Source organism: Corvus kubaryi, unplaced genomic scaffold (genome assembly GCF_017639235.1).
Source record: "Corvus kubaryi isolate FWS band 111438036 unplaced genomic scaffold, C.kubaryi_AGA036_p1.0 37387, whole genome shotgun sequence".
Lineage (NCBI taxonomy): Eukaryota > Metazoa > Chordata > Aves > Passeriformes > Corvidae > Corvus > Corvus kubaryi.
Window position 1 is genome coordinate 15,610,767 of NW_024581129.1, and position 71,003 is coordinate 15,681,769.

The 71,003-nt window shown below is 44.6% G+C and overlaps 2 protein-coding genes across 4 annotated transcripts in view; both read left to right on the top strand.

Moving 5' to 3' along the window:
- The first annotated feature begins 4,923 nt into the window (after positions 1-4,923).
- CRAMP1 (cramped chromatin regulator homolog 1) lies at positions 4,924-56,175 on the top strand. Of its 2 annotated transcripts, none has more exons than XM_042036795.1 (21): positions 4,924-5,013; positions 5,482-5,831; positions 14,867-15,060; positions 16,468-16,621; positions 19,698-19,781; positions 22,277-22,325; positions 29,618-29,703; positions 30,405-30,528; positions 31,605-31,686; positions 32,750-34,009; positions 36,231-36,405; positions 38,596-38,777; positions 39,448-39,522; positions 40,742-40,823; positions 41,507-41,611; positions 42,266-42,444; positions 46,767-46,835; positions 48,164-48,398; positions 48,714-48,878; positions 49,527-49,672; positions 51,953-56,175. In XM_042036795.1, the coding sequence occupies exons 1-21, from the start codon at positions 4,973-4,975 to the stop codon at positions 52,115-52,117; spliced, it is 4,002 nt and encodes a 1,333-aa protein (XP_041892729.1). In that variant the 5' UTR covers positions 4,924-4,972; the 3' UTR covers positions 52,118-56,175. The 2 variants fall into 2 exon arrangements, with proteins under 2 accessions (XP_041892729.1, XP_041892730.1); XM_042036796.1 differs by having other exon boundaries at positions 14,870-15,060.
- Positions 56,176-69,155: 12,980 nt separating this feature from the next.
- Positions 69,156-71,003, top strand: part of JPT2 (Jupiter microtubule associated homolog 2) — a 15,933-nt gene continuing 14,085 nt past the window's right edge. The window contains exon 1 of one of the 2 annotated variants that reach the window (XM_042036933.1): positions 69,156-69,267. In XM_042036933.1, the coding sequence (XP_041892867.1) occupies positions 69,224-69,267 (44 nt within the window). In that variant the 5' untranslated portion in view covers positions 69,156-69,223. Of the gene's footprint in view, positions 69,268-69,849; positions 69,872-71,003 lie in introns of those variants that run through there. The other variant, XM_042036934.1, reaches the window with a different exon arrangement.

The window sequence follows — 71,003 nt, forward strand, 5'->3', positions numbered from 1 at the left end:
GCGAGTGAGCAACTTTCATGGGTGGCTATCTCGGTTTTTAATACAAAACTTCAGGAGGAAACACTCCGGAATGAGTGTTCCTCCCCTTTTCCTCCGTCAATGGACAAATGGGTCACAAGGAGTGAAAGTGGGAAAAAGAAACCAAACTGTTTATTAACACACAAACAAAATAGGATAGAACAGGATTTAAAAAAAAAAAAAAAAACACCTCAAAATACAACAAATTCCCGGAGAGGGAACAGACACGCGGGCTGCGACCAGCTGGGGCCACCCCGCGGGCCCACCGGGGCCGCCCCCGCAGGCTCTCCGGACCGGCGAGGAGGGAAGGGAGGCAGTGAGGCAGTGGGGGAAGGAAAGGGAATAAAGAACAAGAAAAAAAAAAGAAAACCCAACAGAACCTTTTCCCAGCTAGCTGGAACACAAAGGAAACCAAAAAGCAGCCCAATGCTCCCGGCGCACTCCCTCCCGAGCCCCAGAGCCCCCAGCCCTTGGGCCCCCGTTGAACTGCCCCACACTCGGCCCGTGGCTCCCGCCCCGGGTCCATCCTAAAGGCACAGCGTTCTCGGGCCTTGGACTAAAGCGGCTTCATAACGTCACCCCAGGACAGTGCCTGGCACTGGGTCAGTGTCAAACCGTGACATTATGCAAAATAGACAAGTGAATGTGGAATCCCTGGATTTTAACATTTTCCCTTCTCATAAAAGCATACAACCACAGAATGTTTTGGGTTGAAAGGGACCTTAAAGATCATCTAGTTCCAAGCCCCCGGTATCATAAATAATGCCTAACAGCTCCAACTCCCTAAAGTCCCAGGACTGACTGCAGTAGTGCAGTTACTCACAGCCCATTTCCTCCCTTCTTCTAAGGGCTTGACCTCACACACCAAGAGCAAAACAAAGTCACATGACTCGGTGCTTCCTATTCCGTAAGCAATAAGGGATTAACAATAGCAGTCTGTCCTTCTATTTAAATCCTCTTACCTGGGATGGGAAAGAACTGCTTTAGCAACACAAAGCTCCTTCATTATCGTTTGCCAGAATAAACAACTTCAGACCCTTTTAAGAAGAAATAAATCATGAATGAAATGTACTAGCTTGTAAGTAATGTAAGAGGAAAATACAGAACATTCACTATATTGGTGGCTTTTACATCTAGGATCTTTGGAAAAGTATTTCCATGTTATAATTTGCAATGATCATGCACATTAGATGCAAACTTAAAAGCATTTTAACATAAACCTAAAGTATTAACTTTGTCCTTCTGCTGGATAGTTCTGCATTGCGTGCTCTGTTTCTAGTAAAACTGCAATTTGTTATTCATACCTTAAAATACACAGTATGTGGGACAAATCCAAGGTAATGTTCTTGCCTGGCCTAGAAAACCATGGCAACAAACACTGAAAGATTATCTGCATTTTGTAGCTGTGCAGGTCTGTAAAAGCAGAATAGTGGGGAGGGGCTGTGATCAAAACTGAACAAATGGAAGTTCAAGTGTCTTTTGACGTCTCACTCTAGCCCCTGCCTCTCAGCTCTTGTCCAAGTCCTTTTCAGTCAGCCTTTCTCTCACAAACATTTAGACACATGAGCAATTTCACAAATAGAGGCAATAGGGCTATTCAAGCATGGAAAGTTATTTACATAGAGGGAACGGAAACCTTCAACTGGACAGCTGAACATAATTCCACATCTCTCTAGTTCACATCTCATGGCAAAGCACCATGGAAATACTTGGTAGTGGAAATGCAGAATCCATCATTTCCTAACAGTATTGTTGAATTTCGTTGTGGCCAAACCAAGGAGCAAAAATAAGCCGTATGATCTTGTGATAGATTATAACGAAACTGAAAAACACTCTGTAAAAAAAACCCCGAACAGTTAAGATGTTTAAATGCAAAGCTTGACACTACAGACAAACTTTTTTTCAAAAACAAATTCCATTTAGAGCAGTCCACTTGGTTACTCACAAATACACTTTAAAGTATATTCACAGGTGATGATACAGTGCTCAAGACACGTTCCAGTTCTACCATCATAGATAATTACTTGCACCACACTCTACGGGAGCCCAGTTTTCCAGAATTTAGACACCATCATGAGGTTTAAACAGTTCTGACTTTATTTCTAAGCTTACAAAGATTTTCCTCAGAAGAGGACTAAGGCATCCTTTCCTGCAATGAGAGTTACAAAGATGCAAAAAAGAGGATGATCTAACATTCTTTCCACAAACACGTTACAAAGGAAAAAGTATCTCACACGGTATCAGTTGTAAGATTTTTACAAATCATCTTGCTTAGCAGTTAACGTGAAGTCACCACGTAAAAGTACCAGTCAACATCAAGGAGCGCCCGCTGTGAAAAGAAGGACGCCCGGCAGCAAACCCTAGTCCAGCAAAGGGCCTCACGGGGGACGCCTGTTCCCAAATGCAGCCCAGGAATAGCCCCAAATGCTCCACAGAAAGCGGCCCCACGGCTTTCCCCGGGTTCCCGGCGAAGGGAGCGAGAGCCAGCAGTACTACGACTCCGATACGGTGCCGCCAGGCAGCGAGCCCGGCCCAGCGGCCCCACTCTGCGCTCAGCGGGCGGAGCCCCGAGCCGGGGAGCCCCGAGCGCGGCAGAGCCGCGGCCACAGCGCCCCCGCCCGGCGGCCACAAATACTGCGCCACATGCCAATCACCCGCCCCCTGACCAATGGCATCCCGGACCCCGGCCGAAGGGCTCGGCTAGAGGGCTCTCAATTGGTGTTTCTTTCAGCCAATCAACAGCCAGATCTCGGGGGCTCGCCCCGCCCCCGGCGGACACGCGCTGCCGCCTCTTCCTCTGCGCGGAGCTTTCGTCACGCGCCCCGCGCCGCGCTTTGTTTGGCTCGCGCTGGGCTGCGGCCCCGCCCCCGCCTCGCTCCCGCTCGCCGCCGGCCAATGGGGCGCGTTGTTTGGGGGGCGGGGATCGCCGGCGCTCTCAGCTGGGCCCGCGCGCGCCGGCCCCGCCCCCGGCCCGGGCAGGGCGAGGAGGAACCGGAACCGCCGCGGCCCCAGCCCCGGCCCGAGCCCAGCCGAGCCTGGCGGCGCTGGGACCGCGGCTGGGTTTCGGAGCAGCCCGGGGAAGAGGTCGGCCCCACTGCCGGGAGCGGGGCTGCCGCCGCCAGCAAAACTGGGAGGGCCGCTGGGCTCCGCGCCGGCCGCTTCCCGAGCTGGCGGGTCTGGGCACAGCCCGGGGGTGCCTGGGGCTGCGGGTGCCGGAGCAGCCGAGGCAGCCGCCGGCGAGGGAGCCGGAACGCGGAGGCTGCGTGACGGCATTGATGCAGCAGGTGAGGCAGGGGTGGGGGATGGAGCCTGCGGGGCGGGACGCACCTGGCCCCGGGGAGACTGGCTCGGCCCCGCTCTCCCGTCCGGGCCGGCCGCACTTGGGGAACGCGTCTCTGCGGCTCTTACGGAAGGCAGCGGAGGGACGGCCATGAGGGTGTGCACGACCAAAGCAGCGAGGCTGAAGAGATTTTCACTTTGGGAGAAAAAGGGAAAGGAAGAACATGGTGAAAACGAAAGGCAAAAGCAGCTGTAACGGGGAAACTGCACGTAGGACTTAGGCAGAATGCTAGAAGGAGCCAGCAGTTGAGAAGTGGAGCAGATCCTGGGGTGTGCTACTCGGCTCCTGTAAGGAGCTTTCCCCAAGGAGTGTCTCTTTGTTTCCCCCTCGCTAATTGTTGGGGGATGTCAGTGGGTGGGTGCATCATTTAATTTGGAGTAATAAAACCAAGCTTGAAATTATTTAAGCTTTGCTTACACGAAGTTTTTGAGCACACACTGTCAGAATTTGAAGATTTCTGTCCTCGAAATAACTAGAAACTGTAGGGTTTGGTGTGTGAAGAACCAGTCTGTAACTAAGGACCTGTCAGGTGAATAAATAACTAATTTCAATGTGCGTTTAGATCCACAGTTCAGGTCAGTTTATTGAGCATTTTCAAAGACTGAAACATTCCCCAACACAATTCTGGATGGGTTCAGGGGTTTAGGTGAAAATTAGAGGGAAAAATATAATTTTAATAGTGGGAATAGAACACATAAGCAGTAACCTCATGAGTTTGTATGCCTTATCATGTTGATGCATCTCCTTTATTTTGAACCTCATTATCCTGGTGTCAGCCTAATCTATAGTCATTCCAATGTTTGTGATATTCAGAATTTCCTCCTCTTGTTGGTTATCTTTTCCCTAGATGGAAGTTGGATGATGGCTCCTGCCATGCTGACAAGGCAGCTGCATCCCAAGTGCTGCTCTTTGCTGGGTGCTCTAACTGGTTCTTTCTTGGAAGTTGACTTCTTTTAGATATGCTGTCAGTAATATTTTTACACTCTTTAAGAAAAACTAAAACAGTTGTTGGGTTTTAACAGGTAATGTGATTTGATGCCTTAAGCTTGTGTTCATATCTGGCATTTTGTTCCAAGTATTTGAAAAAAACCTTCAGAATTGAGAGGATTTGTGAAGTCAGCACAGGAAGTGGTCATCAATGTCAGGTTCAAAAGTTGACAGATGCCTTCGAAAGCCCAGGGATGCTCCCTTGGCACACAGGGGTTCAGGGCTGCCCTGCTTGGCCAAGGTCTCTGCATGGCCGGGAGCAACGAAGCGATGGTTCACAACCGCTGCAGGTGCCTCCGAAGTTTACTGCCCTCCAAATTTAAAAAAAAAAAAAAAAGAGAGAGAGAGAGAGCGAAAAGAAAAAAAAAATGGGGTGGCATTAATTCTCCCCCAGCAGAGGCGGCGGCCAGGGGTGCCGGCTTGGGGAGCCGGTCCCTGCCCGTTCCCGGTGGCAGCCCAGACCCGGCCCACGGTGGTGCCGTCGGCGGGGTCGGGGCTGCCCGGCGGGAAGGAGCGCGGGGAGGTGCGGGGTGGGGGCGGAGGGGAGCGGGAACCTCGGGAGCCTCGGCCAGTCCCAGCCCCAGACACACACACAGAGGAGGAGAAGCCGCCGCCGCATCCAGGAGCATGGATCCCCCCCCCGCGGCGGGCCGGGCCGCGGCTCCGCGGTGAGGAGAGAGGAGAGCCCCGGGCCCGGGACCCGCGGAGGGGTGGGATGGGATGGGATGGGGGAGCAGCGCTTCCCCGCTCCGTTCTGCTCCGCCGGCCCAGCGGCTGCCGCTCCTCCGGCGCTGGCGAGCGCTGCCACACGCCCGAGTTTGGCCGGGCGATTTCTCGGCCAAAGGCGGCTCGGAGCCCTTCGGGACGGAGACGGGGGGCTACCGGGGGGCCCCGGCTGCCGTTTGGGCCGGTTTGGGGGGGGTTGTGGCGGGGCTTTCCCCCTCCCGCCCTCGGCACAGGTTGTTGGGTCGGGACAGCAAACGAAAGGGGATTTAGTAACAAACAACGGCGGCCATGTTGAGAGGAATTTCTGCAGCTAAACTTCTCCCCTCTCAGCCCAGGGGTTTCTCTGCCTCCCCGGGGGGCTCCCCGGCCTGACTGTGTGCCCGCTCTTTTCTCCCTCTCCTCCCCCGCAGGATGACAGTGAAACTGGGAGAGAGCAGCGGGGAGGAAGGGGTGAAAAAGCTGGGCAAGAGAGCAGGAGGAGATGAGGAGTCCCTGGAAGAAGAAGGGGCAGGAGGAGGAGGAGAGGCAGCTCCAGGCAGCAGCAGCACAAAGAAAGAAGAGAAGATCATTAACAGCAACACTACCAGCAGCCCTACACCGAACCCCAACTTGTCACCGGCCCCGGCCTCTCTCCAGCCCTCCCAGAGCCAGGACCAGCATCATTTTCTCAGGTCCAGCGTCAGACCTCAGAGCAAGAGACTGAAGAAGGATTCCCAGGCATCCTCCTCTGTTGGCAGCAGCACTGCCGGAAAAGGCAAAGGTACTGTGTTTTGACACCCTAAAAACATGCAGACAAGGGGGATGGCAAAGAGGGGAGGCACCTGTGGGGCTGTGGGTTGTCATTCTCCTTCTGTAGATGCCATTTTGTTTGGTTTTGGGGTGGTGTTTTGGGGCTTGTTTCTCATGGCTGAAATCTTCTTTGTGTCCCAAGGCTTCAGCTTCTCTGCTGCCCACTGTCCTCTCTGCACTTCCAGAAATGGGGGGTCTGGATGTTTATGTGGAGAAGGAAAAATTCTACATTATGAGGCAAATCTTTAATGTCTTTATTTCATCTCTCTCGAGTTTTGGGAAATTCCTGTATTTTGATTAGGAAATCATACTCTAGCTAGCTGTGTAATCAGGGGGCTGCACTCTGAATTCTGTTCTTGGATAATAACAAGATACTGACTGGGTGCTAGTTAGCAAAGGAAAAAAAAAAACAACCCACAAGACATTGGTGATTTCCCCCAATTATTTCTATGATCCAAATAACTGTTTTGGATACAGCAATGAAATACACATATTGATGTATTTGTTTCTAAGGTTTTGCAAGCTCTGTTTTACTGTTTCGGACCAGTTTGGGCATTTCTGTGTGATTTGAGTTTTTATTAAGATTAGTTTGTATCTGAAAGTCTGTAGGTGCAGACATACACACACCTGCTTTTTCACTTTAGCATTGGAGACAAGAATTAGTTGGTTTTTTTTTTTTTTTTTTGAGCTGTTTCTACCTTGAATGGCTGGAAGGCAGCAGGGATATTTGAATATTTTGGTGCCATTGTGTGTGCTCAGCAGTGACTAGATGACATCTTAGCACTGCATTTGAGCTGTACTTGAGCCTAATTTTGGATATCATGTGCTAAAGTACTCAAGTGTTATTTTCTATGAATTTTTCAGAAAAACAGCACTGAAAAGATTGCATCAACTTTTAAAATGATAAAATTTACTCTCGTCTGCTAAATTGAACTATAGTTCCATGTAGCATGAATGTGTCTTGGAGGTTACCACACTCTTGTCCGTCACAGGGGTGTGCACGTGCTGGGCATTAAGTAAACACTGTAGTTATGATAGTTTTGTGTTGCAGTAATAAAGGAGTGCAAACTGGGATGTTTTAGTTATTGTCATATCAGAAAAAAGTTCTTGAACTCAGTTGCTTGGCAGTTGGTATAATTGACAAAGTATTTCTAAATACTTTAGTAAGCCCTCTTTAATATCTTGAATGTTAAATGAAAACTCTGTGTGGTGGTAGAGGACAGAACAGAAAGGCCTACCTAATTTCTCTTCCAGTTGCATGAAACCAAATAAACAAACAAATGAAATACCCAGGAGTGTTTAGCTACGTATAATTAATTCCAGGATTGTAAATAGTATTAGATGCGAGGAGGTGTTTCTTTGAAATACGTCTTGTACGTGATTTGCAAGTTGAGTATGTCCATTTGAAATTATTCCATTGATTTGGAAATGGATACACGTGTGAACAAATACATACGTTTGTGCAAGTGTATATTCATGTTGGTGTATTTGTACATAAACATTTATTTCCAATTCTAGAACAGCAGAATGATTTTTAACTAAGAGTATCAACAAAATAGGAAAAGAAATTTCATTCATTTTTGCAATTCAGATTCCAAAACAACCTTAAGAAAATTACATACAGAACAGAAAATATTATCTCAGTAACCAGTCATGGATAATGTTTGCAGTCACTGTACCATGTTGTCAGATTTGGGAGAACTTCTTAAATTCATTGGCAGTGACAGTGGTAGAATTATGACTGTGCTTTCACTTTTTCAATTTTAAGACCAGCCACAGCTCTGCCTGACCAGATTTGGTGTGAATGTGTCCGATTGATTGAATTCTCTGATATGGTTGAGATTATAATTGTCAGATTTTGGAGAACAGAGCCATGGAGCAGGATCCTTTCTAATTTGAGTTCTTTATGTTCAGAGATGCATAATGAGAGGTTTTCCAGGCTTGTCTAAATTCTCCCCAGTGGAATGCCTTGTGATCAGAATTCGTAGTGCTCTGTGTTCTGAGCGAAATGTCTCACAGAGCCAGCTTCTGATAGGGAATGAATGGAAGGGTGGAGATGGCTAATAAAGATTGGACTTAAATCCTTCCATCAGCTGTCCCACTACCTTTCTCCTCCCTCTGTAAGTATAAAAATGATGAAAAGCTGGAGTGCAGGTACTTTACATCAGCTCTGAAACCTGGAAGCTTTTGCATTGTTTATGTCAAAGTCAAGGTGATGGCTGTAGAAGTAACTCTGACAGTGGCCAGCTGGAGTGACCAGACCATGCTTATGCTTGGTCCAGTGAAACCAGAAACTTGTTTTTGTCATAGGCATTCAATAATGCTGTGTAACCGTTAACATTTTATTGAAGTGATTCTACTTCTAGAACCTCTGTATTCTGAAGGGAAAACACTTGCTAATTTTTAAGGAGTGTGATCAATGCACATACTTTCTTTCAAATTGTAGTTGCTCAGCAGGCATTGGTTTGTCTTCAAAAAAGTTTTGAAAATAGTATTTTTTTTCTGTGTGTTTCTGTATTTTTTTCTTGTGGTTACCTTTTTACTTTTGGCATTCATGCTTTTAGGGTCCTTAATTTTAGCAGATAAATAATTGATAAACTTGGCTGTAAACTATAAAAAGAGTTTGCCCACTCAGCAGCTGGTGACTTTTCAACTTTATCTTATTGAGGCTCACAAAAGCTTGCTCATAATAATTTCCAAGTTCTGCCTTGTAGAGTGTGTAAACATGTTGCTAATAGTCAGATTGCCTTGACGTACTTTTTAATTGCACCTTTGAATCCTGTCTCTTTCCTTTTGTGTACTGAGGTGCACTTTTGAGTTTAAGGCAAAAATTACATAGGAATTACAAGGAAGTAGTACAGCAAAATAAAGTTTGGAAACTATTTCAGTTCAGTAGCCAATCCATTTGGAATTGCAGGAAAGTTTCTCAAATTTCCTGCACAAATATCTAAATCTCTGCATTTTTAAAGAATTATTATCGTATTCTTTTCAGCTGTTGATCATCTTTTAATTATATTTTCAAGGTCGTAATCTACGCCTCAACTGGTGCATGACTTTTGAAGCATGAAGGCTTGAAAGGAAGTCTTTAAGTAACTTGCATGAAACCATAGCAGGAGCTTGAAGAACTAGTGGTGTGGAGACAGTTTATTTTGGGAGTTTATATGCAGGGAGCTTTGTTGAGGGAGGAGATGCAGACCAAGTTAAGGTTGCTGAAAAAGAGGGATTTCTGAGAGTTTGTGTCTCAAACACCAACATGCCACATGGTTGCTGAGCACGGGTGTTAAGGTGTGTTTTGGGGCTTTGGTCCGTGAAGCCAGAGTGGATGGAATATGTATGTATGTGTATGTTGTGACCACGTTGGTAAAAGGCAGTGTGGAATACATTGCCATCATATGCTGTAGATGTAGCTTAAACTAGAGTAGAGTATTGCCATTTCCGTGTTTTTATCCACTTTCTGAATGCAGAATGAAGTCAGGAGGAACAGCCTAATGGTCATGAGCTGAAGCTTGAAGATGTCTTTCATGTTGTTGTTCTGGATTTATTCCTAAAATGTGTAGAATGGCTCAAACAAGTATTTGGGTTTCTTTTGCAGTAATAAGAAGTTCTTTTTTGAAAAAGGATTTATTCAGCTGAAAGCTTAGTTGAATTAAAGCGTTCCATCTTTTGGCATGGTATAGAACTTGCTAAAAAGCAGTCTAGTTTGTTTCAGCGTGTCAAAGTTTCATGTTTGGTAACATACAGGTTAAATCAGCTACTGTCTCCTCCTATAGAGAGGAGGTAGACACCAATACACTTGATGTATGTACTTACAGTGTGTTTTATTGTATCTTCCTGAGTTCATATGTTGCAGAATATATTGTATACAACCTTCATTTGAGATGTTACTCCTGCAACATTATTTCTCTAGGACATGAACCACTGTTCACTAACTACTGGCACAGTCCCTTGTTCTGACATTATCCTTAATTTTATCCATCTCACTTGCACTTGGTACCTCTCCTTCCATCCTACCCTGACATGCTTTCATTCATTCTTTGCTGTCCCGTTTACCTCAGTTCTCCCTCCCTCCCTTTGGAAGTCGCTGAGGACCAGGACTCCACAATATCTCATCCCATACTGCAAGAGGAGGATTTTCTCCTCCTGTGCAGTAGGTGCTGAACTCTGACAGGGACCTGCCTGCAAGGCTGCACAGCCGTAGGGTTAAGTGGAACTTCAGCATGAACTTTATGGGTGTTTTCTTAGGGAAGAGCATGGGAATAGTGATTTATGGGAGATGTGACCAAATGTGTAAGAAGCCATGGGGGGTTTCTATAGCTCTTCTTGGTTAGCTCAGCTGGTGCTGCCTTTGATACATTGTATAATAAACATATCCTGTCCATAGAGAAGCAAGCCTTCAGCATAGGTTTGTTAGGAGGCTCTGGTTGATAATTGACACTGTGTATGCTTTAAACACATTCAGCTACCTCTAATTTTCTAACTAGTAAGAGTTAGAAGAAGGTAGGCTGTCATTGTCCATGTAGGATAGTTACCAGCTGAGCCTGAGATTAGCTGAGTTGGTCAGAGCATGATGCTAAGAATGCCAAGGTCGCAGGTTCAGTTCCTATATCGGCCAGTCAGGTAAGAGTTGGACTCCATAATCCTTGTGGGTCCCTTCCAACTCAGAATATTCTTTGTTTCTGTTTCAAACTTTGGATGTTAATTCACAGCAAGAACACTGTGTGGCATAACCATGCAATAAGACATAAGCTGTTCTAAACTTGCCATTTGCAGGAGTCCATGCTGTGTCCTGTGGAGGCATACAGAGTAGAAACTTCCTTTCCAGTTATAAAGTTAGCACTCAAAATGAAGTGTTGACTTGCAGGGAATTTGTCTTTTACAAGTTGGCATTTGTATCCCACAATTTGGGGAGTGAGTTAGTCCTAACACTCGGCATTTGAGCTGTGGCATGCAAGAGTGTGAATGCACCATCTTGTTTATAAAGGTATTTCCAAATGAATGTTCCACCTACGGTGACTGGTAACTCCAGAAGAAGTTGAGATGTTGCGAGCTAAGCCTGTAACCCAGCCTGTGTGTTGGGATACATGGGTGTAGTGAGAATTTACTCTGGGGATTCCAGCTTCCGTGTGTGTGTAATCTGTCACAGAAGATATGAATCAGCTGGCCTGTAAGAGCTGTCAGTGGAAGTCTGAAAGGCAAACTCTGAGATGCTACCTAGAAGGAAGAATTTGTGGCTGTAGCCATGATGAGAGCCCAATACTATCAGTGTCTCAGTTATTTTATACGTGTGTTCCATTGTTTGTAATTTTCATATCAGATTCTTAAACTGCAGTCTTTAAATCTCTTTATATAAATTTTTGCAAATGTTTTATGTTTTGCTTAAAACTACAGAGACAGTTTTTTCCATGGGAATGTAGTTTGAGATGATATTATGCCAGACACAGATAAATGAAGTTTTAGTGTGGTGCATATACATGGGTGGAGAACACTGGATAAAAGGACTGAATAAGTTTCCCTGGAGCACTGGTGTTCTGACCCATGATTTTGTTGGGGGTTGCAGTTCAAATACTGAGTACAAAAACGTGAAGTCTTTGCAAACTGTGTATTGAAAGCTGAGGGGATATGCTGGGAACTTGCATATCCAAATGACTGCCTTGTACCTTGTACACAGGTGCTGGTGCTCTGGCACACCTGGAGCAAAGGGAAGGAGTTGCCATAGCTGTAATGGTGTGGATGTCCAGGTCACTGGCTGGGTGGTGCAAAATGAGTAGACAGTGGGAGAATGTCCAGCTTGTCTTTGTCTTGTCTTTTCTATAAATGACTTTACATCATTTTACAAGCGCCTGAGCAGGTTGTTAGAGTGAGCCCCAGCATTCTGCAGCAGTAATGGTATAGCTGGCCTCAGGGGAGCTTCTTGTTTTAATGCATTGATGAAGTTTTAAATCATCCATTATTGGGAATTAATCATAGAGTCGTCAATCATTAGTGAGGGGATGAAAGCTCGTTAACTGTTCGGTATGTAACAAGAATCTCATACAGTAAGATTGAGGTAATGAATTTAGGGGGGGTAATTTAATGATGTATGACTATTTTTCCCTTTTATTCTGGTTTATAGTCCTATGTTTTAGAATACAGTACATTCCATTGCCATACCAAGGTTCAGTATACTCTAGATTGGATTGAGATAACCCAATGATAAATATTACCATGCACAGTAGTAAGAAAATTTATGCAAAGGAATGAGCAAACCCTTTTGTTCCTGGAAGAATTGGATGGCATGTAAGAGTTCTGTAGAGGTGACAGGATATTTACATTTTTAGATCTTCATATACAATATTCTGAACAATTGTCTGGATGGTAATTTATAAAAGAGTTTAAAACAAAAAAGATTCTGATAAACTTCCCAGGACTACAGTTTGTGTGCATAAAGGAACAAAAGATCAATTATGAGCTACATGTCCTGTGTAGAAGTTGAGTCCATGGAGCCCTCAGCACATCAAATAGAACTCTTTAGTCCGTCTTTTGCCTGCAACTAAAATGTAAATGAAAGTGTACTGAACTTTAAATTGTAATAAGACCGTAAAATCTTCACTGACACTTTAGTTTCTTCTGCTTTTTAATAATGAAAGCTTTATGTGTTCCAAGTGTACTGAACAATCTTTAGAAAATCCTTGATAAGATCTGTTCGTCTGGCAGTTGACTTAGGATTTTACTTACTTGTGTAAGTATTAAAAAAAAAAAGAAAACAAACCCCACAGAAACCCCAAACAAAACCCAACCACCCAACACACAAGTGAAACCCCCAAATCCTGCATTCGCTGTTCCTCTGAAGGATTTCTCAGCAGTTAGGGATCTGTGATCAGAATAGTGACTCTGGACTGAAATCCTGTACCTGTCTTCTGATAAAGGACATCTTTTGTGTTGGGAGCTGGTAGCAACAGGAGATTGGAGATTGAGTTTGGGGTTTGATGTGTTTGACTTTCCCCTTCTTGACCAAAGATGTGTATTTCATTACTGTGCAAATTGTGATATTCCAGTCTCACATTTGCAGAATAAAGAAGTGTCAGTTCTGTGTCTGTGTTGGGTAACTTTTGTTGAAGTGCTCAGGTTTTTTCTTGTGGTTACCTTTTTTTAAAGGATTTACCTCAACAGTGCCAGAATTAAATGGCCTAAGTCTCAATTATTTTATCAGTGGCTGATGAAGACTTTAGGAAGTAAAGAAGCTGTTTATTTGAGAAGTTGTTTATAAGTGCATTTTCTTCTAGATGTCTAATGTTTTTTCATGTCTTTCCTTACATGCTTCCCTGTGGTGACAGTAATTTTCTTCAAGAGTCAAATAGTCATCCCTAGAAAGAAAAGAAACATTAACTCCAAAATGGTCACAATATCATATTTTATATCAAGTAACTATTTATTGTATGCAGGAAAAAAATGTACTTTCATGCACCTTGCTCTCTTCCAGGTTTGATTTCAAATATTCTCCATTACTTGAACAAACCAGTTTCTATAGGATTTGGAGAAATACGGTTTTGTTGCCCGAAGGAATTACCTTCAAATTGCAACTGACTTGTTAAGATTTACATACAAGTCTTTCAAATCTGTAAAGCATAGTGGACCTGTAACAGCAGATTCTTCTGATACGCTTTTTAAAAAATACTATTAGAATTATCAAAGTGGGATATCTGGGTTCTTGAATTAGATATATATGTACATACATATAAAATACTGGCTTTGTCAGGTAAAAAAACCTGCTTCATGTAGTTGAATTTGTAAAGATAACGGAACTTTTTAAGCCTAAATATGAAAGACAGAGTTATGCTGATATGTATAAAAATTAGGGAAACTGGTTGGAACTGCTGTAGTGTAGAAGCTGGGTGTATAAGCAAATAAACTACGGCAAGCCAGTATATCATGAGGTAAAACACAAGACATAAAGGCCTGGAGAAAAGGAAAGTGTACTGAGCATTCTTTATAACGAGCAATGAATGTTCAGTGTTGAAAGACTTCTGTTTTATTAAGTATATGTCTGCATCAATAAGGACAGTCAAATTGTAAATAATATTTTTAAATAAAGTTCAAGATAATTTATTTTGGAAATATAAGTTAATGGGAATGGTTACATTTTTATGGAAAAAAATGAGCGCATTTTGGGGAGTTGACCTCGGTTTCTGGATTAGCGCTCTGATATACAGTGTCATACCAAGCATGATGTTTTGTTTGTGGATTTTCCATCCTGTTTTCTTCCTGGGTCCCTACTTGAGTAAACAGCGAATTCTCTCAGTTTTATCTGGCATTATTCTCATTTTAGTATTTCCAATCTTCATATCTTTTTCCGTGTTCTTTGGATGCTGATAACTGACAAAGGGACAATCAAAATTACACTTCTGTGTCTTTTTCTGAAAGCTGCAGCAGGGATTGGGAAAGGAGAATGGGTTGAGACTTGCTGGCCTTTGGATAACTAGAGCTTTCCTAGATGGGCCATATCAGAGGTGGTGCTCTGAGGATCATACACTGCAGATGAGATTCTGGATGCTCATCCACTGTTGTATGATGAACTGAAGTCGACATCTCTCAATCCTTCCCTTTCCACAGTTATTCTGGAGGCAGTAGGATCAGGACCAAAGACAAGGATGTGGCGTTCTATTTTCCCCAAAGACATCACTTTGGTCCATTGGTCAGCTCCCTGTTCAGCACTGCTCTGGAGTTCCCCCTGGCTGCAGGGCAGTGACTGCAGAGCTCACTAGTACATAACCATCAGAGAGGGTTGTCTGGTAGAGGCTGCTGTGGTACATTCCTGCTTATCTGTGTTACTTCTGGAAATACAAAATTAAGCTGTTGAAACCTTCCCCTTGTTTTTTGTGCTTTGAGATTTTATTTCTATAAAACAAACCTCATTATTTGCCCATTGTATTTCAAGTGAAAAAGGAGAAAATTCTGAGTTACTCCCTTAGCTCTATCCATGAATCCTCCTGTTGGTTTAATATTCACTCTGGTCATGATTTTTTACAGCAGCAGATAATGGAGGGACTGCACCTGGTGGCACATCAGGAATTCCTCCCAGTAATCCTGCTGGGAATTCCAAGTCAGCAGCAAGGAACCTGGGCTCCTCAACAGGAGAGAAGGAGGAAGGGAAGAAGGTCCGACGGCAGTGGGAGTCATGGAGCACGGAGGACAAGAATACCTTCTTTGAAGGACTGTATGAGGTACATGTAGAAGAAAATAACAGACATAGATGGCTTTGGTTAGAGTCTGGATATTCCTAAAGAAGGTTGATTCAGGTGAGACTGGCAGGAGCAGAAGGCCACTTACACATGAGCATTTGTGGGGCCATACACTGTAAAACAGCTGTCAGTCAAAGCCACGTGTCAAAAGTGTTAAGTTTGTTGGGTTTTTTTCTCTAAATACACAGGAAATATTTCTGAGTTCTATTAATGAATGTTTATAATCATTTCAGTTGTTATTGAATTACGGTTCTGTTTCAAATGCAGAATAATTAAATAATGTCCCCATCTGAACTTTCAAAAGCAACACACTTGCTCTGTAGTAATACCAAAGAAAAGCTGCTCTGTTCTAATGACAATTGTGTTTAGTCTTCGGCCATGAAGAGGTTAGAGTCAGTTCAGTCCTAGGGCTGAGAGACAAGAAAAGGTACATCATCTTATCTTCTGTCTCTTACGAAGTATATGATGGATTCCTGCTTGTCCTGTTCCTGTGATTATTTCAACAGCATTTCTGTTTAGAAAATGCATGCCAAAGGTAAAAACAAAAGCAGTGATGGGGAGTTTTCTCTGCATACATGCATCTTTTTGAATAACTGTTTTTTCATCATAGGCATGGTATCACATACATATATTTTGTGGACAAAATGAATACTTAAACAGTGTTTTCTTTTTTAAATTCCTCTGAATTGCAGTAATATTCCTGGGAATCAAGTAATTTTTAAGTCACTTCACTGATTTTTTTTTTGTTGAATACTGAGGAAAAATTTTAAAAATTTGCTTTAAGGTGGATCTGAAACTCAGTTTGTTTAGTCCCTCCTTCCATCCATTTTGTGGCACTGCCTTTCAGAAGAGGTTTTCCTGCTTTGTATTTAAATCAGTCCCAACCTTTTTTGAATACAAAAATTTTGTGATAGCAGGAGTTAATGTGTATAAAATCAAATCCTTTGAAACTCAAATTTTGTACTCCTAGTAACAGTAATATGAAATGCACTGTAAATAAAAGTGCAGCTGGTAAATATAATATGTTTTTCATTCACTCTAGTGAGAAATGGTGGGGGAAATGCAGAGAAAAGTAAAGAATGCTGAGAGAGAAAATCAGTGTTTTTAGTTCTGCTACTTAACACAGTTTTAAGTACAGATGGGTGGTTTTTTCTGATTTGCTAGCAACTTACTGTTTTTATTTTGAAACAGGTAAAGAAATTGGAAAGTAATTAATTTGGCATCTATATTGCATTTTATATAAAGCAAAGGAAACCAGTGTTCTGTTTATGGCCACTGAAATCCAATTTCCCACAAAGAGTTCCAAAGTCCCTGACATTGTTTGACTTGAATTATGACAAGATCCAAGTTTGGGTTTGAGTATTTCAATTTGCTTTATTTTTTCTTCAGCATGGGAAGGACTTTGAAGCTATCCAGAACAACATTGCCCTGAAATACAAGAAAAAAGGCAAACCAGCAAGCATGGTGAAGAACAAGGAGCAGGTCCGGCACTTCTACTACCGCACCTGGCACAAGATCTCCAAGTACATTGACTTTGACAATGGTTAGTATGCACCAAAGTGGGCTTGGTGCAAGGGTTGGAGTCCTGCCTTTTAGAGGTGAGGAAATAAATACTGAGGAGGAAGTAAATACTGAACGTAGTCGTAGAACCACAGGATGGTTTGGGTTACAAGGGACCTCAAAGACCATCCCTGTCCATCCCCTGCTATGGGCAAGGACACCTTTCACTAGACCAGGTTGCTTAATGCCCTGTCCAGCCTGGCTGTGGAGACCTTCAGGAGTGGGGAGTCCACCATGTCTCACTTCTTAGTTTTGTTAGCATGGCCCTACCAAGGTTTGTGTTTCATGAAAAATACTTTTCAAAACCTGGTATTTGTATCACTACTATTCTGTGAATTCACCACACCATAATAAATGTAGGTCCTGCTGTTACTACTGGGGAAAAGCCAGGTTCAAGGAAATGTTTTTGTGTTCTCGGGAACACACCTTCAAGGAGAACTGCCTAAACATTAGTCAGGCATGGCTTCATCAAGCAAACTTCAAGTGACCCAGCACCACTTGGCGATTCTTGGGGGAAGGCAGAAATAAATAAACAGTGCAATACAAGTGTAAATGGTGACATATTTGCTCCCACTTTAAAGAAGTTTGAATTTGTACCATTGGTTCAATAACTTAGCTTTCCCAGTGTCATATTCCCCTTCCAATTCTTTTCCCTCCTTCTGCAACTGGTTTAATGAAAAAGAAATTGGGAAGTCAGATAACTGCTGGTGGTGTCTTGTAACAGTAATAGTAACATATGAGAATTGAAAATGGATTTTTATCAAATCCATACTAATTAGGAATGGGGAGAGAGGCTTCAAGTTAGTCTGTGGGTGGCCTAATCTGAATAACAGGCTAAAGAAATGTATTTCAGAGTGACCAGAATTTACTAAGATTCAGTTTTTTTGATTTTAAGGTGTCAAAAATGTCAGTTCTCACATTAGCTTGCTGATTCATAGTCTCCAGAGTTTTCTGGTCCTTCTGATGGTGTATTCTAAGATGCATAAATCATGGCAGTTTGTGGTGGTTGAATTTTTTGGTTTTCTGAAGAACTCTAAAATATCAGCAAGAGTTTGAATAGTAAATTCATCTACACAGTTTGTGGCCTCTCAAGTTAAAAATAACTCATCAGGGAGAAATGGATGTGGAAAGAAGTTAAAGGAATGCGAAGCTAGTGCACAATACAGTCTCTTTATCACAGAAATCAACTAGGATGGAAAAGACCTTTGAGATCATAGAGTCCAACCTATCACCACCTTTGTCAACTAGACCATGGCACCCAGTGCCACATCCCGTCTTTTCTTGAACACCTCCAGGGATGGTGACTCCTCCACCTCCCTGGGCAGCCCATTCCAATGCTCAATTACTCTTTCTGTGAAGAACTTCTTCCTAATGTCCATCCTAGACCTCCCCGACCCAGCAGTAGGGCTGTGTCATCTCATTCTGTGCCTGGTTGCCTCAGAGAAGAAATTGACCCCTGCCTGGCTGCACCCTCCTGTCAGGGAGTTTAGAGAGTGATATGGTCTCCCCTGAGCCTCCTTCTCTCCAGGCTAAACAATCCCAGCCAGCTCCCTCAGCTTCTCCTCACAGGACTTGTGCTCCAGACCCTTCATCAGCCTTGTTGCCCTTTTCTGAACACATTTGAACATCTCAACGTCCTTCCTAAATTGAGGGGCCCAGAACTGGACACAGCACTTGAGGTGTGGCCCAACCAGTGCCGAGTACAGGGGAAGAGTCACTGTCCTGGTCCTGTTGGCCACGCTATTCCTGCTCCAGGCTAGGTGCCATTGGCCTTCTTGGCCATGTGGACACACTGCTGGCTCATGTTTAGTCAGCTGTCAACCAGCACCCCCAGCTTCCTTTCTGCTTGGCCACTGCTCAGCCACTCTGTCCCCAGCCTGTAGTGCTGCAGGGTGTTGTGACCAAAGTGCAGGACCCAGCACTTGTTAAACCTCATTAAAAATTAAAAATAATGAGTTATTAAGAGTAACTCATTAAGGGGAAATGGATATGGCTAGAAAGAAGCTGAAGGAATGCAAAGCTACTGTATGATACAATCTCTTTATGAACTTGTCTGTTCCTGAGCTTAGGTTACCTAAAGGAGGACTTGAGTATCTAAACCACCTGGCATAAGGTGTATTTGTGAGTTCGTTTTTTCAAAACAAGGCAGCACTTTAAGCTGAAGCCATTAGTATTTTATTTAAAAACCAATGTTGCAGCAAACACATTTTATGGAAGAATTTTTAAAATAAAAAGATGTCACAGAAGAAGTTAAATGTGTTTTTTGGATAACAAAAACTTACGTATCTATATATGTGTGGTCTAGAATCTCATTGTCTGATGGAATTTAACAATCAGTGTAGTAGTTTGATTAGCTTTAGTATTGGTAGAAATATGTGTGCTTGGGTTTTGAGATCAAAGAAAACTAGAGTTTTGATGAATAGACAAGAATAAATATTTTCACCTGATTAGTGAATCACAAGACTCTCCTTGCTGTCATAGATCTTTAGATCTATAGCAGTAATGTCCGTGTCATGTGTGTTGATGAGAAAGGACAAAAAAACCCCTTGCAAAGTTGAATAAAATATCAGCAATTCTTTGTGTAAAAATTTAGAATCTAGAATTTGCATCAGATCTCTTACAGTGTATTTGTGTGCACAGAAAATGTTCTCTGTCTTCTGGAAAATCCAGGCCTACCTCTGAATTTTCATATAAAGGAGTTCTGTATGCATTTGCTTGGGGGCATCTGGAAATTTCCCTTAGAATTTGTAAACAGTTGATACTAGAGATAGCTTTATTATGAATTAGCTTTATTTTACATATTGAGCAGTTGCATATTTGTGTAAATTCTATGGAAGCTGCTTTGTTTTCCTGTAATATAAAAAATGCCATGAAAAGGAAGTTGGTGAACCAATCCCATTATAGTGTTGAACCAGAACTTAGTTTTGCTTTCAATCTGATTTGTCTCATCATGGAAAATACAAATCCTCTCCTTTTCAGTGTTGAAATGAGTATATGCAGTGTAGCTGCATGTGAGTATCTGCAACCTGCATCTCACTGGAACCTTTTCTGCTTTCTAGTGTTTTCTCAAGGGCTGAAAAAATCTTCCCTGGAGCTGTATGGCTTAATCTGCTATGGGGAGCTAAGGAAAAAGATCGGGGGATGTGAGTATGAATGACTCCAGATTATTTTTACATGATGGAATCAGAAGTTACTACCCTTGAAGTTTGCAGTGTGTAGTTCAGTAGCACTTTTGAGTTCTTGACTACTGCTGTAATCTATGGTGTTATTTCTTCATTAAATGTATTTTTATTTTTACAGACCTCCTTAGTCTGTTGCATTAGTCCACTTTGATAGATTTCTTTAGTTTTATCTGTCTGCAGAATGCAATGCATGTATATCCCACAGGTGATAGGTAAATATAGGTAAACAATAAATAGGTAAACATACACAAAGCTTAGATGATCTATTTTGTTGCTATTGAAACCTAAGCAATTAAGTGTGTAAATGATACCCTTTACACCCACAATTATTTGTACTTATGCAGTCAAAATCTGGGGTAGTGTCTTTCTCTAAGTTGTTCTCACTGCACCCTGAAGATGAAAAAGCACAAATCATAACTGGAAATAACTTCACTGGCTAAGCAAGGTGGGTTCTGACCTTGTCAGCACCAGAGTCCAGTTTTGTCTGTATCAGTGAGTGTAGGTGGAGGAGTATGTGCCACAGCAGTGCTGTGCTGTTTGCTGGCAGTTGATTAATTGCATTAGCAGCATACCTGAGCTTAGGCTCACAGAACTACAGAATGGTTTGGGTTGGAAGGGACCTTAAAGACCATCTTGTCCCAAGGCCCTGCCATGGGCAGGGATACTTTCCACTAGACCAGGTAGCTCTGATCCCCATCCAGCCTGGCCTTGAACACTTCCAGGGATGGGGCAGCCACAGCTTCTCTGGCCAGGGCTTCCCCACACTTGTAATAAAAAATGTTTTTATTATATGTAGCTTAAATCTCCCCTCCTGTGGTTTAGAACCATCACCCCTTGTCCTGTCCCTCCAGGCCCTGCTGAAAAGTCTGTCCTTGTCTTTCTTTTAAGCCTTCTTTAAGTACTTCATATTCTGGGACCCCCAGAGCTGCAGATGGAGTCTCACCTGAGTAGAGAGAGGATCCCTGCCTTACCCTACTGTCCACGCTGAGGGGATGGAACCCCAGGACATGGTTCCCATGGTCTTCATGACTTCCAGACCAGAGGGAGCTCTGACATGACTGGCTTGGGGAGTGGGCAGAGGAACATGCCCTGCATGTGCCAGTCTGTGTACCTACACCTTTTTATCCATGTATTTTTCATTTGTCCCCAGACTTTTTGTACAGTCAGTATTACACCATAGTGCATCTTCTACCTGTTTTGTTTAATTTGTGAGACATGGAAAACCATCAAAATACTTTCACTTCTTTGTGAAGTCATAGTAGTGGTAAAGTGAAATGGACACAAAAGCATTCGTGAGTGAACATGTACAATTCTTAAAAGGATTGTGGAATTTTGGAAGGGTGTTTTTGCTATGTTGTTCCCTTACCTGGGGTTGCTGTTGTAACAGGTAATGAATGAGACTCTTGTGAATGCTCATACTGACTTTGTTCTATTTGTTTAAAGATCTCCAGTGTGTTAATTGGAGAAGCAGTGCTCAGCTTGGAGAAGCAATTTTGAAGTGTTTGATGACAAAGCAGGTGCAGAAGCAAGGCACATTGCCCTGTCATCAGAAATCAGTATTAGTGTTTCTTTCCTGTACCCACATCTTGTTTTACAAGCAGACCCTTCTTGCTGTGACTGGGAGTAAGGTTTCACACAGTCACCATGGCAATGCCTGCAGCCTCTGTATTCTGTCTTTTTACAACTTTGGGACTTGGTTACGTCCTTTACCCACTGTCACTTGGAAAATTCTTGTCTTCAAGATTAAATGTACTCAAGGTGCAAGACTCTACACCCATTTATGACAGGTCTGCTCTTTAGCTGTGGAAAGCAGTTTCTTCCTCCCTCCCCCCCCACCCCCTTTTTTTGTCTTGTGGTATTCAGAGTCACAGAAATGGAGAAGACTTACTAAGAGCTATTGAGACACAAGAGCACTCCAGAAATACTTTTAGCATTGCCACAGGGAGGTTACTTGTTCAGTAAATAGATCTGGGCCTAACTGTCATATAAATCAAGTTACCAAATGTCCATTTTAAAATGTGCTCTATAATGCATAGAAAAAAGTGAAGGCTGCATGTGCATTTTTATTATTTTTATTTACTTTTTTGTTGTGTTAAGCACTAGGATGCTGTTCATTCTGCCTTGCTGCCTTAGCAACAGAGATTGAGCAGGAAGAAGAAGCTTTACTTTTTAATACCTCAGTGTCAGATTAAAAGCCATCAAAGATGGCTGTAGTACCTAAACTAGGGTCATTTAATCCACATGTATAAAGTAATTTTTGTGGCAAGGATCATGTAAAGCTTGCATGTTATGAAAACACAAACTTCCTAGAGGAGGTATGTTATAGCACATTTATGCATGTTAATCCTATGTGAGAATAAAACGTAATAGATTTGAAAGCCCAGCAGGACACAGAAAAGGCCATGGGTTTAGCACTGTAAATCCTAATTCACTGTGTTATCTCATTTCCCGAAAAGGTATGGATGACAAGAACGCTGCTAAACTCAATGAGCTCATTCAAGCTGGGTAAGTAAGAACTTACTCCTGAAACTCACACAGCTGCGTTGTTCAGCCACTTGACTATTGTATTGATCATCCAAAGTCTGGGTCATTTCTAAAGTTTTGAGAGCTGAAGTTTGATGTTTTCCATTCTTTGTTTTATATTAGGATTTTTCTCCCCTTTTCCATGAAGCCATTAATTAATAGTAAGAAATGATGGGTGAAGTTTAATAAAATAATTAAATGAGAATTCTTTACAGAAGCTACAGCACTTAGCTATGTGGATTCACTCATGGAAATCATAGAATTATTTAGGTTGGAATCCAAGATCATCAAGTCCAACCATTACCTCAGCCCTGCCACTGCTAACTCCTGTCCCCAAGCGCCACATCCACAGGTCTTTTAAATCTCTTCCAGGATGGTCACTCCACCACTGCCTGGGCAGCCTGTTCCACTTCCTGACCACACTTCAGTGCAGAAATTTTCCGAATATCCAATCTAAACCTCCCCTGATGCAACTTGAGCCTGTTTCCTCTTGTCCTGTCCCTTGTTCCCTGGGAGCAGAGCCCGACCCCCCCCGGCTGCCCCCTCCTGTCAGGGACTTGTGCAGAGCCACAAGGTCCCCCCTGAGCCTCCTTTGCTCCAGCCTGAGCCCCTTTCCCAGCTCCCTCACCTGCTCTTCATCAGACTTGTGCTCCAAACCCTTCCCCAGCTCCATTCTGTTCTCTGGATGCACTCCAGCCCCTCAGTGTCCTTCCTGCAGTGAGGGTTCATCTCCAAACCATCCTGCCTCAGCAGGGCTCACGTGTCCTGACTTTCAGATGTGAAATGACCCTTCAGCACGCTGGAGGCTTCAGCCCTCCAGTCACTTCTGCATCTCCTTGACATTAAGAACGAGTGTTCTCTTTCACTTCAAGAGAGTGTTGTGGGATTTGCGGGTTCAGTCTATGAGTCGAGGTACTCCTAGAATGCAGGAGGGGTTAGAAGTTGCATATTACTATAAATGAGGGCATACCTGATGTATTTATGCATAAATTCTTCCAAAGTAGTTCAGCTTTTAGAATTTATGTGTTTTAAAGTGAAATCTCTTTCAAAGGAAAAGGCATGTGATTACTTAGGAGGCATTGATTTGTCCTTAGTCCCTTCTTTAGAAGTGATTTGAAAAAGCATTCTTTTCTGTCTGGTACAGGTCCATTTTTAGCTTTTGCATTCTTGCTTTTAGGGTGTTCACCATAGCAGACATGTTATTGATGAAGTAAACTTGACTGTAGACAGGACCAGGAGTTTGCCCCCTCAGTGGCTGCAGTCTTTTGACTTTACCTTGCATAATATGGATACTTGGTGTTGTGTACCTTTCTTGTGTTCTCAAGTGGAGTTTCCAGATCAGTTTCTTAGGAGCTGAACAACCTTTCCTCTCCTGAGAGATGCTGTTTGTATGGTGTGCTTGTGTTGCTGGTCTTGAATGTGATGCTTGAATCACTTGTTCATTCTTCTGTTAACTGCAAGGTTTTAAATTGGAAGAGAAATTCCCATTTGGTTTGGGTTTTGTACAATTAGGAAAATATGACCAGTATGTTTAACAGAATTATTCTTAAAGCAAATTACTTCTTTAAATTTGAGTTACCAGTTAAAGTGAGCCTGGGATGAGCCTTCATCTGTAGTTTCCTGAATATCTCTATAGTTCAGAATATCAGCAATTGGTTTAGTCACTCTGTGCTAGACTAGAGAGCCTATCTAATAACGTGTCATCCAAACAACCTAAAGCATAACAAATGAGCCTGATGACGTTTAGTGAGCTGTAGCATCGGTCTATCACTTTGCATGATTCAGGCCTTTGTTCTTCTAATTAATTGTTAATGAGGGTTAGTGATTTCTGTGAAGTCTAGGTATTTACTCCATAAAAGCCAGTCTTGTAACCAACCATTTTGGGAACAGGAGTCTTTGCATTTGAAAGTATTAATGCTAATCTTCTACACTAAAATTAGAGTGTACATAACTTTAACCAGTTCAGAATTAGTTGTTTTTGCATAGGCTTTTTGTCTACATATGGGAGACCCATCTTTGCTTCCCTTTTTCTCCTCCATCCTTTACCCCATTTGGTGGTGAACCTCATCAGTTGAAGAAGAGCAAACTGTGTCTTCGTTTCCACCTGGATGTCTGCACCACCTGCACATGCAGGGCAGCCTCATAGCTCCCAGAAGCAAGCACATTGCATATACCTTGGTTGGTTCAACTTCCCATCTTGCTCAGTGATGGTACAATTCCATGATCCTCTTCCCTATTTGTAATCAGTTCTTTCTCCAGTTCCTAACGTGTTGCTTTCAAGTGTGACTCTCCGCTTCTGAATGCAGTGCACTTTGTAAGGCTTGTCACTGAGGAAAGCTATGAAAGAAAGTGAATCCAAAGTGATTAAAAATGGGGAATGTGATCGTGTGTTACTCTGATGATCTGCTCCTTAGGTAAACATTCTCCTCATTTAATTGGCAAGAAAAGTCAAGAAAGGATAAGGTTGTGAGGAGCTACCTGGCAATTTATTTGCAGCACCACTCCAGACCCTGGAGTTACATGCTCTAATTCAGTGGTTGTTTTGCATCTCTGGTTTCTGTACTAATTTCATGGAGTATGGAAAAACAAATGACCCTGTGAGGGACTCATAAGAAAACCATAATTAAAAACTTCCTAGTTGAGCTTATAACCGAGGTCATGGATACTAAGGAGTGCCTGAGATCTCCAATCAGGTGGCTCTGGCAAGTACTGGCAAAGTCTCTGTGTGACATATCCCTGTTTGGCGGTTGGAGTTAAGGCTATTCGCTGTTACACATCCATGTACTTGTCTTCAGAATGTCATTAACAGGCAAATCAGACTAGACAACAGCCAGTGGTACAGGAGTTGGGGAATCTTGCAGAAAATAGATCAAAGTTTGCATCTTTATAAATGCAAGGGGGAGCTAAGAATTACTCTGTCAGCTTCTGTAACTGTTCCGAGCAGTTCAGCATATTCAGGTCAACACTGGCCTGCTCCAGCTGCTGAAAGATAGGACCACTCTCTGTCCAGTCCTTTGTGCTAAGGTTTTTATTACAGCATTTTAATTTTACTACACATTTATTATGTAATTGTATTCTGTGATTAGGATGTATAACGAGAAAAAAAGGTTTATGGTGGTATAGCAGAACTGCTCAATAACTAATTTAAATAAACTTAAACTGAAGCTTTTTTGTTTTGTTTCATTTTTAGGAGGGAAACATTTTTATTTAACTTAGGTTTTGCAACACTCTTTACATTTAATAAAAAACTACATATGAATGAATACAAATATTTTATTGATCTCTTTGTAAATATGTAGGAATTTTGGGTAAGATTAAAAAAAAAAACCCAAACCACAAGAAACGCCTAATTCAAGAAATATTGTGACTATGCACCAGTTAAGCAGAGCACTCTTCGTTGTCTGGTAGTGTATGTGGCTTTACCCCCCAGCCTGAGGGGCTCTTTATAGCACGAGTTAAGAAAGACAGAAACCATTAACAGGCATTAAATGCTCTGTCTGGTTCAGGTTCTGAATGTACTTTATGTGGGATAGAAGTGATTCTTCGCTGCCTTGCAGTTCCTTGGGAAAGCTCTTTGGCATGCTGAGAGGGAATCTGTAACTCTCTAAAGTCTTGATCATAAAATAGCAGTTCATACTGAAAAAAATAATGTATAAAGCAAAGCATTTTAAGTAGGCAGGTTATGCTCTTGGTGTCAAGTCAGACTGGTAATTCTGAATGCATAGTCAGTAGAGTGACTGTTTTTAAGACTTATCCTTTTCTGCATTTGGAGACATCCAGGATCTAGGTAGCAGAAGAAAATAGGTATTTTGAAGCTAAGAGTAGTTCTGTTGTGGACTGACTCCTTTACTGTGCTTCCTCCTTAAATTTGTAGAAATAGTCTTTTTCTAGCCTCCCAGCTGTGGATCTCAATTAGAAAATTACAGTGTCTAAATAGATCTACTTTTATATTAGTTTGATAATAAGTTATTCTTTAGACTCTGTCCTAGATTGCTTGAAGCTAATCATACTTAATGGAAGAGGGAATTAGGGGAAACAGAACACCTGAATGGGGGGAGCTGGGATATTCTAAAGCGTGCGTGAGGGAACCATGAAAATAGCATTGATTGCTGTAGTTGTGGAAGAGTGCTGTAGTGACAGGGTGAAAACTTGCGTGGAAAGTCTTTAATGTTTTGTTGCATTTATGTATGCTCTGTGTTTCTTCATTTACTGAATGGTGTACTTGGCTTGCTGACTTCTGAGCTGTGCCATTTCCCATCATGCTCAGGAAATGCAGTAGTCCCTGCTTCTCCTTATAGATATCAGCAGGGTTTGCAGTTGTTCGGTTTCCTCCAGTGTGATTTTCCTCCAAGTGTTTTGTTTGTTTTTTCAAATAATATCTTTTCCATAATATACTTATATTTTTCACACTTCTTTTCTGGCTATTGGCTTAGGGTTTGGTTGGGTGGGGGTTTTTTTTCTCATCTTTCTGTCCTTTAAATATAGATAGACATGCAGTCAGGAGTTTGTAATGCTGATCCATGTTCATTTATAAGCTGCTCTACAGTAACAGATGGTGGGTACCTGCAGCCCAAGGTCCACCTGCACAGGTGGCAGACAAATTGAGCAGGAACAACTACCAGGAAGCCTGACTCAACAATAAATGCTTTATGACCAACTAGCTGGGCTCTTGAGCAGAAATAGGAAATACGAAAAATGAACAACAGCACCTTTCTTCTTTTACTTAGATCAATTAGTTCAGCTGTTTTAGGCAGATCAAACGTTCTGGGACTTCTGAGCAGCCAGGCCCTTGTTTCAGTCAGCTTCCACTCATGTGAGGAAACAATTTCCACAAAACTTGATTGGTTTATATAGTCATATCAGTTAATATAAAAAATATGTTTCTTTCCCCAAACCCCTTCTTACTTGCACTGTTGTACTGTCAAGGTAATAATTATGATGATGATAATAATAATGCTATTTCTGACTCTTCACTCACATGCTTCAAGGGCACATTGGATAATAAAGAATTGCATCAGCTAAAATCAAGGAGGAGAGTCTCAGCTTGCATAAGTAGTCAAAAGAATTTGCTGTATTAAATTACAAATAACAAATTACAAATAGGGAAGAGGATCATTGTACAAAATGCTGATTTTCTGATAAAATCATATCTATACTTTAATATAAGGATACATACAAGAGGGTATGGAGTCTTAGGCTGAGGCTGAGGTGCCCAGGAGGACGTTTTACCTTTTGTCCTTACCTTAACCTATTGCTTAGATACCCACAGGGGTTTCTGTGTCCTTCTCTAAGAGTCTTTACACTGGCAGAGACTGACAGAGACTTTACACTGTTGGACTTGGTGGGACCAACTGTCTTCAAGCAATTGTTTCCAAGAATTAACTTGAAAGGAAATCTGCCCTTCCAGCCCAGGGATATTCCAAATCTATATAAGTTCACAGTTGAGTAACTAAACTTTGAGTTGCTCACCCCACCAGCTCCATCTTCTCAGGTCTCACTTCACTTCTGCTGCCTTTTTGCAAATTTTCCTCTTAGCACTGTAGACAACTGCTCTTCCTGCATGATGTTTTATTTAAGGCATAAGAATATTTTCTATAATTTATTTCATTTTACTACAAGGACTTGTGTTCAATCCTGCTGCTTCTATGCTAGCTGATCCTTAATGCTTCAAGTATTAGGTAGTAGTACTGCCACTGGTAATTTGATTGGGCTCAATGCCTGCCTTTTGAGTCCCTAAAATCAAAACAGGACTGATGGGGTGAAGTAGTTTCACTGGGTGAAAACAAAAATTACTTTTACGGATCTTTGAAACTGCTAAAGTGATACTGAAGCTAAACCAGTGAAATCATACTGTAAAAAGTTACTTTGTTCAGGTTTCTGCACAAGCTCTTAGACCTCACCAGATAAGGTGATTGTATTTCCAGATGCAAGACTCTGCAAAAACTTCAGACTCTTTCTCTTACTCATTAAGAGTCGTGAGTATAAAGGGAAGACTAAAGCAAAACCAGTTGTCTTTTATGAAGCTGTCTGTGAGCGTACTCTTCAACCAAAGTAACATAATCCTGGTCCACTTATAAAACAGAAGTCCCTCCCTGAGTGGACAACCAGGTGTTTAATGAAAGTCTGGAAGAGGAGAGTCACAAGAGTAGCACTTCCACAATGAAAAGTAAGGTGGTAGGAAAGACTGAATGCCCTGTGAACCTGCACTGCAGACCATTATATTTCTGTGTTCGTTCCTGTAGCTATGATGGTGTTTGGCTCTGTGCCTCTGATCACAGAATCACAGAATAAGCTGAGTGGAAGGGACAAGGATCATCAAGTCCGACTCCTGGCCCTGCCACGGCACCATCCCCGAGAGTCACGCTGTGCCTGAGAGCATTGTCCTAATGCTTCTTGATCTCTGTCAGACTGGGTGCTGTGACCACTTCCCTGGGGAGCCTGTTCCAGTGCCCAAGCACTCTGGGGGAAGAAGCTTTTTCTAATATCTGACCTAAACCTGGCCTGACAAAACTTCAGGCCATTCCCTTGGGTCCTGTCACTGGTCACCAGCACAGAGAAGAAATCAGTGTCTGCTCCTTCTCTCCCTTTCACAAGGAAATCGTAACTGCAAGGAGGTCTCCCCTCACTCTCCTTTTCTCCAGGCTGAACCAACCACGTGCCCTCAACTGCACTTCATACAACTTTCCCTTGAGGCCCTTCACCATTTTCATTGCCCTCCTTTGGACACTCTAATAGTTTAAAATTTTTCTTACATTGTGATGACCAGAACTGCACACAGTACTCAAGGTGAGGCCACCCCAGTGCAAAGCAGAGCGGGGCAATCCCCTCCCTGGCCTGCCCAGCGATGCTGGGCCTGGTGCCCCCAGGACAGGGATGTCCCTCCTGGCTCCAGGGCACTGCTGACTCAGATCCAGCTGGCCATCGACCAGGACCCCCAGGTCCCTTCCTGCAGCTTCTCTCCAGCATCTCATTCCCCAGTCTGTCCATACATCCAAGGTTGCCCTATCCCAGGTGCAGAATCTGGCAGTTTCCCTTGTACTTCATTGGTGATTGCCCAGTCCTCTCATTTGTCAAGCTCTCTCTGCAGGGCCTCCCTGCCTTCGAGGGAGTCAGCAGCTTCTCCCAGTTTTGTATCATCTGCAGACTTGTTTAGTATCCCTTCCAGTCCTGCATCCAAGTCATATATGAAGATGTTGAAGAGCACAGGGCCTAAGAGGGATAGGTCTATATTCACACACTGTTGTTACTGGTTCCTTCTCTTTCCATGTATCCAGGGCTACGACTGTTCGTTACAAAGGCAGAAACCTGCGTATCAAAGCTCCCATGTGCAGGGCTTTAAAGAAACTCTGTGATCCAGATGGTGAGTAAAAGATGCTGGAACATGAGGGTGTTCTAGAAGATAGCTAGAAGTGTAGAAAGTGAGCAGGCTTGTTCTGGTGTGTCCACCACTGGCAGGGAAGTTTGGGTGGTTGCATGTTTGTCCTGGGCACAGTATTGTCTGTCTTGGCCTGATTGCTTATGGAACCCCAGTAACTTCAGGACCCACCCAGTTTTCTTACTAGCTAAGATGAAATACCCACACGAGACCGGTTGCTGCTTTACACCTTGTGCTTTCACTGTATGTGAAGGTTAGTCCCTTGTGCCAGTGAATGAGCAGCAGTATAGTGTTTAGCATTTAAACATTTTCAACTTTTTTACCTTCTCCCATTCAGCTATGTGTGATTTCATTTGGGTTTTTTTTTTCTTCCTCTTCCTTGTTCCCAAGTAAGTAGAATCAGGCTGTTCAAAGGTCTGAAATACTGCACTTGCTCATAGTTTCCAGACATCTGATTTTTGACACTGCTTGCTCAACTGGAATCCCCAGTACCACTGCAGTGTCCAAGGATAAGAACATATTGGAACAAAAGGTAATTAAGGAAGCAGGCTCCACTGGTGAAGCTGAGCTGCCCGAGTTGTCTGTAGGTGATGCTGGTGTCTGATCTTTTGTATTGTGTAACTCAGCATACAGTGCTGTGACTGAGTTGTCCTTGCTTTGACCCTTTGTGCTTCATCTTCCTTCAGGTGTGAGTGATGAAGAGGACCAAAAGCCAGTACGACTTCCTCTCAAGGTCCCTGTGGAGCTGCAGCCACGGAATAACCATGCATGGGCTCGAGTACAGAGTCTTGCCCAGAACCCACGGCTTAGGTAATGGAGAACTGATTGTGGTGCTCAGAATTGGGAAATAGATGAGCAGCATCCTAGCCCCTTCCTCTTTCTTCATGGTTCTCTTTGCCAGTTGGGCAGTTCGTCTTTGATAATGCAGTTGGCCTAAGTGTACTTAGTCTGAAGCCTTTGCCCATCCAGAGTGCATGGTTTGTAGACATGAGTTATCACATGGGAAAATTAGATTACCATTGTCCTTTGTAACTTTTGAGTAATGAAGGAGCTACTAGCTTTGGAGATGAGTATACTTTGTGCCACTTAATGTCAGAGCAGAGTGCAAGTAAAATGGAGATAGTAGCATTGGTTCTACTAGAATTTGTACTGAGTGTACCATAGAGAGGAGGGAAGACAGACGGTGGTCAGAGGTGCCTGCACCAAGGCTCTGAACATTTCACCTGCACCCAATGATTAAAGCAGCATGGAAGGTGTTGGTAGCTTCTCCCTTGCAAAACATCGTTGGTGTAGCTGCTCAGTGTCATCAGTGGCTGTTCATCCTGGTACTTACATGGGGCAGCAAACACAATGCCTCTGTGATGTTGAGTGTTGTCTTAAATGCAGCACTTCAGTGTAGTGACCAAAGATCATGATAAAAATACCCATTCTCTCCTCTGCATTAGGTTTATTTAGTAAAATGCTTTCAAAAAGTAAATGTTTAAGAGTCTTTTGTGCCTCTTTTTCTCTTTCTTTCTATACTTTATGTGGTAGCTTTGTGCCTTGCCTGCACTTTTGCAGTTCAGCTAAGTCCTGCCATCTTTTCCTGTCTTCTTCCATCTGGAAAAAACTAGTTTCTTGAACCATGGCAGTCAGGTGTATCTGACAGGCTTTTAGAATATGTGAGTTGTCACAGTTGTGAGTTAACCTAGATTTTAAAGTTGTGGGATAACATATGTTTTGGATTTTGTTTTGGTTTTGTTTCTTAGAGCTTGGGAGTGTACTTTCTGGTGGCATTACAGAATGCCAGTTTATTCCTTAATTCCCCTTCTAGCATCGAGGCTAGGACTTGGAGCTCCTGCTGACAGTTGTTCTCTGTTCCGTTGCTTTGTTTCTCTTGCGTACAGGATGATCGTGGAGCTACATCGGAAGGTCTCCAGCCTCCTTGAATTCCTGAAGCAGAAGTGGGCTCTCCATGAAGTGCGGGTTGTATCCTTTTCCTACTCTGTCTTTTCCATGTGCTGTGTCCTGGGAGCAATTCCCTTCCTATTCCAAGTTCAGTTTTGCATTGGAAAAGTGAATCTACTCCATAAATGTACCAGTCCCTGCTTAGTAAAGGTAGAGGTAAAGTCTCAGCAACACTAATGGAAGCTTTCATGGGAGATCCCATAATGTTCTACTTTTACCTCAACTCTTCTCTGTTATGATCCTGTGAAAGCTAGTTAGGAATAAATTAAGCTCCTGCCTTTATTTCATTTCCTCAAACAGTGATCCTAGTCTGGTTCATTATCAATGGGTGTCCCCCATACAGCATGGATAATAACTGACAATTCTGTTTCCAGTTTCAGCAAAGAGATTAAGGCACTTTAAGATCTTTGCACTTTGTGCAGTTTCACCAATGGAGGCTTAAGTTTCTTGTGGAGGTAGCTGCTGCTACCTGCAATGTATCTTTGCACTGTCTGAGCCATACAGCATGCACGGTGTCCCTGCCTCTGAACTTTGATTCGTGTATTAGAAGGATTTGTTAGTTAAAGGCTGTTCTGTTCTGAACCCAGTCCTTCTGACTTGTAGGTTTTATCCTCTTCTTGGGCCTTTCATTCAGGCTTTTCTGTTTAATTTGTGAGCCTGGAAGAAGCAGCAGCGTAGCACTTGAAATTCTGAAGGATGTCAGACTGTGTAAGGTGGAGTTTGCTGCACTTGTGAGAGGCTGCTTTGCTGTGCAGTGTTGGAGGTTTTGCTTGGTTTTGTTGGGGTTTGTTGATTGGGATTTTTTTTTTCAATTACAGTGGTGTGTGAAGAGAGAGAAGTAATTTTGTTTGGAATAGGTATTTATTTTGGGCTTGTAGCAGGTCTTCACTGTAGTCTTTATCACCACAAAGGACCTAATTTCTGATTATAGTGTCTCCACTATAATCTGTGCTGAATAGAGAACATGTCTTTGATCAGCTAGGGGTTTTTTTACTTTTTTCTTTTTAAACTTGCAGAATAGGCTCCCAGGTGCTTTTTTGGAAGGGGCAGATGACTGTTGCATTCTTTGACACATCTTTTTTAGCGTAAAACACTAGAAGAACAGCAACTTCAGGACTCCAGAGACTCAGAAACAAGAAGCAGCTTCTCAGAGGAGAAAGTGATGCTCCATCTCTTTCCAGGGGAGAATTGTACCCTCACTCCACTGCCTGGGGTAGCCAGAGTGGTCCACTCCAAAGCTTTCTGTACTGTGCATTGGCAGGAAACAGGCAAATGCAAACAGAATACAAAAGACTCTCACTTACTCCCCCCCGCCCAAATCCTCGGCATACAGAGTGGTCAGGGGACAGCAAGGGGACAGCTGAAATACCTGCGGGGAATGGAAGGTAAGGGTGTGGGAAGGGCAGAGAGCACTACAGAGCCCAGCAGAACCTTGCAGCCTACAGCTGAAGTTGCTGGAAGCACTGAAGATGGTGCCCCAGAGCCTGTCCTGGTGGAAGGAACAGCCTCAAATCTTGGCATCACTAATTCCCTCCAGAAACCACCTTCTGGACTTCAGGATCCAGGAGGGCACCAGGAAAAGCTGAGCTCAGTGGGCCCCTGCATGGAGGGCAGGGAGGCCCTGGCTGGTGACCAGGCAGCTGTGCTACCGTCGTGCAGCACAGCGTGCGCTTGCAGCAAGATCCCTGATGTGGAGGAGCTCTCTCTGCTCGATCCATTCCCACGGTACATGAAGTCCTGCCAGGACCTAATTGTCCCAGAGAAATGTTCTTGCACAGACAAACTGCATGGGAAAGACTCTGCTTCAGCAGCTGGTAATGCTTCTCTGGTGGCTTTTCCAAGCAGGAGGAGTGCAGAGACCTCTGACTCCTGTTCCCAGCTACTGAGAGGTGGTGTGGCTTCCCCCGGCAGCAGCAGATGTGAAACTCAGGCCGGCCACAGCCAGGGCCAGCAGCTTGATGCTTGTACCAAGGATATCACGGATGCAGTAATGGAGGATTCTCAAGAGAAGCTGGGCTCCTTGTTTCCACCTCCACCTCAGGGACAATCCAGTACAAAGTCTCTCAAGGATGACCCAAGTCGGCTCTCCCAACAGGTTAGAGAAGAAGGATGGAGTCTGCGAACCTCTGAGAGCCTTACGCTGGCTGAAGTCTACCTCATGATGGGCAAACCGAACAAGCTGCAGCTGGAATATGACTGGTTGGCTGTCTTGGAGCCAGAAACCCAGGATGCTAGAGAGCAAACATCTGAGTCAAGTGCTGTCCCTGCATGTCCTACCTTTCACAAGCAGAGACTCCTGAACTGCCTTCTGAAACTCATCTCTACTGAAGTCAATCCCAAACCAGTAAGTAGCTCTTGTTCATGCTCCAGATAGTAAACTCTAGTTTGATGTGGGGAAAAATTGCCCAGTTATGTATTCACAACAAATCAATAACTAGCCATGTCAAGATCTTTGGAGATTCCTGTGTTTAAAGAATACAAAAACCACAACACAAGACAGCTGGCTACAGAGTGGACTTTGCTTCAATATGCTTTTTACACAGCCTTTTTAGCTTCTGGTTTGCTGTGAGTCTCATTGGTGTTCCTGTGAACATTTAATGTGACTGCTGGAAAGATCAGTTGTGAGGTGAAGTGCCTTCTGTTCTCTCTGATTCACAGGACTGTAGAACAGCCCAGGTTGGAAGGGCCCTTGGAAGATCATCTGATCCAACCTTTCATGGGAAATGAAGCCTGGATGAGATTAATATTCCACATGAAAACTGCATTGATTTTCCGTGTTTATGTAGTTCAAATTACACTAAGTGTGAGAGTGAAAAGAATGTATTTCTTAAGAATAGCAGAGTCAATAGCCTGCCACAGCTGACTTGTGTATCCCAGACTCCAGGACAGCTGTTTACCAGTCCCAGAAAAATACCTTCCTCCTTAGGCAGACCTTAGGGAATGAACTTGCTTTCCTTCTTGTGCTTTGTAACCTGTATTTAAGATCTGCCCCAGTGATACCTGGGCAGCCAATTCCATCTAGTGCAGCCAATTGAAACTTAGTAAAACATCTTTTAAAAAGACACAGAGTTCAGCAGATCTGCTCAAATGCCTGTGGTAGATACGATGAGCTAAAGATTATGTTCCACCCAGGATGCAAATGTATCACTGTTCCCAAACAGTTCTTTGATCCTTCTTTGTTGGTGATGTAGCCCCCCTCAAAGTTCCTTTTGATTCTGATTCTACAGGCATAGAATGAAGGATTTTATAAATTTAAACCCATCTTTGTTCAGATGCAGCTCCAGATATAGACTTTGTTTAAACTGCAAAGGCTTTTGGTCTGACATCTCACGAATCTGGGACACTGTCTCCTCTTTGGCATCTACTTTTACTTCTGGTGACACAGGTGACAGCTAGGCATGACATAATGAAACAATCACAAATTATAATGAAGGACATCCTTGAGACTTGGGGGGAGAGGAATTAAAGAGGGCGAGAAACCAGCAGTTAGGATTTGCGTGTGTTTTCCTGTCACTTTCACACTCTTGCTGTCTTAATCAAAGTAGCATAGTACTACTGAATAAAGGAGCTCTTTAATGATATGTACCTTATTATACATTCCAGCAAAAAGAAGGAGCACAACCTTTCATTTGTCAAATAGCACTTTATTCTCACTTTTTCAGAAAAACATATACTCTCCTTGAAGCATGAATGTTGTGGCACTGATATTTCAGAGGCCAGGAGGATATTTACTGCCTCACTGAAAGCACTGTGGACATCCTGAAAGTTGCCTTTCATCAAATAATGACAGGAACCATAATATTTTTGCCACAGGGTATTTTAGGAGGAAGGACTGATTGTGTGCACGCCTGCTGTTTTCTCCAGATAATCTGTAACAGCTAAAGCAGCCAGCTGTGCTGTGGTTCATTCCTTAAATGAAAATCATCAGCATAAAACAAACTGGCAAGTGGCACTGCAGTTGAGCAGGGGTGTAATTTTAAGCCTGTGATTGCACACAGATTTGTTTAAAAGGGAGGGTTGTCTAGAAAAATATTTAAACATTTAATGAAACAACTGGATAGGCCTGGAAAATTATGAAGTGCATGTGTCTCTTGTTAGTGCTGTGTTACAGTGTGAAAGAGAAGGGAAAGGAAAAAATTCAAAACTCTAGTTGATTAGAATTAAGAGAGAATTAAAATGTTTTTTCCAGGTGTATTTCCCACCAGAGCAGCCCTCGGGATGGAGTTTATGCAAAATAGTTTTGCACTGAATTAAAACCAGCACCTTTTTTTTTCCTCTTGCTTTCTATCCTGTGGTGATCCAGCACATTGCGTGAAGCTTGTTGAGTGTTAACCCAATTGTAACATAAATTAATATATTGAATTGGTGACATCCAACACTGTTAAATGGGCAGGAAGGGAATTTCAGCAGCCCCTCACCCCCACTAGGAAGTATTGCTTAGAGTACTTTAAGGTAATGTCAGACTTTAATTTTAAGGCTTCCTAAGTACAGTGTACTTCCTAAGTACAGTTTCACAAGACATTTGTTGTGCCAGCACACAACATTCATTTAATGTGCATTTTCAGACACCCGAGGTGAGCTCCATTGCCACGTCACCCATAAAGCCTGCTCAGGAGGAGCAGTCCCTGACTCCCCCAGGAAAGGTGATTGCCATCAACACCAGGAGTCCAGGCTGCACACGGAATCAGTCTGCCCTTCGCAACAAGACTTTTTCTCCTGGTGCTGCTTCCGGCTCCTCAGGTGAGTTTTCCTAAAATTCCACTTGATGAAATCAACTTCTTAATACCTCACACCATGACAAGAACTTCCCAGTGACAGAACGCTGGAAGGAGGAGTGCTCTTACTCTTAGGAACTTCACTGTCTGAGAACATTGGTGTGTGTTAACTTGCTTTAGAATTGTCTTAAATCCAGTGCTGCTTTGAATCTTGAATAACAATGCACATCAGTAATGCAGTTCACAATCCAGCAAAACTCTCCTGAGTTGCTCTTAGAGAAGCCACTTGGTTTTTTTGGGAGCTGTGTCATGGTTTAACCCCAGCCAGCAACTCAGCCCCATGCAGCTGCTCAATCATTCCTCTCTGGTGGGATGGGGGAGAACTGAAAAAGTGAGAGAACTCATGGGTTGAAATAAAAACACTTTATTGGGGAAAACAAAAGCCATGCATGCAAAGCAGAACAAGGAATTTGTTCCCTGCTTCCCCTTGGCAGGCAGGTGTTCAGCCATCCCCAAGACAGCAGGGCTCCATCATATGTAACTAACTTGGGAAGGCAAACACTCTCACTCTGAATGTCCACCCCTTCCTTCTTTTTCCCCCAGCTCTGTACACTAAGCATGATCCCCCATGGTCTGGGATATCACTGTGGTCAGCTGGGATCAGCTGTCCTGGCTGTGTCCCTTCCCAGTTTCTTGTGCATCCCCAGCCCCCTCACTGGCAGTGTGAGGTGAGGAGCAGCAAAGGCCTTGACCTGTGTAAGTCCTGCTTAGGAGTAACTAAAGCCTCCCTGAGTTATGAACATTGTTTGCAACACAAATCCAAAACTGCCGCATACCAGCCACTGAAGAAAATTAACCCCTTCCCAGCCTGAACCAGCACAAGCTGACTGGCACAGGGTATGAGATCTCAAGAGAGTATCAGCTTACAAAAGAGGCGAGTAAATGCACGGTATAAAATCTGTTGATAAATAATTACTGAAAATTTTCTGTGCCATCCTGCCACTATAGCTTTGGATGGGATATTAGGAAGAAATTCTTCCCTGTGAGGGTGGGGAGGCCCTGGCACAGGGTGCCCAGAGCAGCTGTGGCTGCCCCTGGATCCCTGGCAGTGCCCAAGGCCAGGTTGGATGGGGCTTAGAGCAGCCTGGGACAGTGGAAGGTGTCCCTGCCCATGGCAGGGGGTGGAATGAGATGAGCTTGAAGGTCCCTTCCAATCCAAACCAGTCATGTGATTTTATGATTATAAGATAGAGAATGATTATGAATTGCCATTTCTTTAATAGGTGCTGTAACCTGTGAGCCCCAGCCATGCAGGTCAAGAACTTCGGTTCTTTGCTTCAGCCCAGTTGCATTTGCCACCAAATGTTTATGACTTTGGGAAAGTCTGTGATGGTGTTGGTGTTACTCAGACCAGTTGTGATTCTTAGGCAGTCCTTTTCACACCCCTGCTCTGAGAAGCAGTGAACCCAGGAGCAGGTTAACTGGTGCTGTAAAGCACCTGTGTGGAGAGAGGCACATCTTGGGTACCTAAGAGTGACAGGCTAACAATGCTGGCTTTCATCCTGGCTGCCTGCAGGGTGGGCACAGCACAGGGAAATCCTACTGTAATTTTTAAACCTAAACATAAATGGGGAAGTTTTACGCAGACAAGCTACCATTATTTCGTTGTGCTATATGTATTTTGAAGACAGTCCGTCTTTGGGAAGGTAAACTGATCCCTGCTCCATCACCAGATTCATTTTATTGGGGTTGCACTTTGAATTACTATAGGGAAAGCAGGGGTGAGGACACTGTAAAATGGCTCTGTGTTTGTATTATCTTCCCCTACATAAGAAATGGTGGATATAGTTTGTTTACTGGGATACGCCCTCAAGTATGCCTACAAGCTGAACAGATAAACTGATTGTCACGGTCTATGTGGGACTGAAAACAAGGCCTCAATTCTAGTTTCTTAAGTAGTGTAAAATTATATTTAATCCCCTACTTCCAAGAATTTCAAAGCAAGTGAATGTTAGTGGTATCCATAGCAGGTAAATACGGTCAGTTTGCAGGTGGGACAACTGAAATATGGAGAGATTCCTGATTTTGAAAACAGCTGGTGACAGAGCCAGAATCTTTTAAGTCTCAGCTTTCTCTATGATCCTTCAGTTACTAAAGAGTTATTTCCTTTTTGTTTTCACTTTATTTCATTTAAATTGCTGTTAAAATCTTCTAGGTTTGAGAAACCTACCTAGACCTCTCCTGGTGGCTAATCCTTCAAGTTCTGGGAGCACTGAGGCCGACAGTGGACTGTTTGCAGTCCCTACAACCCTGCCCCCCAACAGTCGTCATGGGAAGTTGTTCCTACCCAGCAAGGAAGCAGAGCTGACCTTCAGGCAGCACCTGGACACCATCAGTGTAAGTGAGATGACTGAGTAGAAAACGCAGCATGGTGTGCATGAGCCAGCTTCCAGGAGGTATCACAGGGATTCTGAAATCATGAGAAAGTATGGGCTGCCCTGTGAAGCAGTGCTTCTTATGATGCTCAAGTTTAACATTGTATTAACTGAGACAAGTCAAATTTTGACTGTGTAACTGTGCTTCGAAGTGACATTACCTGTTCAGGTAATTCAGGTAATTCAAATCTGAATGCCATTACACAGCCCAATGAAACTGATTTGCTGTCTAATTAAGCTGCTCCAGCAAATATATGTGCCAGGTTTAGCAAAAACTGACCCCCTTCTGATGTGTAGCTAATCTTAACACAGCTTCATTGCTGTATTTAAGTCAAATTCTAATTTTTATGTACACAATCTCCGAAAGAATTTCGTAGGAAGCTGCAGTAGTTAAGTAGTGAAATGGCTTTTTTGGGACAAAACTTTATCTCCATAAAAAAAGAAGAAAAAATAGATTCTTGGTGGCAAATACTCTGACTTCAGCAGAAAGGATATTGTGCTGTCTGAAACAAAACATGGTATTTTAGTTAACTCTTAATTCAGCTTTATTGAAAATAAGAATGTGGGGGGTATAATTTATTCTTCGTCTGGATGCTTAAAATACTTGTAATGCCTTTCCTGTTGTTGTCCAGATGCAGTCGGACTTCTTCCTGCCGAAGCCCAGGAAGTTACGGAACAGGCACTTGCGGAAGCCACTGGTTGTACAGGTCAGAGCAAAGTGTAAATGCCTGTTTTGCTCCCTGAGTTTCAGTAAGGCTGTAGTGATTTGCACATAACAAAAAAAAAATGCTATTTCCTTCATGCATCCACTGGAAATGTGAAGCTGAAATTATGAAGGACGAAACACTTCAGTCTCTGGGGTAACTAGCCATGATACATTCCCTGTACGAAGAATGTCAACAACAGCAGAAGTCCAGTGCCTAAGGTAGTTTCGAAAAATAAAAAAGCCTCTGGAAGAGGCTTCTGGAACCTGGAAGCAGGTTCTGCTACCTGGGCCTTTGGCACTGAGGCATAGGCAGTGTGTTCCTGTGCTGCCCTGTGCTGGCAGTGTTGGAGCTGGCAGCCCTCTTAACAACAAAATCTTGCTTTAGATCCTTTTCCTGCTTCCTGTTCAGTAGTGACTGTTAAACTGCAGTGGATATAAGCCTCTGTAGTGAAATAAGCCGTAACACACTTTGAAAGAACAATGACTCCTGGGAAAAAATGGAGCTTGGGAAGAGATGTATGTAAGAGGTGGCCTGTTGTGGTGCTTTGGTGACAAACAGGCATTACCCTCCTTCAGACTGCTCTCATAACCCAGGGAAAGGCACATGCCACCAGAGGCAGGTGAGAAAAAAGAAATCTGAAACCTAAATAATAGTAACCTACTGGGGAAAACAAAGTTCTCAAGTGTCAATATACCTTTTTTTCTTCTTCTGTTTTATATGAGAGTAGGACACACAGAAATTACCTTTGGACTATTTTTTGATCCTGAGATCTTCAGATCTGGGAAATTCCATGTGTTTTAAGAGCTCCCAAGTACACACAGCTATCTCGCTCATCCACACTTGCTGAATTTTAAGGGCAGATCAGTTTGTACACAGACTAAGTCCCATCCTTAAGATCACTGCTGTAATTCTGAGAGAGATTTGAAAATCACTGCAAGTATAATCGGAGAGGTATATAGTTCTAATCAGCATTTCTCTGGGAATTTTCCATGTGGAAATACTTTCTTTTAGTAGTTTACAGAGAAAACACATCATTCCTTTCTGTAGCTTTTTTCTCAAGAGCACACTGATCTCATTGCTGTGTCTGGTGCATGATAGTAATACCACAGAAGTACTCTGCTTATTCTGGAAGGTCTTGTGAACTCCTGCAACTTATACAATGAGTGTTACCCTCTGTCTGTGTTTAAATCTGTTCTGGTTTATTGTTTCTCTCGCATAGAGAACACTGCTCCCCAGGCCGTCTGGAAATCCGTCCCAGCATGTCTGTTCCTTTTCTATTTTATCCAATTCATCCATTACAGGTGAGTAGCACTTCTATAAACTAAAAAGTGTCCCTTAAAACTGCATAAAGAAGTAATTTCTAAAAAGAAGAAAATACCCTTTCAAAATTACAGTGTCACCAGCCTGTGGGATGATGGGATTGCTCTCCTGGATCACTGTTAAGCAAGTCGTGCTTGTGATAAAAATTTTTTCTTCAGTTTCCCAAGATTGAAAGCAGGGAAGAGTAAGGAGTTCCCAATAGGGAGACAAAATTTGGAATAAAATACTTAGATAGGAATTTTTGTTCTGTAGGGTATAACTTGTCTAGATTTTATATTGGACTTTCCCTAGTACCTGGAATACAGTCCAAATTTTATACAGCATAAGCAATCCGCTGCCCATATGTCCTTTTCTGCTGGTACACCCTTGAGTACAGTGGTAGTACAGATGATCCCCCATCAAAGCCAGCATGAGACCTGGAGGGTTGTCTTCACTGACAGTATGAGAGCAGCTCCAATAGCACAGCAGCACTTGATGTTGTTTGTCTGTGGCAAGGCACTGCTTAGCTCGCATCACTATTTTAGCTCTATTCCATCATCTCCACTGCTTGCATTCTGCAGCTTGCTGCCACTTGGAATTTATTTGCTTCCATTCAACTGTGTTGTGTTCTGCTTTAAAGGCATTAGATTTCATTTGCCTGAAAGGTATAAATTCTTCCCCCCAGGGAGAGGTTCATTTCGGCCAGTCCAGTCCTCACTGACTAAAGCTGCTGTTTCTCGTCCAATTGTGCCCAAAGGTCTTCCAACACAGGCCACCAACCATCTGTCTAGTAAGTCATTCTGAATTCTACAATAAAAGCCATGCTGGTGTCCTCCAGGCAGATACTGTCCTGCAACAGAGAGTGGGTTCCATAATTAGAACAATTAATGAGGTGTAAACAGTGACTGCATTTACGTTTTACCTAGAGGATTCTTTTGCAATGAGAAGACATTCAGATGTTTGAAGTGGATTTTAAAAGATCTGGATGAGGTTGACCCTTGCAACAACTTAGGTTTTTTACATTGAGTCTACATGGCTGCCAGAGACAAGATATCAAAATAAGGCTCTAGTGTTTGTAGAGCTCCTCTAGTAACCCATAGGAAGTTTCTAGAAATTGCATAATGAAATACTTACCAATTGGGAGGACAAAAAAGAAAAAAAAATAGAAGGAAAGGAGGGGAGGGGAGCTGGGATGTTTCTCAACTATTTTGATATACTTGGTAACAGGTTGGAATAGGGCAGAAAAGTTAAACATTTTAGCTAAAAGCAGCATACCCTCGGTGCAGAGAAGCAGCTCACCCAGATGATCAGATCATTACCATTGCTGCTTTTTCATGTGGGTTGTGTTCTGACTCTGGGTAAGTTTAAAAAAATCATCTTTTAGAGAATCAAAACAAAATGAAGAAGCTTGTAATATGTTTCTTGGTTTTTTGTTTCACACAAGGCGCTATCGACTTGGCAGCTAAAAGTGCTGGCATTATCCCTGGTAGCCCCATGCCTGTCCTGGATGCCGATGGTTTGCCAGGTGTGTCACCATTGTCACCAGATGCAGTGCCCACGGTGGTGACAGGGCAGGAGCCAGCAGTCGCGCATCAGAACGGAGGCTCCATCACGACTGTGGAGGTCAGAGGCTCTTAAATGAGCTTTTTTCAAGTGCTTAACTGTCTTGGTCTTTCATCGTATAAAAAACCTGTATTATGATGACTCCTCAGCAAGCTTTCTCCTGGGGCTTGCTGTTAAACGCTGCTGTCTTGGCAGACCTAGTCCGTGTTGTGTAGTGTATATTTGGGGTTGAGGGATCAATTCATCATCTCCTTGAATGAATTTCCATCCGGTAAAATGGCTTGCAGTTGATAGTGTTGAAATCTGGCTTGAAAAGAAATCATGGCATTTCAGAAATTCAGGAGAGGATCTGGGATTGTATTTGGAATGGAAACTGTAATTTCTCCTTGCTTATTCTTTCACTGAGACCCAGATACGTGTTAGTCCATTTCAGTCCATGTCATGTTCTCAGGGAGTTAATGGACAATTGTACTAGTTTGAAAACAAACCAGTGGGAGGCACCAAGTCAGAATAACAATTAATTGGGGAAATTAAAGAAAAGGAAAAGAATAAAAGGAAACACTGGTTCAAAGTGACAGAGTCAGGATACAACCTGACACCCTGTTAGTCAGCGTGGCGGTAGCAGTCCGATAAGATGGTGGCTGCAGTCCTCCTGAAGTGGTGGATGTGGTTCTGTCAAAGCAGTGATCCTGTAGAAAGGGGCTGCTCTTCCTCAGAAGGTCCAGTGGTGGCTATGTAGCTCCTGTCCTCTGGGAATCCAGTGGAAAGCCTGTCTGTGGTTTCAGAATCTCAGATTATATCCAGGATGGAATGTTTGGTTCCTCCCTCTGGGTGGAGCATCTCACAATGGGATGATGAGTCATGAGGCCAGGTGTTGATGGGCTCATTAACAGAAGATGGTCCAGAGCAAGGAGGCAAGGAAACACTGCCCCACCTGGTTTCAACAGCTCATGAAGATGGTAATAGAATACACTGCAACCCAGGACATTATCCACCCCTTATTCTATTACCATCTACATCATCCCAAATCAATACCTTCCTTAAACTCTACATACACACACACACACACACATATATACAGTGAAACCCTACACACAGTTCTCACTTAAGATTAGGTCTCCTTGTGGTAAACAATGAGTTTCCCCATCTTTTTGCATTACCCACCAAGTGTAACCAGGTCCTTGAGCAAAGACAATCCCACGGATGGGTTTGCCTTTGCCTGAGATGGGATTAATCCAAACAGTCTTTCCTAAAATCCCTCTCAGGTGTACCACAGGGACTCTATCTCCATCCACTGTGTGCAAGGGTTCAGACTCGGCGGGACCAGCTCGATTGATGGACCCTCGGGTATTGACCATCCAGGTGGCCTTTGCTAAGTTCACTTCCCAATTTTTGAAGGTCCCCCCACCAAGTGCCTTCAGGGTGGTTTTAAGTAGTCCACTGCAGTGTTCAACTTTCCCAGCAGCTGGTGCATGATAAGGAGTTCTCTGGCCCAGGTGTTGATGAGGCTGTTCTTAAAATGAGTCCCGTTGTCTGACTCGATCCTATCAGGGGTGCCATGTCTCCACAGGACTTGCTTTTCCAGGCCCAGGATGGTGTTCCAGGCTGTAGCATGAGGCACAGGGTGGGTCTCCAGCCATCCAGTGGTTGCTTCCACCATGGTCAACATGTAGCGCTTGCCTTGGCGGGTTCGGGGAAGGGTGATGTAGTCAACTTGCCAGGCTTCCCCATACCTGTACTTTGACCATCGTCCACCGTACCACAGAGGCTTCACCCGCTTGGCCTGTTTGATTGCAGCACAGATCTCACAACTGTGGATGACCTGTGAGATGCTGTCCATGGAAAGGTCCACCCCTCGGTCACGGGCCCATCGGTATGTTGCATCTCTCCCCTGATGACCAGAGGCATCATGGGCCCAACGAGCTAGGAATAATTCTCCCTTGTGCTGCCAGTCCAGATCCACCTGTGATACTTTCACCTTGGCAGCTCGGTCCACCTGCTCGTTGTTGTGATGTTCTTCATTAGCCCGACTCTTGGGTACGTGCGCATCCACATGTCGAACCTTCATGGTCAGCTTCTCTACTCGGGCGGCGATGTCCTGCCAAATCTCAGCGGCCCAGATGGGTTTCCCTCTGCGCTGCCCGTTGGCCTTTCTCCAGCGAACCAGCCATCCCCACACAGCATGAGCTGCCATCCACGAATCGGTGTAGAGATAGAGCCTCGGCCACTTCTCTCATTTGGCAATATCCAAAGCCAGCTGGGTGGCTTTAAGCTCTGCAACCTGACTCGATCCACCTTGTCCCTCGGTAGCTTGTCCAACTCGGTGTATGGGGCTCCATACTACGGCTTTCCACTTCCAGCTAGCGCCAGTAATTTGGCAGGAACCATCAGTGGAGAGGGCATAACATCTTTCAGTCTCTGGTAGCTCGTTATATGGTGGGGCTTCCTCAGCACGAGTCACTTGCTCTTCCTCTTTTTCAGAAGATAATCCAAAACTCTCACCTTCCAGCCAGTTTGTTATAATTTCCAGAATCCCAGGGTGATTCGGGTTTCCAATACGGGCACGCTGTGTGATGAGGGCGATCCACTTGCTCCATGTGGTGTCGGTGGCATGATGCGTGGAAGGAACCTTTCCCTTGAACATCCAACCCAGCACCAGTAGTCGGGGTGCCAGAAGCAGCTGTGCTTCAGTGCCAATTACCTCTGAGGCAGCTTGGACTCCTTCATAGGCTGCCAAGATTTCCTAATCTGTGGGAGTGTAGTTGGCTTCAGACCCTCTGTGGCTTCGGCTCCAGAATCCCAGTGGTCGGCCACGAGTCTCACCAGGCACCTTCTGCCAGAGGCTCCAGGACAGACCATTGTTCCCGGCTGCAGAGTAGAGCACGTTCTTCACCTCTGGTCCTGTCCTGACTGGGCCAAGGGCTACGGCGTGAGCGATTTCCTGCTTGATCTGGGCGAAGGCTTGCTGCTGTTCAGGGCCCCAGTGGAAATCGTTCTTCTTGCAGGTAACCAGGTAGAGAGGGCTCACGATCTGACCGTACTCAGGAATGTGCATTCTCCAGAAACCTATGGCGCCTAGGAAAGCTTGTGTTTCCTTCTTGTTGGTTGGTGGAGACATTGCTGTGATCTTATTGATGACCTCAGTGGGAATCTGATGTCGTCCATCTTGCCACTTTACTCCCAGGAACTGGATCTCTTGGGCAGGTCCCTTGACTTTGCTCCTTTTTCCCTCCTCAAGCAGATGTTGCACCACAGCAGGTAGTGTTTTGTTTCTAAGCATGGTGTACACAATGCTAGCCATAGAGAAAAAAGAGAATAGAACTGACAAGAAGATTATACCATCCTAAACATCCAGAGGGAATGCAATATTTTCAAAAACTGCTGTGCCTGGCCTGAAAGGCTGGAAGAAACCACTCTACTCTTCCCACCAGGGGCTGGGTGCGATTGTTGAGGAGATCCCAGACATAGGAGCCCAGACTAGGACAGCCAAACAAAATTGAGTATATATTCCGAATGGTATTCATCGCCTCGCAGTTATTATGCTATAGGCATAATAAACCAATAAAGCAATTCTCATACCATTCCCTGGTTTTAACAGGAGCAATACAACAGGCAGGCAGTTCCCCAGGTGAGGAAAAATATATAGAGCAAGATACAGTACCCATATAGACAAGCTGAGCACCATGGTGAATAGGTTTCTGTTAATACAAAATTGTAATTCTGACTTTCTCTCAGAGCAAGCCCCACCTTGGGCACCAAAATATGTACTAGTTTGAAAACAAACCAGTGGGAGGCACCAAGTCAGAATAACAGTTTAATGGGGAAATTTAAAAAAAGGCAGAAAACACTGGTTCAAAGTGACAGAGTCAGGATACAACCTGACACCCTGTTAGTCAGCGTGGCGGTAGCAGTCCGATAAGATGGTGGCTGCTCTTCCTCCTGAAGTGGTGGATGTGGTTCTGTCAAAGCAGTGATCCTGTAGAAAGGGGCTGCTCTTCCTCGGAAGGTCCAGTGGTGGCTATGTAGCTCCTGTCCTCTGGGAATCCAGTGGAAAGCCTGTCTGTGGTTTCAGAATCTCAGATTATATCCAGGATGGAATGCTTGGTTCCTCCCTCTGGGTGGAGCATCTCACAATGGGATGATGAGTCATGAGGCCAGGTGTTGATGGGCTCATTAACAGAAGATGGTCCAGAGCAAGGAGGCAAGGAAACACTGCCCCACCTGGTTCCAACAGCTCATGAAGATGGTAATAGAATACACTGCAACCCAGGACAACAATTTTGAAGGACTTGAGATGTATGAAGAGCACGGATAGATGGTGATAGGCCCTTATCTCTTCCCTCCTTGGCTGGTCACTCACATGGTTTCTGTTGCGGTTGCAGGGCTCAGGCCCGGGGTGCCGGGTACCGTACATCAGCCTGCCGACCCGGCCCGAGCAGGATGGCTTCCAGGTACAGTGTGTGCTGAAGGAACAGTGCTCTTGGAATGGGTAATGTTCTGTGAAAATACCACTGGTATTGCTAGTTAAAACTCCATATTCCCAGGTAATTGTGCACCACTGGTACTGTCTGGTGGAAATTAAATCCCTAGCATCTGAAGAAATTTAAGGAAATTTAGGAAAGCTGGTTAAATATGTGCATGTGCCATTTCCTAAAATCAAGTGAAGCTGACAGTCTGTGACCTGTGAAGAACAAACAGCCTTTACATATCTCTTAATAGAGTGAAGGAGTTTATAAGTGCCCTGCTATATCTATGTGTGTATTTTAGACATCACAAGGAGAGATTTCAGCAGTTCGCAGTCCTGCTGCCTCCATGTCGCTAAAGAAGGAGTATTAATACTTAAAGTGTGATGGTAATGTCAGCATCCTTTCCAGAGACTCACTATTCTTTGTGCTGGATCCAGTAAGACATAGACAGATACTTAAGAGTAACTGTGATGGCACCTAAATTGTAGGGCTGTTGCCATCCTGTCCCCAAAGTCTTTCTCCAGTGGGATCCAGGACCTAGTGTTGGATTCTTAAGCCTCAGAATACAGGCTCTTCCTTTCTTGAGTGGAAGCACTTTCTATGCTCCCTGTGACACCTGCATGTGAGAAAGGTCAAATTAGTTTGATTGGAGAGCATAAAGGAGATTAAGATTTTTTTATGGGACAGATGTTAGGACGTGAACCTATGAGGCACTTATTGTGGTAATGGGGCCTGGGGTTCTGGTTCTTTCTCTTAGGACAGCTGTGTATACACTACATCTGAAAAAATGTTACAGTTCTACGATGAGGTACTGGTAATGACACTCCTTAAAGATCACTTGAATTTTGGGAAATCTGGCTGTAAAAAGTGAATAAATGTGAGTTACCAGTTTAAAATATCTGTATACTCTTCCATCAGTTAAAGGGTTTTTTCCCATACAAAGGCAAATTAATACATATCTATTTGGAACTATCTTGTAGATTTATCAAAATTGTTAATTTTAAGATTATGTTTGTTCTGTTATGTAGGCTGTTTTAAATATTCTTTGGAATGTTACAGATGCATATTTTTTCAGATGATTTGGCAGGATATGGCCTGCAGCATATTTATTTATGCTTACAGGTACTTACCATCAAAATAATACAGATTTATTATATAAATAGTATATTCCCCTAATTTAGGCATATTATCTACTGGATTTTTTTCTCTTAAAAATCTGGTTTTAATCTGATACTCAAGAGCCGAAATGTTGCTTTTTAGTTTTCCAAGTTCTTAATAAATTTATAAACAATTAATTCTGTTTCTTGTATCAGGGCACATCGGTCCTTTCTCTGCCAGAACTGGCCAAGACTTCTCTCCAGAATGGTCTGTCAACTCCTCCACTTCCCTCATCAGAAGCTTCCAGTACTCGGCTCTCTCCTCCCAATGTTTCTGCTCTCTTGGATATTTCCCTTCCTGGACCACCTGAAGATGTGCTTTCCCAAGGGGAACCTGCCACTCAGATCAGTGATTCCATCATTGAAATAGCCATCAGCTCTGGCCAGTACAGTAAGTCTAAGATTAGCTGAAGTCTGCCTATCAACTTAAAAGAAAATCCCTGACATCTTATATGGCAGCAGAAGCTTTTCCAGGAAGTAGTTCTTAGGTTATGAGGTTTTTGTGGGTTTGTTTTTGTTTGCTTTTCTCTAAATATCTGTTGGAAATAAAATTCTTTATTTTATGGCCTTTATTTTCTAGCAAATACGGGGCAGGGGCGTTATTGTTGTTGTTTGGGGTTTTTTTCCTTTCTAAACAAAAATTGGTGCAGTGTCCTGTAACTTTACCACATTGACTGAATTAGTGATCCCCAACATTGGCTTACAGGTGAAGGTGTTTCTCTCTCTCCTGCAAAGCTGAATGGCAGTGACAGCTCCAAAAGTCTTCCATCCCCATCCAGTAGTCCTCAGCAGAACTGGATTGCATCTCCCCCCCACGATCCCCAGTGGTACCCCAATGACTCCACAGACTCCTCCCTCAGCAGCTTGTTCTGTAAGTGTCCAGATGCAGAGAAGTGCAACCAAAAAGTCCTTTCTTGTTAAAAAAACAAAACCAACATTGTTTATCAGAAGTGAATCCTTTGGAAAATTATAAACCCAGAAGAACATTTCTAGAATTATTCCAAATACTTGCTTTCATTTCCACAGTGTTGCCTTGTTTTCTCTCTTTACAAGTCTGTTCCTCAAAAGATCCCGTTGCTTAGATTTGGGCCCGTAGCTTGGGACAAATAATTCCTTGGAAGTTCTTTGTAGTCTCTTTGGAGCCTGACTCATCAGTTAGGGTGAGACATTTGGATTGTTGTGCCAAAATGAACAGATGCTTTTGGCTCTGCTCGTGGAAAAATAGACTTTGTTGTGTGCTTGATAAGCACTGTCTCAAAGACGTGAGGTCACGCATTGGGTTTGGGTGAGGTTTAGTTGTTGAGAGATTTTTTTTTTAATTAATAATTCATGGAGCCAGTGTAATGAGTCTCCCTGCTCTTAGCAGTGTGGTGATGGTATTCATGCTGGTAACCATAATTTTTAAAAGATGGAAGAAATGGATATCTGTCCTCCATTTTGAATTTCCTTGTCCTCCTCTTTATCCTCCCAATTGAAAACACTCAGTGCAGTGACTTACTGATGTGCCTTTTCTTTGTAGCAAGTTTTATCTCCCCAGAGAAGGGACGAAAAATGTTACCAACTCCAGTTGGGAACACCAGTGGCACCTCCTTACTGGGACCTAGCCTGCTGGATGGAAACTCACGGGACTCCTTTGTGTCGCGGTCCCTGGCAGACGTGGCAGAGGTATGTCAGCAAATTACACTCAGAATCTTCTTCCTCTTGCAGTGCTGGAAGTTACAGTTACTGGGTCCATCAGACCCTCCTGAGATACTTGGAAGGCAGTGCTTTGACACCTGCACTTCAGCTCAGTAGACAGGGTTACAGTCATAACAGAAAGATGTAAAATTATCTGAGGCTACCTGGCAGCAGAGCTGGTGTGAGAAGCTGCTGTGAACTTCTTCAACCCAGCTGAGGGAGGTTGTATTCACCTGTTGGACATATCTTTGTTTTGACAGAGAGAGATTCAGTCTTTCTGTTTTGTGTGTCCTTCTTTGCAGAGCAAGAACTGAAAGTGCTAAAGATAATAGAAGGGTTAATAGCGATGCAGCTACAATACAGTTGGAGGCCTGGTAGGAAAAAATAAATAGGTCCAGAAGGAAGAAGTAGGAGATGGCTAATACCAAGTCACCTGAGAGGATGGCAGAAGGTCCTGTGCTGCTGAGTTAGTCTCTGTTGGCAGATCAATCCCTTTGTTCTGAACACTTTTGAAGGGGTAGAATGAAGCTCAGCAGTTTTTAAGGCTGTGACACACTTAAGGACAGAGCGCCCTTTCAGAGAGACAGACAGGAAGAGTGAGCTGCAGGAACATCATGCAGCTTAGTAAGGAAAATGCAAGGTCCTGCCCTAGGAAGGAATGAAGGAATAACCCTACAGCAGTATCAGCTGGGGACTGGCTGTCTGGGAAGCAGCTCTGCTGTACCTGGGTATGGCAATAGACATGAGCCGAGCATGATCCAGGATGGTCTGTGGAACCAAAGGTGACCAACGATGTCATGAGCTGTTTTTAACAGGAGTATGGCCAGGATATTGAACAAAATGATGATTAATGTGCTGTACTCTGTAGAGTAGTAGAGTCTGCCTGCTGTGAGACCATGTCTAGAATATTGTCACCAGTTTTGAGCACCAAATATATAGGAGAGAGGAATTAACCAGAGCAGGTCAGCTGAGGGTCACCAGCAGGATCAGGCGCTGAAGAAAGGATGTGATGTCTAGGCTTGTTCAGCCTAGAAAAGGCTTCAGGGTGGGAGGGACTCTGCTGCCTGCCAGTACCTCCAGTAGGGTCATTGAGAAGAAGTAGCCAAGCCCTTTACAGTATGGTGATGGGCGGTGGGAGAAACAAGCAGAAGCTGAACTGAGAAAGGTTCTGGTATATCTATAGAAAAACTTCACACTGAGGATAGGCAGGCAAGGAAACAGGTTGCCCAGAGATGTTGTGCAGTGGCTGTCTTCAGAGCTTTCCAGGGCTCACATCAGTAAAGCTCCGAGTGAGCTGGTCTGTCCTGATAGGTGAACCTGTTTTGAGCAAGCAGTTGAATTAGAGACCTCTTCAGGTCCCTTCCAGTCTCAGTTATCCCACAGTTTACAGTTATTAACTCAGTACAATATCACGTAACTTGTAATTTCTTGGGGACTTGCCCTTATGGAAGGAATGTGTCATTTCTTCATTGCCCTTCGGATTTGGATAAGGAGGTTCTGTACAGACCTTGTAACCAGGAGCTGCACCAAGCTCATGTTGATTTAGTGTGATCTCGGCAGCTTCAGGCATGAAACACAGATCCACTTCTGGCATAAATACAAGGATTCTGTTTGCTTGGTGGTGAGAAGCTGTCAAGGTGTGTTCTAATTAAAGGAATATATGATCATTTATTTGCATGGATTTGAAGTGACATTGCAGCCCTCAATATTACCATCTGCCTTAAGAAGAAAATGGGGTAAGCCTCCATGTTAGGCACAGCAGAGCAGTTTTTGTGGCAGAGGTAATATCTGTAGATCATCTACCTGTGCACCTTAATGCTAAATTGGAGCAGGTAAGGCCCATTGAGACTATAGGTGGTAAGGTTTTTTAGCAGCTTCCATTTAGTTGTGGATGAGAAGAGCTGTTCTCTAACTTGGGTCAAGTGAGATAAAGTGTCTCTTTCATATGAGGAGAGGCTTAGGGAGCCAGATTCTTCTCAGGACAAGAGGCTGCAAGCAAAATTTGAAACACATTTAATTCCACCTGAAGACAAGAGATCTATTTTGAGGTAATCAGGCATGGAAACAGGGTACCCAGAGAGTTGTGGAATGTCTGTGCATGGGGCTGATTCAGCACCTGCCCAACAAGGCCCAGGGCAGTCTGTTCTAGCTGACCCTGCTCAAGTGAGATGGTTGCATAAAATGCTCTCAAGATGTCCCTTCCAACCTCAGTAATTCCACGAAATTGCCACTGACATGTATCATCTCTTCTCTCCTTGTCTCTTCCAGGTGGTGGATTCCCAGCTGGCTTGCATGATGAATGAGAACAGCATAGATTACATATCTCGGTTTAATGACCTTGCCCAGGAGCTGTCTATACCTGAGCCGACTCGCAGGGAGATCCTGTTTGATGGAGGAGGTGGTGGTCCCCCGATTGGGGATCTGTCACAGTAAGGGAATGACCAGCAGGCTGGTGCAGACTGTTCAGCTAAGTTGGAGCTTGCGGCGCTGGAACTTGATGAGGGCAGCAGCTGAGGCTGAGTTATCCCTGTCCTGTGTGCTTCTTTCTAACAGAGAAGAATTGGTTTCAAAGGTCTCAAGAAGTACTTGCTAGTCCTGGAATGTGCAATATGCTGGCAACAACAGAACATGGAATAACATTACAGGAGACAGTGTGTCCCTGCATCAGCAATTTAAGATTGCAGGTTTGTGGGACAGTCCTGGACTTGCACTTTGGAATGGCCTAAGCAAGCAGCTCAAGCAGGGGAAGGGATTGCCACAAGCTCCTGTACACGAATCATTGTTTGCGTAGCGATCAAAATGCCATGCTGTTGGATCCACGTGAAAGTTGTGGAGGATGAAGGGTAGTGGTGGGTAGGGGAACCATTGTGTATCTTGGCACGTCCTAGTTGGCAGTCTTCTTACCATTCAGTCAAACTGAAGTTCTTGCACTCTGTCCAGGGCGCTGCCACTCCCCAATGCTGTGTTCTTAGAGACCACTCTGTTCCTTTGGCTCTTTGACCATTCCAGCGGAGCTCACACCTGCTTGCTTGTTTGGTAGAGGAGCTCTGATCCTCCCTCCTTCCATGCTGCTTGGATCCCCATCTTTTAAACCCCATCACATCACCATCATCATCACCCTGACTGCACTCATACTCTTAACCTTTGAGATTCTTAAGCACATTGCACAGTTCACCCTGTGGGGGAGTGCTTTATTGCTCTCCCTAACAGTTGCTTTTTAAGTCTGGAAACACGGCAAAAGAGCTTACACTAGGAAAGCTGTGTCATAATTAGTCTTGGCTTTGCTGGAAACATGTAAATATTGCCATCTTCACAAAAACTCAGGATTTACCTGGGAGAGGAAACAGGAAAGAATATTGTAATATGTAGGAAAAAATACTAGGTTAATGCTACGGCGGTTGAGATCGGTTTTGTGTCATGAGGAGAAGTGTTAAGTTCTAGCTTAATCCCTTAGTCCTTCCTTACTTCCTCTTTGTTCTGTGAACTCCAGGTGCTCTGTAGTACCTCAGCATCATTCTTCATTACAGTCACTCCCAGGCATGAGTGGGTCTGGCACTCCCTCTCTGAAATCCCTGTGCATTTAATGTTGTGTTTTACTGTAGGAAAAACCCAGATCCTGATTCCAGTGGGTTCAACAGGATATCAAGTTAATTTTGGGGTTGTCTGTCAGTTCTAGCTTTATAACTCAGGAGACTTCTTATTCACTTTCCTTTTTTATTTCCTTTCTTTTCCTGTCCTGAGCAAGAATACCCATGTTGTGCCCCTTTTGTAAGCACTTGGCTGCTTCTCCAGTTAGAGGGTGTCCCTTGGCTGGTTTGAGTAGCTCTGAACTTTTCCCAGGGGCTGCTCCTATATAAACCTCAACTTGGTATTATTAATAAATAAACAAACCTTCTCCATCTGTTAGGCTGTTATCATGGGTTCATTTCCCCACTTGCACTTGGTGGATGTAGTTCTGCTGCCTTTAGCTACTTGTACAAGGTATTTCTTTGACTGGGAGTCTCCTGTAACTTGCTCACAATGCACTGACTCTCTTTGCTGTTTGTCCAGTCCCTTCATGCTGCTTTAGGTCGATGACTTTTAGCTTCTCTGGAGTTGGCCTTGTGTTTTCTGTCATTAGGAGAAAATGGAACAAGTTTTCTGATGGACACAGAGCCTTGTTTGAGAATTCTGACAAAATTGTCAGGAAATCACATAAACCTGGAATAGGAAAAGTTGAAGGCTGTCACAGAAATGAATGCTGGGGCCTGTTTTGTTCTGAGCATTCCCTCTTGGTATGGAGAGGACACCCCTTAATCTCAAGAGTCATTCCCACTAAAACTTTTCATTTTTACTTTGAATTTAGCTGTAATTTGGTTTGGACTTTCCCAGATTGTTCCCTCTTGGTTTTGGGTTCCTCCATTACTAATGCTGATTATTCTACATGCTATGTCTCCAAAAATCCTTCAGATTTGCAGGACAAAAGTAGAAGGTACCTACTATGGCTGTGGGTTACGGAACATGCGGGAGGAAATGTGTTACATTCTAATCAAGTACTGTATGAAAAGAAATCTGAACTCTCATTCTTAAACTTCTAAATATTGCAAGAGTAATGTGAGGGTCTCCAGTGTATTTGTAACTTGATAAACTTTTCATCTTCCCTACTGATGCTGGTAACACAGTGGATATGACACTGGGTTTGGCTCTGAAGTTGCCTTGAAAAAGGGCCAGTGTTGCTGCACCTGCTGCAGAAGTGGAAAGCGGAGCACTTCATCCCAATCCGTGAAGGCTTTTTGCCTGCGATACAAGGAGCTGTCAGCTGCCCTGCTTCAGCCCACTCACTTCCCAGACGGGAAGGACACAATTGCAGAATAAAGGCAGCACAAATGGCTGTTTTTGATGATGCTGTGACATCAGAAAACTTCTAATATGCTGAACCTTTGCAAGTGGGCTTGAACCACCCAGTAATAACAGAGTATAAATGACAGAAATCAGTTCAGCACTCAGAATGTTGGGGTTAGAAATGTGTTTGGCATCAGCCCCTTAAAAGTTGGCATTATGAAGCAGAATTTTATTTCAGAAATCAGTAATGCTTTGCAAACTGCATTTTAAGAATAAAGCCCTTTGAGGATGAGGGAAGAACTTTAGAATAATTAAGATCATTGTGGTAATTCTGAATTGATGCAGTATTTGTTACCCTTACTATGTGAAAGGCCATTTAAACACATCTCTGATTAGACCAGCTCTGGATTTTAGGTGAATGTGCTTTACAATAGTAGTCATCATCAGTTTGTGCCTGAGACTGCTAAGGAGGTGGTGTATACACACACGCACACATATGTGCATGTGCACACGTGCATGGGGGGGTGGGGGGGTTGTAATACTCAAAACTTCTTCAATTTTCATTATTTCAGCAGTAACAAAATCTGTATGAGGGACAATGTCAGGCTAAGCAGACATCCAAGCAAGTGACACTGAAATGCACACAATATCATTTCTGAGGTAGAAATGACTTCGTTAGGTTAGTACCTTCCTGGGGCACTATGAGGTGTTGGAGAGGACTAATGGACACTAACAGCCTCCAGGTCTAGGATTAACTGCTCTAGGCTTTTCCCTCTCAGTGACTTATCTACCATAAGCCAGGTCTGAGTAGTTGACCAGGTAAATGGCAGGAGATTCAGTGTCTCATCACCATGGGCAGAGCAGCACCATAGCCCAAGGCTGGATCCACCCCGGTGTGTGTACACACACTGACAGAGATCTGTGCACGGTGTTGCATCCTGATCACCCACGCAATCCATTTTCTCATGTATCACTAAATCTGCTAAGCATAGGAATAGTAATTGTTTTTCATACAGCATTGTTAAGCCTTTTTTTGACACCCTCTATATTTCTAAATTGAATTAAATGGCTTGAATCAAATCTAACCTATAAAGACATCTCATTTACTGACAGCAGATCCCCAGTAGAAATTCAGTTGCATTTTGTTTTCTACACTCAGACTTCAGATGCATTTATAAGGAAAGTACTGCACTTTTTTTTAACCTTTTCAAACCTTTGAATCTGTTAATTTCACAGCAATTTGTAAATGTTAACTAAGTGAAACCTTGGCAAGCACTACGGCAATAAGTTATCATTAATTATTGAAACATGATAACTGCTTTAGAGCTTATGGTTCTGGCAGCAGAATTTAATGCTGTTTCTTTTAATAATAGCTAAGCCATATCATCTAAGGTTTCTGGCTTGTTTGAGATGTGAATTTGTTTTATAGATTATAAATATACCTATATAGTGTATGTATAAAGCAAAATGCCTGTCCTTACTGATTATTTTTTGTACCATACTGTAAATTATATTATTTATTCTTTACCAATTTTGGAAAAAGGTGTTTTGGTTATTTAATATAATATACAAAAGCTGTTAAACTTCCTCTGTTTAAATTTCCAATTCAACTTGTAAAGCTGTTTTTATTCTTGTGCATAAATACATACTAATACTTGGTCTAACTTGCATCCAGTGTGTTCCTTGCTGTTCATGTCCTCTCAGGTTTTTCCATTTAAGCTTTATTTACATGATCATGGCCTCGTGGGGGTGGGGGTTAAAATTTGTCCATAAGGCCAAGCCTTTCAAGGTGATTTGGTTGCAGTGAAAGCAGTTGCCTAACTCCCATTGGCATCTCCCATCCCAGAATTTTGATGATTCTCCCCATGGTCAGAGAAAATTTTGGTAGGGTTGTTTTTGCTTTATAGCTTCCATTCTCAGTAGTGTCTGCTCATGGTGAGTTTTAGAAATGTGTCAAACCAGAAGGCTGGCTATTGTGAATGGCCTGTCTGGGGCTGTGGGCACCAGGAGAAAGAAAGAAAAACAAGAGAACCACCAAAAAAATCCCAACCACCACCAAAAAGAAGGTACGATAAAGATGGTAGTGTATATCTTAGGAGTTTGTGGGGTTTTTTCCCATTCACAGCTTCAGATAAGCAGAAACTCAGCTGTGGAGGTTGTATTCAGGCCATCATGTTTTATATAGCCACTACCAGAAACAACTTTTCACCCCAGGACACTCGGGAACAGGAAGCCCTGATAGGGTTGCATGGTATCTGTCTTCAGAGCTTTCCAAGATAAAACTAACGCCCAGAGAAAGGTGGGCTGATGCAGCACACACTGCTTTGGGCAAGTTAGAATCAAGGCCTGAAATTCCTGTGATCTAGGTCAGTGTCATGGTTTAGCATAGTTTAGGTTTTTAGTTAAAGAGGGCTCCATCAGCCACGGAAATGATTCTCTTGCAAAGAGGTGCTTACAGCTTCCTCTAGACCCGACAGAACCAATCAGTTAGCTAGTCTGAATGTTGGCAACTTTTTTAAGCCCCTTAAGAAGCTTGACACGCCTCTGTGATCCACATTCAAGAATGAACAGTGCCTGGGAAAGCTCTCTTGCTTCTGGCTTTTGCACAGGTAACTGGGGGCCCGCGGCGCAGCCCAGCGAGGCCGGGCCAGGCCCTGCTTGGCACATCTTGGCTGAGATCTCAGCCACTTCTGCTCGCCGGACACCCGGCGCAGCCCCTCAGTGCAGGCCGGGCTGGCCAGGAGACAGCGACCCCAGAGCCACACAGCCCTGTTCCATCCACGGCCCTGCTCCGTGCAGGTGGCCCCACGGCGTGGCCAGGCCAGGCTGGCCCTCACCTAGTGTGGCCAAAATTCATCTGAGGCCGCCGCCCGGCAAAGACCATGTTACCAACAGTGATAAGCGAATTACAGCTGCAAGGTCCGGGTGAGATTAACTCTCTTAGTGCTGTAAGATTCCTTCAGAACAGATGAAACTTACTAATATCAATCCTCTCCCGAGTCAGGGGAAGGTACGTGAAGAAAACACCATAAAGACACCAAAGTCAGTGAAGAAGGAAGAGCTGAAACCCCAAGAGAGGAGAAAGAGGAGATGCTTCAAACCTAGAAGCTGAGATTCTGCTGTAAAGCTATGGTGATGAACTATGATACATCAGAGTGATAAGACTGATCAATAGTTAACTCATGCAAGCACAATTAACTATTGGGAGACAGCAAATGTTAATCACAAAACCTAAGAAGCAGGATTCACCCTAATCTTGTCAAGATAAGAGGAACAAGAATTTACTTGAAACCAGCACAGAGATCGCTGAATCATTCTACAAAGGACTGCACATGCTCCAGAAAGAAAGGTGAAAAGTGCATTGTGATGAAGACTACTGATCTTCATCAGAAAGACCCCTGAGGAAGAAGAGGAGCCTTCCTCAGTGAGACCACCAGGACACACCACACGTGTGACACGTATGCTAATGATATTAATGACTTCCGAGAACTAATTTGTATAACCATTCCGATCCCAAGGAATGTGATGACTATTCATGAATTTTACCCATAATATTGTGTTGTAGGAAGTGCCGTGTGTGTGTGTGTGTTAGGAGGAGCAATCCCCTACGCACCCGGCACCGAATAAAGCAAATACCCGCTTCTCCAACTCTGTCTCTGAAGTGTCTCTTGGCCTGGTTTGGGCGATTCAAGAGTACCCATTGTAATTTCATGAAAGCATGGGGGATGGAGTATTCAAACTGCAATCATGAGCAAAAGTACTTGTGCTGAAATAAGCAAATGTTGAAGTAGCTGTGATTTGATGAGAAGCTTGAACAGAGAGAGATGAAAGTGATGAAGACCCTTGCTCCCAGGGAAGAAGAACTCTGTTCCTAGAGATGAAGATGATCCCAGAGATAGATGAAGAGAACCTTTTGCTTCTGAACAGCTCATCCTTAAAATGGTACCCCAGTAGCTAAAGATGGGACCCTTGAAAGCAGTTGTGGGGAAAGCTGTAAGTCAAGGGAAGGGACTCTCACATGCGAGCAGAGAACCAACCCGAGCGGCTGTCTCGCTGTGACACTGAAGCCACGAGAGAACTGTTTCTTGTGGAGATGTCTCCATAGCATGAGCAAGAGACTCCTCTCTCTAAGTGAACTGAAAAAGATTATTATAGAGGTGGTAAACTGACTGAAAAATCTCAAGGGTTGTCTTTTTACGTTGTCAGTGGGAGAAGGGAGAAAGGTGGGGGGAGGAAAGTGTTCTGAAGGTTTAGTCTGATTCTGACTTTTTTTAGTTCTGTTAATAAACTTCTTTATATTCTTTTCAGTTTTGTGCCTGCTTTGCTTTCTCCTTATCTCGCAGAAGGAAAATAAGTAAGTAATGGATATTTCGAACAAAAACCACTACAGTCAGTAATTAACTCCTTTTTGTACACTTCTAGGATTTTGGTCTCCATGGCATACAAAAAGGCAACTTTAATGTTCCACTGAGAAAGTGCAAGTGTGTACTTGATAAGAAATGAAGACTATTCCAAAAAGCTCAACATAAGTTTTATTAGTAATATTTTGATACTTCCTTCCCATCCAAAAAGTGAGTACTTGTCTCTCCCACCTGTTTACTGAGAAAATTGGGCTATGACCAAGTTTGAGGTCTTCTGTGCAGCTTCTCCCCTCCACTGGCTGCGAGCCTTTGTCAGCATAAGAGACCTTTAAATCTCTTCCACCTTCACTCAAAGCTGGTACTGAATCTTCTCTCACAAATTAGCTAACTTTGCCCTTAATGACCAAAACTAAGACCAAAATTTAAGTAAAACTAGAAGGAATGAGTCTGAAAAATTATTAGCAAAACAAGATACTGCAGTGATAGTACATTTTTTTTGTGGGGTTTTTTTGGCTTTATTTGATTTGGTTTTTTTAGTCCTTCAAAACAAAAGCAGCAGTATGCTGCTAAATTTATGCCTCTAAATTTACTTTTTGACATACGGAAAGCTGTAGAGCTGAGATAACGCAGCGTTTGGTGCTTGAGGCACCAACTCTGGCATGCCCCAGGTCAGAGACAGTCCAGCTGCACTACTTCTGCGGGTCACTGAAGTGACTTCGGCATCAGGAAAAGAGCTGCTTGCTGGGCTAGCTAGCTGGCTCCTCAGCAGAGGGAACACGGCAGGAGCCGATGGGATTGGCTCACGTTGGCTCAGAGACAAAGGAAGAGAGAGGCTGTTCGGGTCTGGCTTCTAACAGGTTTATTGTTAGAAGTTTCACAACCTGAACAAGCTCAGAGGGATGGAATCCGATGGGAAGGTATGCGATGGGATGGTCCCCTGAGGCTTTTTCCTCAGTTTTAAAGGGAATTTGAAAACCCCGGTGAAAGGGGAAAACAACCAATGAGTTACAAGCCAGGGGGAGGATACAATGAAACAAGAGCCACTGTGGTAAACCGAGAAGCGAGAATTATAACAGAACTAATGAACGACGGAGTAACCAAGAATTTTCCCGAACCGGGGGAGGTGGCTTGTACCCGGGCACCGCCCAGGGGGTGCGGCTTAGGCTTCTGAGCCGCCCCTGGACCCACCCTCTGAGTCGGCCTCTTTGGGAAACTCGATCCAGGGGAGGGGCTGGGATTGATTGGCATTACGCAGCCCCAGACCCGCAGTGGGCTGGGTCACACAAACATCTCTCCCTTCTTTAATACCTTGAAATGAGGGGAAGGCTTAAGGGATTTCAAAACCAAACACTTAACGATGGGAAGGGCTAATAAAATTAACAACACTATAAAGAAACCCCATACAATGTCCTTGATAATGGAAGGAATCCGGCCGTTGGAGCTCCTGGTGCACAGGAGGAGCTGCAGCAGCAGTGGGACAGCAGCAGGTAGGATGTCATCACGCTGTCAAGGCAGGTAACTTTAGGAACAGTGTAACACAAATAAAATTAATACAAATACAATTATTTAATTGGCTCCCTTCGACTCCCCCTCTTTCAAAACAAAACTGAGGGGTCATTTTGGGAAGGGAGACACATTTTAAGGAGACTGGGAGGTGGAGGGTTTGTTTTTCAGGCCTGGAAGAGGAGTCTTTTTTCCAAGTGGCTTGGTTTTTCTTCTTTTCCAGGCTATGGCAGCTTCTTTCTTTTGCCTGGCATCTGCAGGTGGTCTCAAAAAGGGTTTGATCCACTTCCCAGGGATCCATCTTGGACCCTCTGGGGTGGAAACACACCCGTAGCCTCTACCCTGGGTGACTAGGGGGTACGGGCCATGTATTTGTAAAGTATCAGGGTCTTTTATTAGGACCTCAGGTCTCTCAGTCAGTTTATGTTTGGCAGAGTTTGTGAAGTGTCTCATGATGGGAGGATCAGGTTCCTCATAGGAACAGTTTAAAAAGTTCAAAGTGAACAACACTTTGGACAGTCTTATGGTGGGGGCAGCGATCTCATTGCCACCCTTTTGTTGTTCTAGCAGTCTTTTTAGTGTCTGATGTTTCCTCTCCACGATGGCTTGGCCTGTGGGCGAGTGAGGGATGCCAGTGATGTGATCCACACCCCACTCACTCATGAATCTGTTTAACTCTGCAGAGGTGTATGCTGGGCCATTGTCTGTTTTTATTTTATTTGGTGTCCCCAACACAGCAAAGGCCTGGACTAGGTGGTTGATGACATCTTTGGCCCTCTCCCCACAGTGGGCTGAGGCAAAGGTTGCACCAGAAAAGGTATCCACAGAAACATGAATATATTTCTGGTGGCCAAATTGGGGCAAATGGGTGACATCTGTTTGCCATACCTCACAACTGCCTAGGCCTCAGGGGTTAACCCTTTGACCTAATGATGGAAGCTGATGTTTCTGGCAGTCGCCACAATGGCTTTCGCCTGGTCTCTAGTGAGGTGGAACATCCGGACGAGAGCTGGAGCATTTTGATGGAACATTGCATGGCTCAGCTGGGCTTGCTGGAATCTGTTAGGCAGATTCGCTAACTCGATGGGCATAGCTAGGGCATCTGTTCTCCTGTTCCCTTCGGCAATAAATCCTGGCAGGTCAGTGTGTGATATCACATGCATGACATAGAATGGGTGCTTTCAGTGGGAGATCAGTTGAATCAATTTCGAAAGCAAGTTATGAATTTTTGGGTTTGCAATCTCCTTTAGTAAGGCTCTCTCTACCCTGGAAACGACACCTGCTACATAGGCCGAATCAGTTATCAAATTAAATGGTTCACTGACCTGCTCAAATGCTCTGACCACGGCTGCAAGTTCTGCCACTTGTGGGGATCCTTCGACTACCTGCACATCAGACTCCCACTTCTGAGTGCGAGAATCCTTCCATGTGATGACAGATTTGTGAGAACGACCGGAGCCATCTGTAAAGATTGTCAAGGCATTTAATGGTTTTCTGCTTTGAATTTCTTTTGGAATCAGCTTGAAGACTGAAATAAACAGTTTGTGTTGTGGGTGGTGTATAGAAATTTGGCCTGTATAACTGCCTAGGGTGAATTGGAGGTGCTCATTGTTTTGAAGGAGGTTATCAAGTGAATCGGTTGCCAATGGTAGGTAGATGCATGTAAAGTCACACCCTACAAGGGTGCAGAGGCGGGATCTAGCTTTCATCACCAACTGAGCCATGAGCTCCTGTGGCGTTGTGACTCTTTTGGATGGCTGGTGCGAGAGGAAAACCCACTCGATGATTAACAGGGGATCACTCTGCACCTCGTCCCATTGAAATATCAGCCCGTGAAGGTATGGCATTTCCCCAATACAATAAATTGAAAAGGCAGACCTGGGGCGCAGCGGTGTGCCTGCTGGGACAACAGCGCTTCCTGTACCTTACAGATGGACTGTCTCGCCTCCTCTGTCAGATGCCTGGGTGATGTGAGGTCATCTTTCCCTCACAGGAGTTTAAACAGAGGAGCGAGATCTTCTGTCGTCAGCCCTAGGAGTGGCCTCACCCAATTTATGGATCCGCAGAGCTGGTGGAGTTCCTGCAAGGTCTTAGGGTTATCATTAGTTTTCACTTGTTGGGGAACCACAGTCTGTTCATGGATTTTTAGTCCAAGGTATTTAAATTGAGAGGTTTTCTGGACCTCTTCAGCCTGGATTTCAAATCCATTTGCCTCTAAGGCCTCGATTACCTTCCCCAATGTCCAGTCTAAATAGCATTGGTTAGGAGCACACACCAAAACATTGTCTATATAGTGGAGCACTATTGCCTTTGCTGCTAACTTTCTGATGGGGGACAGAATGCGAGCTACATACCACTGGTAGATGGTGCATGAGCTTTTCATGCCTTGTGGCAGAACTCACCACTGGTAGCGCTGCATGGGAGCCTTTCAGTTGATGGAAGGGACCGAGAAGGCAAACCTGGGAGCATCGTCTGGGTGCAGAGGGATCTGGAAGAAGCAGTCTTTAATATCAATGACTGCTATCTTCCACTGCCTGGGGAGCATGGAGGGTGAAGACATTCCGGGCTGCAGGGGTCCCATGTCCTCAATGACTGCATTTATTTTCCATAAATCCTGTAGGAGGTGCCATTGGTCTTTCCCCAGCTTTTTGATTACAAATACCGGGGAATTCCAAGCGCTATTAGATGGTTCGATATTTCCTTTTTTTCAATTGCTCCTCCACGAGTGCAGTGAACACCTTTAATTTGTCATTTTTCAAAGGCCACTGATCAATCCAGATGTGTTCGTCAGAGATCCAATTTAATTTCATGAAGGGGTGCTCCGCAGTGGCCTTTACTAAAAATTTTGGGGTTGAGATGGAATTTCAACTCGAGCCCCCCACTGGGACATGAGATCCCTGCCCCACAATGTAAATCCAGAGTCAATTACAAAAGGATGGACTGATGCTATCTGTCCCTCTGGACCCTCAGTTGGGACAACTGCCTTGCTTCTCTGGGCAGATATAGATCCCCCCACACCCGTCACAATACCTTCTGCCAGCTGCAGCTCCCAGTGTGATGGCCAATTGTGGGAAGAAATGACTGTCATGTCTGCTCCCGTGTCCATCATTTCTGCCAGGCTGATGTCCGAGCCTTGGCAAGACAGTTTGCAATTAAGCATGGGTTTGTCGTTCCCAACTACCTCAGCCCAGAAGACAGAGGGGTTGTAGTCCTGTGGTGGACTACTGGGCATGAGAATAGCTTGGGCCACAACCTGGTTAGCAGCAAGAAAATAGGGAGGGTTAACACACTGGATATTGACAGTAAAGAACCCTTGTGGACCCACTTGAACAATTTCTGGTGTAACACAAATGTCAGCTGGTGAATGTACAACATCTTTTAACACAAATAATATACAGTCTCTCAGATTCTCACAACTCACGACGATTCTCTGGGGTGTCACCAAGTCCATTTGAGTTGCAGAGGTCGTGGTAACCATTTTCCTGGTGGCAGTTTCTTGATTTGCTCCCCCGTGTGGCCCTGCCACTCCACGCGGTCCTGTCAGTTTTTTGGCTGCATCCCATCAGTGGCAGGCGATGACATTTGCCCTGGCGAGACACCTCAGGAACTCTGATTAATTGGAGCCGGAGCTCTGCAGTTTCGGGCCAAGTGCCCTGGTTTGCCACACCTGTGGCAGACCCAGTTAGCATTTCTTTTGTCCTGAGAATCTGTTGCATCTGCAGCGGCTACCGTTCCTATTAAGTTTCCCCCCGTTTATAAATTTGGCTTGTTAATTGGCAACAATGTTGTGCTAGCATGAATCATTTGACTTAAGGTTGGTGGAGGTTCGAATGGAAGACCCAAAATCAGTCTTTTACAAGCATCATTGGCATTGGTCTTTGCAATTTGCGTTATAATATGCTCTCTTGTTTTAGGATCTTCCACTTGTCTTTCTACTACGAGCCTCAGTTTATCCACAAAAATCAATAAATGGCTCATTTTGCAGTTGCTGAATCTCAGTGTAATTCAATTGAGGTGCTAATTTAGGGGGCATCATTAAGAACACTTGCTCAGCTGCTTGCTTTACAGCATTCAGGACCAGCTCTGGTGTATTTTGAGCCTGTTTCTGAGGCTTGGCTAATAACCCCTCACCAGTAAGGTGATCAATAGAAACCCCCACCTTGTTTGGATCCTGCAGTAAAATCGGGAGGACCTCTCCCACTTGCTTTCTCCAACCTTCTTCCCACATTTGAAACTCGGATGAGGAAAGCAAGCAGAAGAAATGCTTTTGAGGTCATGTGGCACAATAACTGGACTGGAGAGAGTTATCTTAAGAAGGTTCTTAAAATACTGACAGATTCCCTCCCAAATTCTTTCTGGGCTTTGCAAAGCTCTTTCAGCCCTGCAGAATCAAAAGGTTTCTATGTGGGATTATTGCCAGTTCAATCATATGTTACAGGAGCAGCGAAGGGATAGGAGGGAGCTGAGGGAACTCCCGGACCCTATTTCAAGATGGCATCGCTTCCAGTTTCTACCCCATGGAAACCAGAAGAGGCGGTGTGGGAACCAGGAAGTCCTCCACAGGGGGCGGGGTTGGAGGACCAGGAGGAGCGGCCACAGGATGGGCGGGGATTCCCAATACAGGGGGCGGTACCAATGTGTGGGAGGAGCCCAATGATGTCACATCTGGGGGCGGGGATAGGAAAAGGTTGGGGTAGGAGGGCGAAAGGGATTGTGGGAAGAAGAAGAGGGGGGAGGGGTGAACTGTGCCATGCGGTTGGCGCCATTGTTCAGACATGTGGAGTGGGGGGGGGCACAATGGCAAACAGCATTTAGAACAGTTACAGCTGGGGAAGAGGGCGAGGGATACGGGGTTTGGGAAGAGGTTGAGGCAGCCTGGCCAGGGCTACCCCGACAGGGTGGCTGGAAAGACCGAGAAGGGTCAGAGAGAAGGTAGCAACTCTGTGCCTCTGGGCATATCACCCCATTCGGTTTTTCCAATGGAAGGGAAGTGGGATAAGGAGCAGGAGGGCAGGAAGGAGGGATATGGGAAGAACTGTGAGGGGATTTGTGCTTTTCTTTTACTTTCTGATCCATTTTATGGAAGTCCCTAAGGACTAGAATGAGGGGAAAAAATTTTTCTCCAGAGGAATCTCCCTTTCGCTTTAAATCACCAATCTTATCCCCCACAGCCTGCCAGAAGGCAGGAGATTTTAAATTTGTGGGAGATACTTGAGGAAGGTAAAAGAAAAGCCAGTGAACAAACTTTTGAAAATTTAAAACCACTAACTTGAAGGGATTTCAACAACTTGGGGAACAACCTCTCTTTGGGGCTGAGAGAGTTTTGATCCCATCTCTCTCTCAGCACTTCTTCCACCCGCCACCTGCAAAACGAAAAAAGAAACAAAGTAGAAGGGACCGGGGATACTCACGTTTCTGAAACTCAAGTTTCAGAAATCAGCACACAGTCATCCGGTCACAAAGTAAAAGGCACAGGTGGGGTTCTCCTAGGCATAGCTGCTCTCCAAGGTCAGTTCAGTGCAGAATCACTGGGAGTTAGCAACCTTCTCTCAGGGCACTGCTCCTAAAACAGAGCAGACTGTTCCAAGAGGCGTCGGCAGTCCAAAGTCGCTTTTTCTCACTGTCCACCGGCAGTGACGACATCGCAGGGATCCACTCGTGTGAGCCCCACGCTTGGTGCGCCAACCTAACACAGTGTTTGGTGCTTGAGGCACCAACTCTGGCATGCCCCAGGTCAGAGACAGTCCAGCTGCACTACTTCTGCGGGTCGCTGAAGCAACTTCAGCATCAGGAAAAGAGCTGCTGGCTGAGCTAGCTAGCTGGCTCCTCAGCAGAGGGAACACAGCAGGAACCGATGGTGTCGCCTCACGTTGGCTCGGAGACAAAGGAAGAGAGAGGCTGTTCAGGTCTGGCTTCTAATCTATCTTATCTGGTTTATTGTTAGAAGTTTCACAACCTGAACAAGCTCGGAAGGCTGGAAGCCGATGGGATGGGATGGTCCCCTGAGGCTTTTTCCTCAGTTTTAAAGGGAATTTGAAAACCCCGGTGAAAGGGGAAAACAACCAATGAGTTACAAGCCAGGGGGAGGATACAATGTAACAAGAGCCACTGTGGTAAACCGAGAGGCGGGAGTTATAACAGAGAACCGAGTGAACCACCGAGTAACCGAGAATTTTCCCGAACCGAGGAGGCGGCTTGTACCCGGGCACCGCCCAGGGGGTGCGGCTTAGGCTTCTGAGCCGCCTGTCGACCCACCCTCTGAGTCTGCCTCTTGGGGAAACTCGATCCAGGGGATGGGCTGGGATTGATTGGCATTACGCAGCCCCAGCCCCGCAGTGGGCTGGGTCACACCAACACTGTGAAGTAAAACCTTCAGCTGAAAATGTTACCTTCTAATGTTACAGTCAATGAAAAATGGTTTAAAAAGCCATGCAAATGCTGGGTCTGCAGGTGCAGCTTATACCGTCTCCTCTCAGTGCAGGTTCTCCAGGCAGCCAACAGCTTTCATGTGGCAGCTGTCCCATGCTTCAGCTGCAGAACTCTGAGCAAACCATGGACACATGCCAGGGAGCAGGGTGGATCACAGCAGACAGACTGCTCAACACCACGCTGGCCAACCCCTGTTGCACAGTAATACGGCCAGGTGAGGCATAGGGGCCTGACACACAACAATCACAGAATCGATCAGGTTGGAAGGGACCACAGTGGCTTATCTGATCCCATTTCCCTCCCCAGGCAGGGTCATTCCAGAGCACATGGTACAGAACTGTGTCTACATGGTTCTGGAGTATCTCCAGTGAGGGAGACTCCACACCCTTTCTGGGCAGTGCTCAGTCACTGCACAGTAAAGAATTTCTTCCTCATGTTGGGGTGGAACTTCCTGGGCATCAGTTTCTGCCTTTGCCCCTTGTTCTACTGGCTGACACCAGAAAGAATATCCTGGTCCATTCTCTTGATACCCACCCTTTAGATATTTATACACATTAATGAGGTCCCTTCTCAGCCGTCTCTTCTTGAGGTTGAACAGGTCCAGCTCCCTCAGTCCTTCCTCATAAGAGAGATTCTCCAGACCCTTGCCCAACTTAGTAGCAGTCTGCTAGAACTGCTCCAGGAACTCCATGTCTCTCTTGGGGCCCAGATCTGTACACAATGCTCCAAATGTGGCTTCACCAGGGCTGAGTTGAGAGGCAGGGTCATCTCCCTCGACCTGCTGGCAATACTTTCTAAGGCCAGGACAACATTGGCCTTATTGGCCCCAAGGCATGCAGCTGGTCAGGGACAGATAGCTGTGCACCAGGACACCCAGGTCCTACTCTGCAGCACTGCTCTCCAGGAGGTCAGCTCCCAACCTGTACCGGTGCCCTGGGCTGTTCCTCCACAGGTGCGGGACCTGCATTTCCCCCTTGTTGAATTTCAGAAGGTTCTTCTCTGCCCATCTCCCCAAGCTTTTGAGGTGCCTCTGAATCCTCTATCAGCCACTCCTCCCAGTCTTGTATCAGCAGTGAACTTGCTGAGGAGGCATCTGCTCTTTCATCCAATCATTGATGAACAAGTTATACAACACTGAGCCCAATAGAGAACCCTGGGAGACATCACTAGTGACAGGTTTCCAACCTTACTCTCTACTACTGATCACGAGCCCCTGGGATCTGCCACTCGGGCAGTTCTCAATCCATCCTACCGTCCACTCATCCAACCCACACTTCTTGAGTTTGCCTATGAGGATATTGTGAGGGAAAAGCAAGGTGGGCAAAGAAGCATTATGCTTGCTTCCCCGAGTATAGACTCCCCTCCACTTGCTTCTCACTTCACAGCTGGTACCTGCTCCTTGCTGGGGGACGGATAGAGGATCTCCTTTCTGGTGGCTGCTCCTGTCTCAGGGAGGCCAGAGCACAGTCTCACCAGCCTCTGATTTTCTAACACTTCTCAGCCTTTCTAGTTTGTCTTGTAACTCTGATGCCAGGCTGGGCAGGTCATCTACCTGGTCACATCTGACGCAGCTGCCCATCACTGGTAAAATCCACTGACAGGCTCAGGCATTAGCTACAGCCCGAAGCCTGGGTGGCTACATGGGGTTTTTGCATGTTTTGCATGTTTTTTTGGGAGTTCAGTCTGATTCACCGCATCTTTTTTTGTGAGTTTAGAGGACTCAGTTCCCCGCTGAATGGACATTATATATTTGAGTTCCCTCAGCAACTGTAATGACCAGAAACTGAGCAAACTGCCTGTGCTGCAGCGCCCTTCCCTCTCCACACCCTGTTCGCCCGCCCGGGTCGCCCGCGCTCCCTGGAGCCGCTTAAATCTCCCGCGCTGCTCCGGGCAACGCTCCCTCCGCGCCTCAGGGCTGCTGCTCGGACATCCCCGAGCTCGGAAACGCTGTGGAGGGCAGCAGGTTATGAAGCCCTCCCTTAGGTTATTCTGTAAGATGATCTTCCTCCTGATTACTGCTTTGCATCGCCATTTCGAGCCAAAACCCCCACACAAGATCCCACCTGTAAGACTGATATTCAGAACCCTCAGCCCACACACCCCACCCCGTCCCGTCCCTTTAAATGCCCTCCCGCTGCTCGCCCCGCCCTTCCTCTGGCCAATGGCTGTGCAGTTTCCTACGACGGACGGGCAATGCAACCAATGGAAGTTATCCAGGATGAGCGCCGACGCGGGTCGTTTTAAGCTTCCCTCCCTCTGCGAGGCTGGCCGGACAGGTGGGATCTCGAGCGCGTGAGCTGCGTTCGATAGGTTGCTCGTTATGATGGGCAGCTAAGCCGGCCAATGGCGGGGCGGGGCGGGGCGGCCGGCTCTCCCCGCAGCGCGGGTGGAGTGGAGCTGTGGAGCGGAGCTGCTGAGCGCCACCATGTTCCAGGGCACCGAGGCCGAGCCGGCCAAGCCTAGCTCCAGGTGGGGCGGTGGGGGACGCTCGGCGGGATGAGGGGAAAGAGGCGTGTGGTGGCGCGGGGTCGTCGGCGGGGCTTTGTTCGGGCGCGGGAGGTGCGAGCTCCGGCTGAGGGCCGGGGGGGGTGGGGGGGGGGCGGGGCAGGGCGGGGTTGTAGCCTCTGGCCGAGGAGATCGGGTCCAGCCTGAGGGGCCTCTTCGCCGCGGCGGGCGGGAGCGCAGGCCCATCCCTCCCGTACCGCTGGATAGACGCCAGCGCGTGGTCGGTGTCTTCGCCGTGCCTCAGTTTACAGGTCGGGGAGTGGCCGCGTTGCGCTCCCGTCGGTGCTGCCTCGGGCTGAGGCCACGCTCGGGGCACACGGGGGCCCGACCCCCGAACTCCTGCAGGGAGTCCCCCTTGGGGACAGGGGCCCAGCGCCGGGGAGCACCTTCTCCCGCCGTGTTTCTACTCACGGGGAGCGAGGGGCCCCGGCTACTCTCTGTGAAGCTGTGGAGGGGGAGGATTCAGCACAAACGCCTGCAGAAGCAGATGTCTGCATGTTTTCGCCCTACGAAGTTGAAATATATTGCTTTGTTTGGAGGAGGGCAGACACCCTGAATACCGCATGGCGTGAGTGCAGTGATTAATCCATCTGCGAGGCTGTCCCGTGCAGGAAGGAGGAAGGGTTTCGAAATTGTCTAAGAATGCTTTAAGTTTGCCTGCATTCCAGTCGCTCCAAGCTGTGACCTGGTTTTAGAAGACTTTTGAGGATGCTCTGTCCTTGGTGTAGTCTCTCAGAAGTGTCTGTTCTCATAGTAATTTTGAAACCACGTTTAACGCATAAATTGGGTTCCTGGGCAGACCGTTGTAACGTGTTAGTTAACAGCGAGCAAAGGTGGTCTTACAGCTTGCTCCCCGTTGCCGTGTCGGAGTGTGTTTGTGGTGCCTGAGAGCAGGCTAGAGCCACTCACAGCTCTGTACCGGAGCCCGGGGCAGCACCGCAGGCACGTCCTTCAGTGGATTTGCAACGTGGTCTCTGAGGCGTTGACTATTGACTCATGGCCTGTGCCATCAAGAGCAAAAGTACCTGGTTTAAAGACACAGCTTATTCTGTTCATTCCCTAAACAAAACCTTGTTTAGTGAGAATGCCAACCTTTTTGCAGTTCTTGGTATGTAGAAGTTGCTGTAATTTAAACTGAGCCTAATTCCAAATCCCTGCAGCAACCACCACCAGCTGTGGAAGCAGGAAAAAATAAGTCTTCCTAAAGTGAAAATCTTTCCGAGGAAATTATAAACAAGTGTCTGCATTTTGAGAACTTCATAATACAGGTGTATTACAGTTAGAAATAAATGATGCTAAGGAGATTTTAAGTGAAAGCTTTCACTTAATTGTCCAGGGAAATGTGTTTCTAGTGACCCTGTTAATATGTACAGTGATAGGGCAAGCAACTAGTTTGCTGAATCGAATTAACTGCCTAGTTTTATTTTATTAAACTTTAACAATGACACTTTGTATTTTTAAGGAAGTTTTGCTTTTCCAAAATAAAACATGGGATTGCATGTCTAAGAGCTTCTAAAAGCAAAGCAGGACAGAGTTGTATCATTCTGCTATTGTGCGCTATAAAGATGCATTGTATTAACATACTCTCAATTCATCCTGTGTACGAGCAGTTTCACAGCTTCTGCAAAGAGCGGACAATGGTAAATTTAACCATCTTGGAAACGGAATGCTTGTATTCCTCTGCTCCCATCGGGGCCACT

Coding starts and splice junctions, on each gene's coding strand:
- CRAMP1 (XM_042036795.1), top strand. CDS start 4,973: ATGGATCCCCCCCCCGCGGCGGGCCGGGCCGCGGCTCCGCG. Junction 29,704..30,404: donor GAAACTCTGTGATCCAGATG/GTGAGTAAAAGA, acceptor ATCTTCCTTCAG/GTGTGAGTGATGAAGAGGAC. Junction 41,612..42,265: donor GGCCACCAACCATCTGTCTA/GTAAGTCATTCT, acceptor GTTTCACACAAG/GCGCTATCGACTTGGCAGCT.